At 39.1% G+C, this 71,464-nt stretch overlaps 5 protein-coding genes, 2 long non-coding RNA genes and 1 pseudogene across 9 annotated transcripts; 4 read left to right on the top strand and 4 right to left on the bottom strand.

Annotated features, from left to right (window-relative positions):
* The first annotated feature begins 4,970 nt into the window (after positions 1–4,970).
* LOC122280052 (glutamate receptor 2.6-like) lies at positions 4,971–15,477 on the top strand. The gene is made up of 6 exons (XM_043091003.1): positions 4,971–5,383; positions 5,897–7,209; positions 7,922–8,228; positions 8,484–8,878; positions 9,341–9,616; positions 15,065–15,477. Exons 1-6 carry the CDS (start codon positions 5,206–5,208, stop codon positions 15,179–15,181), a joined length of 2,586 nt encoding a protein of 861 aa, XP_042946937.1. The 5' UTR covers positions 4,971–5,205; the 3' UTR covers positions 15,182–15,477.
* LOC122280054 lies at positions 8,316–8,889 on the bottom strand. Its single transcript, XR_006229719.1, has 2 exons — positions 8,747–8,889; positions 8,316–8,599 (listed from the first exon to the last, which is right to left on the bottom strand). It is a non-coding gene; the product is annotated as an uncharacterized LOC122280054 (long non-coding RNA).
* LOC122280053 lies at positions 15,063–18,301 on the bottom strand. 3 transcript variants are annotated; one of them, XR_006229716.1, is made up of 4 exons: positions 17,533–17,780; positions 15,944–16,029; positions 15,303–15,400; positions 15,063–15,164 (listed from the first exon to the last, which is right to left on the bottom strand). It is a non-coding gene; the product is annotated as an uncharacterized LOC122280053 (long non-coding RNA). The 3 variants fall into 3 exon arrangements; XR_006229718.1 differs by lacking the exon at positions 15,063–15,164 and adding an exon at positions 17,810–18,301 and having other exon boundaries at positions 15,263–15,400; positions 17,533–17,650; XR_006229717.1 differs by lacking the exon at positions 15,063–15,164 and having other exon boundaries at positions 15,263–15,400; positions 15,944–16,041; positions 17,533–17,782.
* Positions 18,302–30,249: 11,948 nt separating this feature from the next.
* On the top strand, positions 30,250–33,317 carry LOC122278352 (glutamate receptor 2.9-like; the record flags this gene model as incomplete). The annotated part of the gene is made up of 4 exons (XM_043088549.1): positions 30,250–31,584; positions 31,681–31,987; positions 32,079–32,476; positions 32,778–33,317. Coding segments are annotated over 4 exons (2,580 nt in total), but the record flags the coding sequence as incomplete, so codon positions are not given.
* A 252-nt stretch (positions 33,318–33,569) lies between these two features.
* LOC122278351 lies at positions 33,570–34,904 on the top strand. The gene is made up of 2 exons (XM_043088548.1): positions 33,570–34,548; positions 34,870–34,904. Exons 1-2 carry the CDS (start codon positions 33,570–33,572, stop codon positions 34,902–34,904), a joined length of 1,014 nt encoding a protein of 337 aa, XP_042944482.1.
* Positions 34,905–36,222: 1,318 nt separating this feature from the next.
* LOC122278350 (uncharacterized mitochondrial protein AtMg00810-like) lies at positions 36,223–37,422 on the top strand. Its single transcript, XM_043088547.1, has 3 exons — positions 36,223–36,373; positions 36,455–36,562; positions 36,677–37,422. The coding sequence occupies exons 1-3, from the start codon at positions 36,223–36,225 to the stop codon at positions 37,420–37,422; spliced, it is 1,005 nt and encodes a 334-aa protein (XP_042944481.1).
* A 10,322-nt stretch (positions 37,423–47,744) lies between these two features.
* On the bottom strand, positions 47,745–63,687 carry LOC122279439 (apoptosis inhibitor 5-like protein API5). Its single transcript, XM_043090117.1, has 16 exons — positions 63,411–63,687; positions 63,127–63,288; positions 62,730–62,829; positions 62,565–62,630; positions 62,078–62,175; positions 61,934–62,008; positions 61,643–61,792; positions 60,886–60,951; positions 60,736–60,801; positions 60,501–60,611; positions 51,013–51,102; positions 50,817–50,923; positions 49,093–49,207; positions 48,938–49,003; positions 48,749–48,852; positions 47,745–48,336 (listed from the first exon to the last, which is right to left on the bottom strand). Exons 1-16 carry the CDS (start codon positions 63,501–63,503, stop codon positions 48,138–48,140), a joined length of 1,668 nt encoding a protein of 555 aa, XP_042946051.1. The 5' UTR covers positions 63,504–63,687; the 3' UTR covers positions 47,745–48,137.
* Positions 63,688–69,841: 6,154 nt separating this feature from the next.
* Positions 69,842–71,464, bottom strand: part of LOC122278349 — a 3,178-nt pseudogene continuing 1,555 nt past the window's right edge.

The following is a 71,464-nucleotide window of genomic DNA, read 5'->3' as shown; positions in this document are numbered from 1 at the left end:
ATGGTCTACCAACACCGGTTGAGTCTTAAATATTTTAACGAACGGACCATAAGAGCTACAAACTTTGTTGAATATAAGAGCATCCCAACCGATACGGTACTTTTTGCCATAATTTGATACAAATTTTAGGGATATGCTTAAAATTATCTCTACATTCGGATCTCTATGTTGGGAAAAATATTTGTGAAATGTACAGTGATTCTCTATATTTGGAGAACTACTGTACATCCTCAAATTATTTTTTATTAATATTTTATTCTAATCATTTATACTTTTTATTATATTTATCTATTTTCAATCACCTACACTTTTTATCATATTCATATTTATTATAGTTTTAAATAATAATTTTAAAAATAATTTGAATAATTATGAAAATATAAAATAAAAATTAATTATAAAAATATTATCATACCCATAAAAAATAATTTAAATTTTCATTTAAAATATTTACTAGAGTAATAATTCAAAACATAGGAAAAAATATTTAGTTAAATTTATAAATAGAAGTAAAAGGAAAAAGTAATAAAAAAATAAAAAAATATTATTTTAATAGAATAGAGAAATAATAGGAAATATGAGGTAGGAAGTTTTTGAAATATGAGTAAAATTTAAGAAAAAATTTTAAGATATGTCTTTTTTAACTAAATTATAGAAAAATTTATAAGAAATTCAATGTGAATGCTATAAGGGGTCTGACCGCTTCTATATACTGTATACATCGATCTCGATCATCTATATATTTAAGTTCTGACCGTTTGTGTGTGGACTCATGTGAAGCTGCAAGGACAAAGTACGCTACTGATCAATTGCTTGTAACAAGACTTGAATCAGTCTTACTTTGTTACCGATATATCGACCCTAAAGGTTTGCATCAATGCATATCATTGTCAACCGATCGGTTTCCAGCTTTAACCTAGTCTAAAACCTCGATTTTAAGATTATATAAAAATAAATATATAAATTAATATAATTAGTTTTATATTATATGTTAGATTTATTTTAAAATAAAAATAATTTTATAATCTGATATATCACATTATGTCACGTTAATTTATAAATTTATTTTTATTAAATTCTTTTGTAGTTAAAATATTTATCTTATAATTATAGTCATAATTGATTGAAATTTTCCAACAATTTTGGAAAAATATATTTAAGTATATACAGAAAGTATATAGATCTATCCCAGCAAGTCAGAATAGACTCTGAGAACGTTGTTTAGCGGCTCATGCACTGCATATAATGTAAGTCAACTAACGCGGTATGCAACACTTGACCAATATCTATTAAGGTTTAGAAATATTAATTTGATGATCTTGATCGATCGAAAAGACATTGACCGACTAAGGTTCAATATATAATTTGATATTTCTATATTAATTGGAATCTAGAAAATTTAATTAACTAGTCAACAATAATATATATTTTTCTTCTGCATTTTCGCCAAACTTCAGCATTCAAAGATGAAGCACCAACCACATATATAATTCTCAGCTTGATTGTCAGTACTGTCATCATCATCATTTACAATTATTCTTTTATTTAAAAAAATAATGTCAATTAGTATAATAATAATAATAATAATCAAGATTAAAGAAGAAAGTGGGTTAAGACCTCCTCTACCTAATAATCTTAACTTTATGATTAAGGTACTTATCTTGTAGGCCCACCAACGTCCATAATATACATTCAGCCCTGAATTGAAATCAAGGGCAGAAGTGTAAAATTACGCTTAAAAGTCTTCTAAATGCTAAACAAGAATAAATGCTGCAACAACGGTTTAGATGGCATTTTTGTAATACATTATATATAAAAGGTAAGAATTATTTTCAATCGGAAAAAAGGTGTGACAAAGCAACAATGATTACATTAATACACAAGTCACGTGTCTAGGCCTTTTAAGAAAATAAGGTAGAAAATAGTGGATGGTAACGGATTAGAAAGACACATATATTGATACTAGTAAAAGATGTTACGTGCCGCACGTATATTTCTATGTTGTTATCTTATTAACAACACATTTCTTTAATTTATAGAATTTTTGTAAGTAGATATATTGTTTTTTATTAAAATTCTTTGATATGATTAAGCCATTTAAAAAAAATAATAATAATTTCTTTAAACAAAATCAACTATTGAAGGACTATATATATATATATAAATTTAGTTTTTCATGTTTTCTATGTTTTGATCTTATAAACAACCTACCTCTGTAATTTATAAAATTTTCATGAGTAAATATATTATTTTTTATTAAAATTCTTTGATCTGATTCATCTTTTTTTAACAACCCCGCTGCCCACCTCTACAACAAACTAAATAGAATGACTGTGGGATTAAAATAGAAAATGACAAAAAGCAAAGGGGCAGAATTGAGAAATGAAAATTTGGCAAAAAACACTGTTTATAAGTTGGTAGCCGCTTTTAATATAGAATGGACTTTGTTACATACAGTCGTTACGTACAGTAGGCGTGCAATCGGCTGTACGGAATGAATAAAAAAAAATTATAAAAAAAAATTTTTATATTCAAGGGGACCTACATGAATTATAAAAAATTATAAAAATAATTTTTTTTTTATGTAGGTCCTGTATTAATTTTTTTTTACAGTCGACTACACGCCGACTGCATTTGCCGACTTCAGAATTATAATCCCGTTGTGAGAGAACGCCGACGAGTTCAAGTAGGACGCGATTAATATATGTAATGACACGTTGACACTAAGCTGTTGAACATTCAGTTGTGATCAATTAAGATATATAATGGTTTAAATTTAAAGATATAATCTAGCAATTCATTTAATATAAGATTAACAAAGACAGAGACTATATATTAAAGACTAGAATTAATAATTTTTTTAAATCAAAATAAATTTTTAATAATGTAAAAAGAATCTAAATATCATTCAAATTCAGATATTTTCAAATCAAAAAATCAGTTTCATGAGTTGCCCAGAAGTCTGACGCAAAGACTTGGATGAAAGAAGACATTCATTCAACGGACGGTACTAACTACGATTGTCTTTTCTGGGCCCAGGTGGTAATGAAAAAGGAAAAATGCAGACCACACAAAATTATCGATTCTTATTTTATTTTATTTTTTTTTTTTTTATATTTTTAATTATTATCAAAAAAATATTTTTAAATAAATGTGAAAATTTTCTTATTATTAAAATTTTTTAAAAACATTTCAAAAAATAAAATTAAAAAAAAAACATTTATTACTTTTCGGTAAGAATTCTTAAGAGCCAATCTCGGTGTCCAGGACCCTTGGGTAATTTAGTTGGGGGGTGCCAAAATTTTTCAAAATCAACCAAAAAAATAATTTCCAAAATCTTATAAAAATCAATTTTACCCACTTAAATATCATTTTTATAATTTTGAATATTGTGTATACAAATATTTTTATAGTTATGAATAGTATCAATACATCAAATATACTATTCACTCTTTGACTGCTATTTTATTAATTTTCTCTCTCTTCTTCCACCCTCTCTCTCTCGTAACCCTGTCTCCTTCTTCCTCCCTCAACAGCATAATAGAACATTCACCTGCACCGCTTTAGGGGTGCTACCCGCACCATACGGTGCGGGGTAGGCACCCTCCCGCCCCCCGCCCCCGCATGGGGCGGATGAGAAAAATCCCCCCCGTCCCCCGCCTCCGGTGTGCGGGGGCGGGGTACCCCGTCCCGCATGACGGGGTACGGGGTGGGGGGGCAATCCGTCCGGCCCCCCGCACCCCCCTTCTCTCTCTCTTTTTCTTCTCTCTCTCTCTCTCTGCCATTTTCCCTCTACACCGTTCTCCCTCTCTCCCCCCATAGCTTGCTTGAAATGGTGTGCTCCACTGTAGCCCACGCCCACGCCTCGACGCCATAACAGCCACCGTAGCCCACGGCCATGCCCTTACGTCGAGAGGCCATAACAGCCACCAACGCCCACGCCACGGAGATTCATCGACGAGATTCGACTGATTTCAGAGTAATGTAGCAGAGAGAGAGATAAAGAGATTCATCACAATCGAATCTCAAGCATCGGATAAACGGAAAAAAAAAAAAAAAAAAAAAAAAAAAAAAAAAAAGAGTAAGAAAAACCATAACCTGGTTGAATTGAAGCACATCGGACTTGAAGCGGAGTCGATCCCCTTTATCGCAGCGAAATCGAATCCTCTTCCGAGCGCCTGAATTGAAGCACATCGGCTGCGCTTGGCGAACTTGAGCCTGAAATCACTCGCGAAATCGAATCCTCTTCCGAGCGCCTCCAAAGCCCTCATCTCAACGCCCGTCTCTGCACTCTCTTCGACCATCGAAGAAGAACAAGGAGAAGCCCTCATCTCAACGCCCGTCTCTGCACTCTCTTAGATATATATATTATATATGATACGGGGCGGGGGAAAAACAGACCGGGGGCGGTCCGTCCCCGTCCCCCGCCCCTGCATGGGTTACAGCTTACGGGCCGGGGGGCCCCGCCCCGGCCCTGACGGTGCGGATGCCCCGCCCCGCACTGTGCGGGGACGGGGCGAACGGGGCGGGGCAGCGGGTAACGGGGCCCCGCTGCCCACCCCTACACCGCTTCGTCTTCACCTTCATTTTCTTATTATAATATATTATATTTTTTTTATCATTTTATTATATTTATAATATAATATATATAACAAATTAAATTTTTTTATAATATTTGTATTATTAATGTCAAATATATGTAATAGGTGCTAATTGTTAAATATATATAAAAATTTAATTTTAGGAAAAAAAAATTATAGTAATAAAAGAATTTATTATTATTTTGACTGAAAAATGCATAATTTAATTTAAAAATTGTTCTTAAATGGCAAAGATGACCTTCCAAACAGACGATTTTGCATTTGTATATAAAGAGACGATATTATTGAGGTTTGTAGTTCTCACTGAAATTAATGAAAGTTGTAATTACATGGATGCGCCTCGTTCGCTGGAAGGTTAACGCGTTTTTCAGTACATAGCAGACCAAGATATTGTAACTTTGTAAGGGAAAAATATCTCCTCTAATTGACCTTGATTCGTGATCCATTTATTATAAATAAGATGTTTGACAAGGTTTCTGATAAACTACCAACCTCCTAACTCCTAAACAGTACCAGACTCCCCACCCAGACGGACGACGAACCCCCAAATACAAGATCGCCAAAATGTCTGTAGTACTGTTCTTTCTTCTCATCTTCTCCATTGATGGAGCTGAAGCCCAAACCAAAGTTACTGGTATCGGTATACTCATTGATTCTAATACCCGTATTGGGAAAGAAGAGAGTAGCCATGGAAATTGCAGCTCAAAACTACAACAACCATTCAAACACTCACAAAGTCACTCTTCATGTATTGGACTCCCTTAGAGTCACTAACTCTGCCTGTAAGTACATCGTCTCTGTTCTCTTTCACCCATTTTGTTAACATAATATTAATGCTACTAAGATATTCCGTCGGCGCTCATGTAATGAAAGATAATAAAGCAAAACAGAGTTCGAAAACTAAACCAAACCATTTATTGAAATCTTGCTTTTTTATTAAAAACAAAAGTAAGGAATTCAAGTCTTTTGCCATTAACAAAACCCACAAACTAGTGCAATAAATTCTCTATGGCTCGTACATTTCAGAATACGCAGGTCTAATTCTACAGCAAATAATCAAAAGGCAAGAATTTTTATTTTATTTTCTTAATTCTTATTATTTTCTTAAGCATCCTTGCCTCTTGATTTTTTTTTTTCTATAAGAATTAAGATCTTTCGTATAATAGCACGTCCCTTATTGTTAGAGTGAGTTTCTAAGATTGATGGGAGTTAGAACTTAGATTACGAGTCACAAACACTCTGTTCTCGATTACCGGCTTATTTTGCTATAAGTAATATCTAAATGTTGGTTGCAGCGGAGAAGATGATTAGGAAGAAAAGGATAAAAGTGATGATTGGCATGCACACGTGGTCAGAAGCAGCTCTTGTAGCCGATGTTGCGCGGCAAGCTCGTGTTCCGATCATTTCGTTCGCTGCACCAGCCATCAACCCACCTCTAATGCTAGTTCGTTGGCCTTTCTTGATACAAATGGCTAAAAATGGTTCTCAACAGATCAAATGCATTGCAGATATTGTTCGTGCGTACAATGGGCGAAGGGTCATTGCAATTTCTGAAGATGGAGCTTATGGCACTGACAATGGCATGTTTGCACTTTTGTCCGGTGCTCTACAAACTGTTGGTTCGGAGATTGAGTACCATTCGGTTCTCCCACCAATTTCTTCTGTGTCTGATCCGGAAAGGGTTGTCCAAGAAGAGCTTATTATGCTAATGAAAAAAAAATCTCGTGTTTTTGTCGTCCTTCATTCATCACTAGAGATGGCAACTTATTTGTTCAGGGAAGCTAAGCAGATGGGACTAGTTGGGAGAGACTCGATTTGGATCATTTCAGACAGCATTATGAGTCTGCTGGACTCTGTCAACAACTCCGTTATTTCATCTATGGAAGGCGCGTTGGGAATCAAGACGTACGACTCCGAGAATGTTGGCAATTCTGAGTATCAAGATTTTTATGCCCAGTTCCGGAAAATATTCAGAACTGAATATCCAGAGGAAGATAACTCCGGCCCTGGAATCTATGCTCTACGAGCATATGATAGCATTAGGCTTGTCACAAAAGCGATAGAGAGAATGGCTAATAACACAAGAAGTAGTCCAAAGATGTTGTTAGACAATATGTTATCAAGCAATTTCTCTGGTCTAAGTGGCAGAATACATTTTGAAGCAGGGCAACTCTCTGAAAGCCCTGTATTTCGGATTGTAAGCGTGGTTGGGAAGAGATACAAAGAAATAGACCACTGGACACCAGATTTCGGCTTCTCGATTAGCACTTTTGTTGATAAATGTGAAGAGAAAATTTTCCATGGTAGCTTTTTTTATACGGCAAAGTCTTTGTTCATTGCTGAACGGAATCAAACAGGTTGGGAAATGCCTACTGATTCAAAGCCATTGAAAATCAGAGTTCCAGATGGAACAACGTTTGAGACATTTGTGAAGGTTAAGTACGGGGAAAAACCGAATGAAAACAAATATGATGGCTTTTGCATTCATGTTTTCAACAAGGCGCGAGACCTATTAGAATATCATCTACCTTATGAATTTGAGTCGTCTAGGGGCACGGGCACGGGCACGAACACCTACGATGATATGCTTCATCTTGTTCATAATAAGGTAGCAACTTTTTCCCCGCCATTTATTATGTAGAAGTCATTTCTTAATGAACGTTTCTGGTGTCTAATTGAAGTCTATAACCTAATAGGGCTGGTTTGATTCCACAAAACCAAACTATTTCATCTCATCTCAAACAATCATTATAATTTTTCAAATTTTTCCATAATATATAATAAATAATTCAATTTTTTTAAATTCAAAAACAAAATTAACATTAAAAAATTATATTATAATAATATTTTATTCAACTTTCAACAAAATATCTCATCTCATCTAAATTATGTAACCAAACAATGCAGTGTTAGGTTATGCTGTCCATTAAGCACACTATAGAAGAGTTCTTTGATAAAAATTAGTATCCAGTATATTTACTGTAAATGAAATTGATTTGGTACTTTTCAGATGTTTATACTGTAAAAAGACTCGTCAAATTGTCATTATAAACAACATTAACTTCTCTTTCTTAAGTAATGTTCAATGTCATTCAACACGAGTTCAGTCCCTTTCAGAGAGACAGATCTTTTGGAAGAGTAGTGAATCAATGATCAGGAACAACAAAGCCCCTAGGAAAAGAGGTGAATCTTTGACTAGAACTAATGTGACTAGCTGGTACTATTAACCTTTTTTTGTTCTCATTTACCGGGGTACAAGTATATGTTCTGGCTTCTGATAAGGATTTTCTGCATGTCATCCGGGTCGGACACCATAAAAGACTTATGATGCTGCCGTTGGCGACTTCACCATACTATCTGACAGACTGCAGTACGTTGATTTTACTGTTCCATATACTGAGTCAAGTTTGGTAATGGTAGTTCCAGCAAAATCTGAGAGGTTAGAATTTATGTTTATAGAGCCTTTCACGTCGGGATTGTGGGTAGTCACTGGTGCCATTTTGATGTACACAATGTTCACAGTTTGGTTCCTGGAGCACCAATCCAATCCAGAATTTAGTGGCCCATGGAAGAATCAAATCAGTACTGCACTTTGGTTTACCTTCTCTTCTCTGTTCTTTGCTCATAGTAAGTATCAATTTCAGTACACAGCCAAAACTATTCTATTATGTTCAGCACAAGCCTGCCTAACTATTGCAAGACAGTCTCAGAGAGTTTCCAGTATGGCATTACTGGCTTCTTTCCTTGTATCATTGACTAGAACTCTGTTTCCAAAATGTTCAGAATGGTCAAAATTGATAAGAACGCTTCTGAAGGAAAACATTGATTTACTAAGGAGAGGAAATTAAGTTCTATCTAATGCCACATGGTTTCATGTTGCAGGGGAGAAAATCAACAGAAACGACACACGTTTGGTGATTCTGGTGTGGCTCTTTGTAGTGATGATCCTAACCTCGAGCTACACTGCCAGTTTCTCTTCAATGCTCACCGTGCAACAACTACAGCCAAATGTTGCAGACATTGAGTGGTTGAAGAATCACAACTTGAAAGTCGGTTGTCAGGATAGGTTTATACGCGAATATGTGAAGAATGTGCTGAACTTCAAGTCAGAGAATATCGTGAACGTAAGCCATGATTATATATACCTTAAGGAATTCAAGAGCAAAAATATAGCTGCGGCCTTTCTCGAACTCCCTTATGCGAAAGTCTTCCTCAATAAGTACTGCAACGAATTCACCGGCACCATGGCTAGCAACAAATATGGAGGATTCGGCTTTGTGAGTAACTCCTGACATTCATTACACCGAACCTTATGAATTTCATTACTTCCGAGTTGATCATCATAAAAATTTTCTAGCGAAGAAAATCCCCCATCCCCACCCCCAAAAAGAATACTTGCATAAATTAAAACGCACATAATGCAGAAAAAAAATTTTGTCCACCATGCAAAATGATTTTCCATGCCATGCATGTCTTCACTTATTGCATTCATCATTTTGTACATAGAATGCAACTCTGATTGTTAGAACAGAAGATATTCTAGGATACCATTCTCAAGAACAAGAAACAATTAAGGAATCTTTGGACGCCAAAATTAATTTCAACTACCCTGCCAACAAGTATTGGAAAAACAACTCCTGAAACTTTTATCTTCCTTTTGGAATCTTGTTAGAAAGTTAACATCCGTTTCATCTACTTTGAGAACACCTAAGGAAAATCTTTTCGGGCTCCCCACTCAGGCTTTCCAGAAAGGGTCGCCAATTGCTATGGATTTTTCGAAAGCCATTCTACAGTTATCGGAGAATGGAGATTTGAAGTCACTGGAAGATGAATGGCTGACTCCCTCACATGAGTGCTTAACCAACATAACTTCCAACAGACCTAATAGCTTGAGCATCAAGAGCTTTGGGTTCCTGTATTTATTATCCTTTTTCACTTCTACCATTTGTCTTCTACTTTCATTAATTCGTTGGGGAGATCCAACGAATCAGGGAAGCCCTCCAACTCCGGCAGACATATTGTTGCGCCTAAAGCCGCCCAGAAATCACACCCACAATAGATAGAGACAATATTTAAGTGGTTCGGCAATTTGCCTACGTCCACTGAGCGGAAACACTATATTCAAAACAACTCTATCTTAAATGGCACACTACACACACTCTCTTGCTTCTCTCTCTCAATGGGATGAATTTCCCTTCATATGACCTCTCCTATTTATAGGAGAAGCTCAACCCTTCTCCCTCCACATATGTGCTGGAATGCACAAGCTAGACACTCAATTAAAGCACTTAGTGAGGAATATCATCATGTGAATTGGACACCACCAACACATGGGCACACATAGTGGATGGCACACATGGGGTGGGTGGATGGCACACATGGGGTGGTCCCTCAACAATCACCCCCTCCACCCAAGTGTGCCACATTAGGATACTGCATTTTGTATCCTTCCAATGATTTCATCCCTTTATCGAAATGTTCGCTTGCCATGAGAGATCTCCGCTACCAAATGCGCCCTAAGGCGCCAATGCACCCGTGGGTGCTCAGCAGTATGAGATATTAATCAAGTCCAAACAGTGTTGGAACTTGATCTCGGTGACGACCTTTGTCAACATATCTGCTGGATTATCTTCAGTGCCAATCTTCTGAAGTAGAATGTCCCCTTCTTCCAATATCTCACGTACGAAGTGGAAACGGACATCTATATGCTTTGTTCGAGAGTGATATACTTGATTCTTGGCCAGATGAATTGCACTCTGACTGTCACAGTAAACGGTAACCTCTTGCTGCTTAAAGCCCAAGTCTGTTACCAATCCCTGTAACCAAATGGCTTCTTTCACGGCTTCTGTTACAGCCATGTATTCAGCCTCAGTTGATGATAGTGCAATTGTTGACTGCAAAGTTGATCGCCAACTAACTGGTCCTCCAGCCATAGTGAACACATATCCAGTTGTCGATCGGCGTTTATCAAGATCACCTGCATAGTCTGAGTCAACATACCCAGTTACTAGACTATCTCCACCCTTCTCGAACTTCAAACCAATATCTACGGTTCCTAAAATGTACCGTAGAATCCACTTAGCTGCATGCCAATGAGTCTTTCCAGGATTATGCATATAGCGGCTAATTAAGCTAACGGCCTGGGAGATATCAGGTTGTGTACACACCATGGCATACATTAAGCTTCCTACAACACTTGCATATGGGACATTTCTCATGTAGTCCCGCTCTTCATCAGTTTTAGGAGACTGCAATGCACTGAGCTTGAAATATGGGGCCATTGGAGTACTCACCGGCTTCGTCTTTGAGTCGATGTTGAAGCGTTGCAGTATTCTCTTCAGATACTGCTTCTGAGTAAGGTGAACTGTACCTTTCACCCTATCTCTGCTGATCTCCATCCCCAGTATTCTTCGATCTTCTCCCAGATCTTTCATGTCAAACTCACGACTTAACTGAGTTTTTAAGCGATCTATCTCCCCCTTGCTTTTACATGCAATTAACATATCATCTACATATAAAAGCAAATAAATGAAAGATCCATCTGCAAGTTTTCTGAAATATACACAATGATCGTATTGGCAACGAGTGTATTTCAGATCCATCATAAAGCGGTCAAACCGCTTATACCATTGCCGAGGTGACTGCTTCAAACCATAGAGAGACTTCTTCAGACTGCATACCCAGTTTTCTTTGCCAGCTTCTTTGAATCCTTCTGGTTGAGACAGATAAATCTCCTCTTCCAGATCACCATGCAAGAAAGCTGTCTTTACATCAAGCTGTGCTAACTCCAGATCATATTGTGCAACCAAAGCTAGCAATATTCGAATGGATGAATGCTTCACAACAGGAGAGAATACTTCACTGTAGTCAATTCCCTCTGTCTGAGCGTAGCCCTTGGCTACCAACCTAGCTTTGTATCGCACTCCATTCTTAGCAGCTTGATCATCTTTCTGATTGAAGATCCACTTACAGCCAATTGTCTTCTTTCCTTTTGGAAGCGGCACAAGCTCCCAAGTCTGGTTCTGGTGAAGAGACTGCATCTCTTCCTTCATTGCCTTTGTCCATTCAACTTGTTCACTGGACTGTATGGCTTCTCTGTAAGTGGTTGGGATCTCACCCCCTTCAGCTGGTAATGCATATGTCACATAGTCTGCATAACGTGACGGTACACATTTCTCTCTTCTCGGTCTGTTGGTTGCTATTGATTCAGGTTGTATTGGAGGTACTGTGACTGGACTATCAACCTCATCTTGTTCGTGCTCTCCATTTGTTTCTCCTGAATCCTTTTGAGTGGAAAACTCCACCTTTTGCGAATCACCAGGTGTTTCGCTATCATGGCTGCATTCACTGGAATCTCTATGCTTATGTGACTTAAGCATCTCAGATTCGTTGAAAGTAACATCTCTACTAATGATCACCTTTTTAGACTCTATGCACCAGAGTCTATACCCTTTTACTCCAGTACTAAAGCCCAAGAATTTTGCTTTCTTGGTTCTAGGATCAAGCTTACTCTCTTTAGCGTGATAGTAAGCAGGACATCCGAAAATGTGTAAAGAGTTATAATCAGTAGCATGTGTACCTCTCCACATTTCAGTGGGTGTCTTCCCGTCATTGGCAGATGCGGGTAGTCGGTTGATGAGGTGGCAGGCATATGTCACAGCTTCAGCCCAAAATTGTTTACTGAATCCAGCATCCAGCAACATACATCGTACTTTCTCTAGTAAAGTACGATTCATTCGTTCTGCCACACCATTCTGCTGCGGTGTACCTCGTACTGTGAAGTGTCTGACAATTCCCTCTCTCCGGCATACTTCCATGAAGGGATCTGAAGTGTATTCACCTCCATTATCAGATCTGAGCCGCTTGATCTTTCTGCCGGTCTGAGTCTCAACCATTTTCTTCCAATCAAGGAAGATTTTCAGCACTTCATCCTTATTCTTCATCGTATACACTCACACACGACGAGAATAATCATCTACAAAAGTTACAAACCAATGTTTACCTCCCAAAGATGCATTTTGGGTAGGTCCCCAAACATCGGAGTGCACATAGTCAAGTATTCCCTGTGTATTGTGTACTGCGGTTCCAAACTTGATCCGCCTCTGCTTCCCCAATACACAGTACTCACAGAAAGACAGTTTACCAGTCTTGGCACCTTTGAGTAAACCTTGCTTCACCAGTGTTTGCAAAGCTTTTTCTCCTGCGTGTCCCATACGCATATGCCACAGACTGGAGGTGTCATCATCAGTCTCATCTAGCTTCTCACAGCCTGTGGAAGCTCTTCCAGCAACAGTACTTCCTTGCAAGAAGTACAAGTTTCCTCGCCTCAAACCCTTCATAGCCACCTGAACTCCCATTAGTACTTTGAGAGTTCCGTCTTCAATGGTGATTCTGAATCCCTTTGAATCCAGAGCTCCCAGTGAGATGAGATTCTTCCGCAAGTCCGGAATGTACCGAACTTCTGTCAGAGTCTTGACGCTACCATCGTGCAGCTTTAGCCGAATGCTACCTATTCCCTGAGTCTTATAGGCACTGTCATTGCCCATAAGTACTGTTCCACCTTCACTCTTTTTGAAGTCAGTAAACCAGTCCCGATTGGGACACATGTGATAGGTACATCCGGAATCCATAATCCATTCATCGGAATGACAAATGGATGATGAACTTATCAAGGAAAAATCTGAATCATCATCTCTGTCCATGACATTGGCTGTGGTGGGTTGATTCTGCTGTTGTCCCTTCAGCTTGGGACAATCCTTCTTCCAGTGTCCTTTGTTGTGACAAAAGGAACACTCGTCTCTGGCGAGATTTCTTCCAACTGATGGACCACGTGATGTGGCTCGGGTTTTCGATTGAAAACCTTTCTTCTTTCCGGGATACCTTGACTGTGGTCTCCCTCTTGCTGTTAGCGCTTCACTTGATGTATCTTGTTGTACCTATTTATCTTTTCTCCGGTACTCATTGCTAATTAAAGAGCTAGATACATCTTCAAAACTAATCTTTTCCTTCTCATACAATAGAGTAGTAATCAAATGCTCATATGTATCAGGCAAGGAATTTAGCAAAAGTAAAGCTTTATCTTCATCTTCGATTTTAACATCTAAATTTAACAAATCAGCAAGAATTTGGTTGTAACTATTTAGATGTTCAGTCATTGAAATACCTTCACGAAATTGGAATCTGAAGAGCTTCTTCTTCAAGTGCAAACGGCTCTCAATGCTCTTCTTCATGAACTTATCCTCCAATTTCTGCCAAAGTACCCTAGCATCTGTCTCTCTCATGACAAAATACTTTTGTTCTTTGGTAAGGCATAACCGGATTGTACTACAAGCTTGAGTATTAAGCTTCTTCCAACCCTGATCAGTCATATCGTCTGGCTTTCCTTCCAACGCAATATCCAACTCTTGTTGGATCAAAACGTCCATGACTTCACACTGCCACATGTCGAAGTTGCTTGTTCCATCGAACTTCTCAACTTCAAACTTGGCATTTGACACGGTGGACCGACGTCCAGAGCTACTGGCATTTTCAGAGCCCCTATCTCTTCCAGATCTTTCCATTTGAATTTAGAAACTTTAGACACAAAATTTCAAAATTCTAACCGTACGGATGAGTCCGGAATGATCCAAATAGTTGGAAAGCACTATTTGATCGTTGAAATCGGACTCCGGATGGCTTAGATCAAGCCCAAAATGGATCTGAAAAACGGACGGTTCTGATCTGTCTGGCGCGTGAGATGCACGCTCTAACTTCTAGAGGCGCGTGCGGGCTCCTCCGGTGTTCGTTTTCGATGCCGTTTGCGGCAACGGATCCGTCTTGACGAGAGGAACGTTGTGGTGTGATCAAAAGTTGATTCCGATCAACTGCAATTTTCTGGGTAGCACGAACCGAAGCTCTGATGAATTTTTACGGTAGAAATGAATAGTACCACACTAAGTCAGTTCCCAGGAAAGATTGGAGGGTCACAATGGACACGCTTAAAATTTCCAATCTCCTAGACAGAACCTCCTTAGACTGTACGTATCCACACTACCACAAAAATCCACCCCTAAAAAAAAAGAGCCTAATTGGCTCTGATACCAATTGTTGCGCCTAAAGCCGCCCAGAAATCACACCCACAATAGATAGAGACAATATTTAAGTGGTTCGGCAATTTGCCTACGTCCACTGAGCGGAAACACTATATTCAAAACAACTCTATCTCAAATGGCACACTACACACACTCTCTTGCTTCTCTCTCTCAATGGGATGAATTTCCCTTCATATGACCTCTCCTATTTATAGGAGAAGCTCAACCCTTCTCCCTCCACATATGTGCTGGAATGCACAAGCTAGACACTCAATTAAAGCACTTAGTGAGGAATATCATCATGTGAATTGGACACCACCAACACATGGGCACACATAGTGGATGGCACACATGGGGTGGGTGGATGGCACACATGGGGTGGTCCCTCAACACATATCGTCCACAAATGAAGGCATATCAGATGCCAATGAATCCCCTTCGAGGTTGGACTTCATCAGCAATTCCAACAGTCCAGAGAACCATCCTCCCTCGCCTGCTAGCATAAACTGAAAAGCTGGTTACTCCAAATTATTTCAAGAAGAATAATCAATATATACTTAGTATATCTCAGAATATCTGTGAATACAAGCACCACGCAAGCGTATATACTATGCTTATATCTAGGCATTACCCAACATATTTTGTATAAAAATATCTTCTGAAATACTAGTGATAGACTGCTGTTTGGCTGATCCTGGAAATGATCCTGCAAGCCTTTGTCTGGTTTACCTGCAATATTGAAAACAATCAATGTTTTATGTTTATATAAATCTTCATATAATTCTGTGGTTCCGTCAATTTTCATATAAATCTTCATGTTTTACTTATCAAAAAAATAATACTGTAAAAAGAAACTTCCATTCACAACTTGGATATTAGAGGACACAGGGACGGTCTTGGACCGGGGTCCAATCCCATAACCAGGACCATTTGCTTCCTACAAAACTTGTACTCAGATGAAAACACTGATAAATGGATGCTTCCCATTGACTCTTATTTACACTCATCAGAACAATATATAGTAGCTTTTTCAAGCTCTCCGTCAGCCAAGCATGATTATACATACTCGGTCTACAAAGTGTCAAGACATATGAAATTGTTCCTCTAACTGCATGTAAACTGCGCTTAAAATACAGAAGCAGGCTTACACAGAATAACAACAGGGAGGCACAGATTTCTGAATCAATCCCTGCTGCTGCTTTGATCAGTTATATTAGAAATGATTAACCAACTCATGACACAAAATCCACTAGACAAGCTAAAGATGAATACCATTCATAGTCCCATGCTCCTTCGGTAGACATTGGTGCAGGGGATTCATGTGAGCGAGCGTGTATAGCTTTCGCACGTCGGGGAAGCTGGAACAAAAACTATTTTATTGTGTAAAAACAAAAAGGAGAATTTTACGAAAACTAAAAGAATACCAATTGTAAATAAATAAATAAAACTAGTAATTTAAAGGTTATATAGTGTATAAATACGGTTAGAAGTGTTAGATTGCTTTGACTTTTGTGATATTTAGACCAGATTTAGAAGTTTGGGGTTTTGTGACTTTGATTCAATTTTATATTTTTAAACCGAACCTAGCTCTGTAATACCAGGAAGTGGATGGTGTTGGAGTATTTTGGCAGTATGATTATAGGTCGACCACAATTTTTTGTGGGATTGTCGAAATTTATTGGGTTGTAAGTATTTAGAAGTACTATATATAGTTAAATATGAGGTAGTTTCATAATACAAATGCACGGTTCACCTACTCTATTACATTGTACCATATCATTACGATGATATAGTTGATAGGACGTGAGAATGTACTACGTCTTCCATATTTCAATATCACCTAATAACTAATCTTATTTAAAATTAACTACATTGCCTGATTATGAGGATTAATAAACTTTTCTTACTTATTAAAAAAAATAACTATATTGCAATTACATGTAGAGAAGTGTTAATGACCAACAACATAATTACCATCTAAATAATTAAAACCCATAACTCCAAATCATATTTTAGCACATTGACACAAACTAAACAGCCACATAATAATTAATTCCGAACAGCCCACACTTCAACCCAAACTACCATATACCAACTTCAATACTAATCTAGACATCCATCAACCAACTTCAAACTCAAATAATTGAAATATCAACACCAATACAGCAGCCAATATCTCAAAACAACCACCAACTCAACCAAAATAAGCAATACACCGATAAACCTTTTATCGATTCACAACTCTACAAAATGAAATGTCCAAAACTTCTTAAATTTTAATCCGCACCCATCGAAATTTACTACTGTTTATTCCCAAACAAAATCCAGTCCAGCAATATTCAATCATCTTGCACCCGTACTCAGTGAAAAGCAAAGGTTTGCTACAGCATATACCGCACGTAAAAATTTATTCAATAGAGTTTATACTAAAACATGGAATTCATCAAGGAAAGGAAAAATAAAAATAAAAAACTATAAAAAAAAATAAAACAAAGCTTACTAATGAGAGGGTCACGGCAGTCCCAAAAGTTAATACTTTGAGATTTGAGGATTTAGACTTTACAGTACCTAAGAAATGATTTTCGATACTATGAGAAAGAGATTAAAAAAAAAATCGCATGGACGTGAAAATCATAGCATTTTTACACACTTTTCAATAGTCTAAAACTGAAACTTGCAACACCCAAAAAATTCACCAAGAAAAAAAAAATCTACAAATGATGAGAAAGCACGAATTTCTCATCTAGAATCAAGATTACTCTGAAAAATTTTCATAGGAGAGTGAAACCGTGGGGTATCTGAAACCAAAAGAAAGAGGTAGCAAGAGAAGAGTGAAACTAGGAGGAGGAAATAGTGCTTACCTTGATCAGTTCAGCAACCCATGCAAGAAAATCACCAGAAATTTCAGCACTAATTCCACCAGAAAAAATCAAAGAGTGCGAGAAGTGAAGCGAGAGAGTAGATGAGAGGGAAAGTCTTCTGGGAGAAACCAAAATCCAGATGTGAGATAAGGGTAATAGGTTTCCGGGGAAAAAAGTTTACAGAAGATAAAAAAAAAAAAAAACTGAATGGAAAGAGAGAGAGAGAGAGAGTTAACTGTCGGGTGGAGAAAACAAAATGAACAGAAAAGAAGCTTACCAACAAACGACACCGTGTGATGGGTTTAGCATGGAACTGGGCTGGGCCTGGGCTTGTGCAGCGGGCTTGGGTCTTACAGAGCGAGACACAAAATCAAGAGAGATGGAGAGGACTTACCAAGGTGGGGTGCGACGTAGACGAAGAGAGAAAGATGGAGATATGGGTGGAAAGGGAGCCTATCGGCGTGGCATGGCGTGGCGAGGTGCAAACAGAAAACCAGTAGGCTAGACCGGCGTGAAGGCGCAACATGGAGAGGACGAACCGCTTGAGGGCAACGATAATTACAAAGAGGGAGATGTGAGACTCGGGAAACTGGAGTTTGGGTGAAAGGAAAATAAAACCTTTGTTAAAACGGTAAGTTTAGCAACATGACTATGGTTTTAAGAACCAAGAGAGAAAAACGACATCATTTTCTCCTTTTCTTAAAAGAAAAAGTTTGGAAAACATGATTGCCTCATTCGTACGCGGGGGGCTTGAATGTGGGTTAGAAGGTTGCAAAACAGTGTCTTAACCATTACGTCACTCCACTGCCTATCACTTATATTACAATATTAAATATATGAGAAAACCTTAAGACCAGTTGGGCTTATAACCCCAAAAAAACAGCCCCCCAATAATAGATTGCCACGTACACTGCACACCCAACTTTCTGTGTGACCGCACTATACACAATCTCTCAACTATTCACTCTCCCTCCCTTCTCGCACGAAACACCCTCTTCTTCCTCTAAAATTTAGGGTCACCAAAAGTCCAAGATGTTGAAGAAGACGACCCAGAAGTGATCTTCCCCTTCTTGAGCTTCAACTCCATGTTGTTGCCCATCTGAGTTTCTTTTCGTCTTTCTACTTTCTTTCCACCTATTTTTTTTCTTCCAGTAATTTATTTTGTATTTCTACATGTAAAAGGGTAATTGGTGACTATTTTTTTTTTTTAGTATAAAAAAACTGAGATTGCAGAAAATATTTTCTTCAAAACGTCGGAGTTTGCTTACTTCGATTTTTCTTCATATTGTCTGTGTGCAGCAACTGGAGGTAGGCAACATCTTGGTCTTGGGTAGTAGTGCAAAGAGACGGGGTTGATGATAATTGACGAAGATGAAAAGAGGGAAAGAGTTCCCTTGGGGTTGCTATGGCTGAGTCAAAGGGTTTCCCCTCAGTCTCGACTCTGCCCTGGTAGACAAGATGAGTAGTTGGAAAAGTTTTGAGAGGTAATTTTCAGCTTGAGAAACCCTAACTTCGTAGTTATTTTTTTTGGGATGTATCTATGTCGGCTTCCAAGAACATTTTGTAAATGGGATGAACTAGGGATTCGAAGATTTTTCAATGGAATGGTTCACAATCGTCATCGGTTTGATGCTCTGATTTTTTGTTCAAAACAAAAGGTGATTCAAATTGGTTTGCATGTTTGGATTTGTGATTTGATTTGCTTTTGTAAAAATCCAACTTCATAGAATGTTGATTTGAGTTGATTTGAGGCATTGACGGTGGTATCAGGGATTGAGGCATCAATCTGGGGTAGAGACGAGGAGAATGATAGTGCAGAATCGCAAATTGATGGAGGAATGGTGGTCCGTGGGTGAGGTGTGACGTGATTGTGTGTGGGTGCATCTACTCTCTATTTTGTGTGATGTCTAACGTGGCAACTGATAATAGGAGGGCTGCTTTTCTAGGAAAACCAGCCGGACCGCTCAAAAGCGTTTATGTAAATATATTACATATAAATATCGAAGTTTGAGTTAGGAAGTTGGAGCCAATATCCCTACAAGAAAAATAATTTTTTACCTCACTTAAATTAGATGTAAAAAATACATAATGATTATAATTTTTTTCATAACTATTTTATATTTTTCACATTTAATTTAAATAACGTAAAAAGTCTTTTTTGTAGTGATATATAGAGTCCGACTCCAACTAATTTTTTCGGAATAATTTCTAAACCATCACTAAAAAGTATTTTTGTTGTCGTTGCACGCTCATAGATTTTAAATTATAAGGATCACCACAACAGGGCCGAGTAGTTTCCAAAAGTATCTCGATTTATTTGCTACATTCCTTCCCCCTTTTTCTTTTCATTCTTATAATTTAGCTTTTAATGAGAATTCTCCCCTCAAGATTGATGATCATGTCTGCAGGTTCAAATTATCAGCCTCATTAACTTGGATTCCTAATTACTATGATCACCAATAGCATTCATAGCAAACGAAGTCAGCTATTATAATTTAATTCCATGATTGTGCATTAATTTTATCGTACATGTTCCCAACAAAATCTAACAGTTGTACGTTTGTGTTACTTGACTTGGTGTCGTTACAATATTAAAGTCCAAGTCAGGTATTTGACTTTTCTTTTTTAAATGGGTTTAATTACTTTGTCACGTTATTGTTTGTAGATTTGTATCTCATTATTACTATAATTGAAAACACATAAAAATGCAATATATATATATATATATATCATCCTCTAAACTCTCAAGGACTTAATTATCAGTGTATTTATGATGTTGGAGAATGTTGCATTCACCGAGGATGCAGCACGAAAAATGTTACCGATTCATATTCTATTTTATTTTTTTATGCCTTTTTTACTTAATTGTTAAGGAAATATTTTTAAATGAGTTTATGATTTTTTTAAAATTTTTAAAAGAATTTAGAAAATACTTAAATATAAAAATAAAAAAGTACACTCTGCACTCCTTGGTAGGAATCCTCAATGCTACTCTCAATGGCCCTAACAGGACCCTTATGATGTGTTTTGGTTGCAAATGAATATTTCATTACTTCAAATTCCGTATATATATGACTCCGTTTGTGTAGAATCTCCTAAGCACTCAACTTTAGAAAGACTCGTGTTTTTATAAATCATCTCATTTTATATAATTATTACAAATTTTTCAAACATTCATATAATAAATAATTCAACTTTTTTAAATTTTAAAATAAAAATATTATTAAAAAATTATATTCTAACAATATTTTATTCAACTTTCAACTTTTATTTTATCTCATCTAATCTTATCTGTGTAAACAAATGAGACCTAATATCAGATAAAGAAAATATTTTAGTAACAAAATGATTGTACAAAAGTAAACCAATTCAAACTGACGTGACTTAATGTAATACGTCAGATTATAAATTTACTTTTATAATAAAATAAATTTAACAAATCTCATAAAATCACGTCAGTTTGTTAATATAATTTTATATAATCTACTTGCGTATGTAGTAATTATCAACAATAAAAATATTGATGATGTTTCAAATTTTTGCAGGTCTGGAGATTCAAGACAACATGTTTTGAATTTTGAATTATGGTTTACCAAGACGGGTTCAAGTCTTATTAAATATTTTAACGAACGGAACATAAGAGCTACAAACTTTGTTGAATATAAGGGATCTGACTGCTTCTGCATCGATCTCGATCCTGTATGAATCTAAGTTCTGACCGTTTGCGTGTGAACTGTGAAGCCGCAAGGACAAAGTACGCTACTGATCAAGCTTGTAATAAGACTTGAATCAGTCTTACTTCGTTACCATTAATATATCGACGTCCCTAAAGGTTTGCATTGCAAGCCACGTATCTATCATTGTCAACCGAACGGGTTCCAACTTTAAACCTTGATTTCATGCTAAAGTTATAAAAATAAATTTATAAATTGACGTAATTTTATTTAATAGTTAAATTTACTTTAAAATAAAAATAATTTTATAATGACATAGCACATTAAAATATATCAGTTTTATTTTTATGAAATATATTTGTATATATACTATGCTTTCTAGCTTTTAAAAATTTAAACTTTGATATGACACATTTATAGTAGTTTGAATATGAAAGTGTCGATTCTAATAATATTATTTTAGGATGTAAAATGTAAAACTTACGCTAACAGTTAATAGTATATATAGAAAGTATATCTATCCCAGCAAGTCAGTACTAGTACTACATATTATATATATAAGTCAATGAACGCGGTGTGTAATAGTACTTGGAGATCTATTAAGATATATAGTAATATTAATTTGATGATCTTGATCGATCGAAAAGACTTTGACCGACTAAGGTTCAATAATTTGATATTTGTAGATTAATTGGAATCTAGAAAATTTAATTAACTACTCAACAATAATATGTATTTTTCTTCTGCATTTTCGCCGAACTTTAGCTTTTAAAGATGAAGTAGTGGAGACCAGATCAGTCGCATATATAATTCTCAGCTTGATGATCAGTACTGTCATCATCATGTACAATTATTGCAATGAAATTTTTAAATTAAATTGATTTAGAAAATGCACGAATCTTCTTTTTTTTTTTTTTTTTTTTATCAATTTGCCATCAAAAAGATGGTAAGGTTAATTAATATAAGACCCGATTTTAAAATAAAAACCTATTTATTTATTAATAATGCATGATGGTATATAGTCTAATTTCCTGTCATTGAAAAAATATAAAAATATTTTATTATCAGTTGCATGCATATATATATATATATATACCAATTAAACAGAGATATTTGAATAATATTGAGTATTTTCCAATGACATGATGTATTGATGAAGATATTTCTTATATCAGCAATATATAATATAATGAAGAGATTATGAAATGGTTTAAGTAAGTCAGACTTCAAAAAAGTCTACGAGAATCTGAGATATTAATCTATTATTGAATGATTCCGCACTCCCTGAAAATTCCTCGAAACAGCGTGTTTTCTGAAGCTGCATTCTCTGTCGAAAATGCGTCTGTATATCAACTTATATATGAGATGCATGATCTTTCTAATGATCATCTGCTATATTCAAAGAGAATGTCTCATGTACCAATAATTCAAACGCAAACAGTTGCGACTCTCGACGCCCAACAGCAAGAATGGCAAATGCCTTTCCCACTCGTAATAGTAAGCCCGGTTCCCAGACCCTGGCCTTTCTTCTTCTTCCCGGTAGTACTCGTGATATGTTGTCTTCTCTGTGCCTCCATTAATGGAGCTGAAGCCAACAACAAAACATTGATGAGTATGGGTATAATCATTGACGTTAATACCCGTATTGGAAAAGAAGAGAAAACGGCCATGGAAATTGCAGTTCAAAACTACAACACCAATTCAAAGTCTCACCAAGTGTCTCTTCATTTCCGGCATTCTGCTGGTATGTTATATCTACTACTTCAGTGCTTTTTTTAGACGAGGTGTTTGAGTAAGCACGATTAACGTACATACTGCAAGTTATGTTATATGCTATGCTAGTTTTATCTCTCTCTCTCTTTTTTTTTTTTTTTTTTTTTTTTTTTTTTTTTTTTTTTTTTTTTTTTTTTATAAAGAGGATGGGCCACATGTCCAAGAGTGACCCCGTCCCAATTTTATACAAAAAACCCTCACGTATGGCAGAGGAAAACCGTAGAACAAAGCAAACACTTGGGGGGCTACAAGAAGCACCCAAAACCCAAGTGTAAAAAAAGATATACTAAGCAAAAGCCAAAACCAAACAAACAAAGAAAGCCAAAATAAGATCCGTGTTTTACTTTCTGAGGGCATACAGACCCATTTTGTCCACTTTTAATATTCCTTTTAGTATGTGAGGGACATCGTTGAAATTAGTCCAAGTTCCAGATTTCTTTTCCGAAGCCAAGCGGGCCAGAAAATCTGCCCCTGCATTACCTTCTCTAAAGACATGCATCACCTTAAAAACCAATGTTTTTAGAATGTCCTGTATTTCTTCCCAGTAGTCTTCAAGGTACCATATGCTACATCTCCCTCCTCTCAACCAATTTGCAACTAACAAAGAGTCCACTTCAATCTCTATTTTCTCAAGTGCTAAATCCTTACAATATTTTAGCCCATAATACAACGCTTGTAGTTCGGCTTCATTATTAGTCCCAACCTCCATCTCTTTTGCGTAGGCCCACATCATACGACCCTTATCATCACGAATTATGCCACCAGCGCCCATCTGACCCGGATTGCCCAAGGAGCTCCCATCCACATTAAGTTTAGCCCACCCCACACTTGGCTTGTTCCATTTCACCAAACAAGGTGATGGACTATGTCCCACCTTCATCGGGATACCAAGGTTATGTAAAACTTTGTCATCCCCATCACTAAACCTTTTGCTAGTGCGTAATCTTAAACCAACCCAAGCTAAAGCAGCTTTTATGGTCCCCCACAATCGATCTCCATTTTGCATCTTCCCTTCCATACGAGCTTTACATCTCCAAACCCAAAGAGACCAGGTTATAATAACGGGAACAATGCCTAGAAGCGTACCTTTTTGGGTTGAAAGTGATGCTTTGCGAAACCACAGTTCCATATTTGCCTTCCACGGTCTCCTATGATCATACGGCATGCCCATAAGTATAGAAGCGCGTCTCCATATGTCTGAAGCAACCTTCCCTGTAGCAAGGACATGGTCTTGATCTTCTATACACCTATGCTCACAACACTCGCATCTGGAAGCTAGGGGAATTCCCAGGTGTCGAATGCGAACATCCACACTAAGGCTATGATTCAAAGCTTTCCAGATTGTAATCGAATACTTCTTGGGAAGGGTGGGATGCCATATCCAGTTTGCCCATTCCGATTTTGGCGCGTGAACCCGAATACACTCCCAAGCCGACTTAGATGAAAAGACCCCATTCAAAGCCGGTTTCCAAACTAGCACATCAGTGCCTTCTTTGTGTGCCCCTAGGCTATTTAGAATTTCTTCTGCTTTTGTTTCCCCCACCAGATTTATTAGCAAATTCACATCCCAGCCATTCTGTATTCTGCACTCCCTTACCCTTAAAGACGATTGTGCAGTCATCTCGCAAGACTTTACCAAAGGGCCAGTCTTTAACCAAGGATCCCGCCAAAAGGAAACCTGTCCTTCCTTGATCCGCCACCAAGCATTATTAAGGATATTCGGAACCATGGTCATAATACACTTCCAAAGAGGTGATCCTTTAGTGTTATCAACTAATGTCACATGCTCTCCTTTACAGTATTTCTTCCTGAAAAAATTTGCCCATAGAGAATCACTGGATAACAGATTCCAAGCAAGCTTCATAAATAGTGAAGACTGAACTTCTTCAAATTTTCTTAAACCCAGTCCCCCTTCCTTGGTCGGCATACAAACCTTTTGCCAGGCTACCCACTTACGTTTCTGTTTCCCATTTAAGATACCCCAGAAGAAATTACTCATAATCCTGTTTAGCGAAGATACCACTTTCTTGGGAGTATGTAACACTGAGAGTAGATGGACCGGGATGCTTAATACCACATGGCGTAGTAAAAGGAGACGAGCACCTGCTAATAGTAGCCTATTTTGCCAACCCTCTAGACGATCACGGATACGGTTCATTAAATCCTCAAAATAAGACACCTTTAACCTTCCACTAAATAGAGGGACACCCAGGTATTTAACCGGAAATTGGCCTTCCGAGAAGGAGGTCAACTGAAGGATATTTCTTTTTCGGACCGAGTTGACATACTTGGGGAAAAAAATGGAAGACTTCTCCTTACTAACCACTTGACCCGACCAGCTTTCATACAAGGCAAATACGTCAGAGATGGCTTGCAGGGAAGCTCTACCCCCGTTTGCAAAGACCACTATATCATCAGCATAAAATAAATGGGAGATCAGAGGTGTGCCCCGAGGGTGGGAGTAAGGTGCAATTTTCTCCATCTCAAAATTATGTTTTATCAAGCGAGACAAGGTTTCCTGAACTAGTATGAACAAGTAAGGAGACAAAGGGTCACCTTGGCGCAATCCACGACCACTGGGGAAGAAACCTTTAGCCGACCCATTCATGACCACTGAGAACCATGGAGTCGAAATGCATTGTCTGATTAATTCGCAGAACCGGGTTGAGAAACCAAAAGATGTCATAACATGTAATAAGAAATCCCAGTCAAGACTATCGTACGCTTTGGCTATGTCGACTTTGATGAGAACATTTCCCCCACGGACCTTTCTGTTTATCATATGGATCATTTCTTGGGCCAAAGTGATGTTTTCAAAGATGCTTCTCCCTGGCAAGAAAGCCCCTTGCTCAGGAGATATAATTCTGCTTAGAATAGGGGACATCCATCGCACAAGAATTTTTGCAAATACCTTGTATATGACCGAGCACAAACTTATGGGTCGAAACTTATCAAAACCTGTGGGTTGTTGCATTTTCGGAATGAGAGCGATATACGAAGCTGAGTAGAATCTTGGCATTGGGACCCCACTATACATGTCTCTGACTGCTGCCACCACATCAGCTTCAACCACATCCCAACATACTCTATAGAATCCTGATCCAAACCCATCAGGGCCAGGACTACTGTCCACAGGGATGGAAAACATAGCCTCTTTTACCTCTTGGATCGAAGGAAGCTTCAGGAGGCTATCATTCTCCTCTTCTAGAATAGTTATCTGAACATAGGTCGACAAATCTGGAAGATCTCTATGAGGTCTCACTTGTAGGAATGTGCTAAAGAAGTCCACCGCACCTGAATGAATGGATTCCGGGGTGGTCAAATGTGAACCATCCCGACATCGCATCTCTTGAACTACAGGCTTGGATCGTGAAACATAGGTCCTGAAGAATTGTGCCGATGCCTCCCCTTTTTCTGTCCAGTTAATCTTTGCCTATTGGTTTAGTCTAATCTCTTCTCTCTGAAGCCATGTATCAAGATTTTCTCTAGCAACTACCAATTCTAATTCTACAGATTCCGAAAAACCAATCTGTAGTTGGTTTTCTAAATCCTCGATCCGCTTCTCTAGATTCTGTATGTTGGTTTCAGTGTGCCCGAAAACCCGCCTGTTCCACTCCTTTAAGATCCCTTTCATTTTCTTCAATTTGGTAGTCAAACTGAAAATACCCCTGGGCAAAATTGGCTCGTTCCACGCATTCTTTACCACATCTATGAAGTTCTCATGAGAGGCCCACATTTGTTGGAACTTAAAGGGGGTGGGGCCATACCGAGTATGAAGGGATTTTAGGACAAACGACATTGGGGCGTGGTCCGAAGTCGTGCGAGCCAAGTACCTGCAAAAAGCATCTGGTAAAGAGGTGACAGCCAGTGAGTTCATCATACATCTATCAATCTTCGACCAACTTCTAGAGAGACCCCTCTGACCATTACACCAAGAGAATTTACTTCCTACTGACTTCATTTCCATGAGTCCACAAGTATCAATAAACTCATTAAAATCATCCATAGCAATCCTCAAACGAGGTCTCCCACCTCTTCTCTCCTCCTCCCTGCGAGTAATGTTGAAATCTCCAAGGCATAGCCAAGGAATATCTTGCACGGCATCCAAATGTAACGACCTCCAGAGTTCTCGCCTTTCCAAATAACTACATCTGGCATAAACTACTGATATGACATAATGTTGAGAATTTATAACCAAAGAAATGGTGATGTGTTGGGAGCTGAAATTAGTGACTGTGATATGTAAGCCACCTCCCCAAAGCACCCAAAGTTTCCCACCAGCACACTGATTGGAGAAACTGTGTTCAAACTTCAGTGTATTTTTCAACATATCCAAACTATTCTCATCTGCAAAAGGTTCAGCAAGCATAATTAAATTTAATTTCAACTTTCTAACCAACTTACCCAATCTTATCCGAGATGTTTTGAGTCCCCAGATATTCCAATATAATGGGCTACAATTCATAGATTCAGGCATACGGGCTTGCGAGGAACCCGAGTTGAGCTTCTGAGTTTTTTCCTACCCTTTCCTTGATTTTTCTCTTTTGTTTCATCACTGTCCGATGGGTATTGTTTATTTTTACTCAGGTGTTCCGCAATTTCATTTTCTGGTTCCGAGTAACTTTCTTCGGCCCTACCGCCTTGCATGTTTCCGAGATTATATAGGTCCCCTTGTCTGGTATCTTGCGACTCTTGAACAAACATTTCCTCTGGCCTGGTTTCCGGCACCATTTCCACACTTATTTCATCACTACCCACAATGGCATCCCCATTTAATCGAATGAGCAAATTTGCAGTCTGTTCCCCTATCGGTGAGAGTTCCGGAATTTCACAAGAATTGCCTTGAGCTTTCGTTACTTGATTTTCAGTGTTTCTCATCACTACTTCCTGTTCCCTTTCATACGACCACAGTTCCACTGTATTTACCTCCCCGTTAGCATGATCTTGTATCTCTTCTCTTTCCGTCAAAGGCTTTTCTGTTATTGGTTTCTTCCCTGTAGCCGAGTTGGTCCCCATTCTCGGAATTTCAGTTTCTGTCTCTTGGGTTGGCTCAGCATTCCTTGATTCAGTATTTCGGCAGTTCAGCAATTCAGTAATTACTGGGTAGTTATTCTCTCCATTTTTCAGGTTGGCTACCTCCCCCATTTCCGTTCGACAATTCGACAAGTCAATGATAACTGGTTCATTATTTTCACCATTTTCCCCGTAAGCTGCTTCCCCCATTTCCGACCACACCACTAATTCGTTAGCCCCTGTTTCGGCCTCTACGTCTTCCGCCTGTATAATTGGTTTTTCCACATCCATTTCCATCATACAATTTCCTGCTTCCCTTTGTAACCTCACGGTATTATTCCTCTTTAAACCACTCAGGCCAGCACCTCCAATTTCAACCCATTTCATCTGCGGTAAGAACTCTGTTTCTTTACCTTCTTTTTCTTCATTTATTAAATTCTGAGGCTGACTAATTTTTTTATTTTCCTCCCTTTCTTTTCCCTTTTTAACTCCAATGTTCCTGGCCCCCTCTTTCCGTTTACACTTCTGAAAATTGTGGCCTTGGACTCTACAATTTGAGCAATAAGCAGGGAGTGTTTCACACTCTATCTTCACATACAATCTGGAGCAATGATTGGGCGTGCCAATCCAGATTCCTCGGATTGGTTCTACAGCAGCATCCATCTCCAAACAAACCCTCGCTCCGTCTGTCTTGGTGGCGCATCTTGTGGCATTGTCACGGCGTAGAAAACGCCCAAGAGGAGAAGTAATATTTTTCAACATAGATTCATGGTAAAAGTTAGGAGGCAAACCTGGAAGGAAAACCCACACCGGGACAAGGGATGGTTCGGCCTCCTCATCAAATTCTGGGTGCCAGTGGAAGCCTCGGTAAGGAGCTCCATTAACGTCCGTTGCTTCCCTCGAAAAAGCCTTGACAAAATCTGGTTCATTTGAGAACCGAATGAACACGTTTCTAGCTCTTCTCATAGCCGAAATCACAGGTTGAAACTCTAAGCCCCATCTATTCCGAATGAAGGCACGGATGACATCTAGTGATGGCCTTTGCTTGAGAAACTTCAAAACCATGGAATATTTGAAAGGTACAGCAGACCTCTCAATTTCTTCTTTGGAAAAAAACACACAAATTTCTCCATCAACAACCTTGGCCGGACGAAATGGAATTTCGACCTCCGGTAATGGCTGAGGGGATTGTGCCACCATATCTGCAAAATTTCTCTGCCGTCCAGCATTCGCTGTTGGCCCAGGACCCCCAGCGGCAGCCATACGCGCCGCCCTGGTTCAAAACTGAACCACTGACTCCGGCCAAAGTGCCGAGGAAGGGAAACTTCCCCCTTATCCCGTACCACCGGCCAGTCCGAAAGAATCAGGTACCCCCCACCGCCCCCAACAAACTGAAAGCTCTGCCTCCCCCTTCGATCCCCTGCCCCTCCCTTCAATCCTCCGCCTTCCCGTCCGAGCTCCCCGATCTGAGAAGAGTAAGAGAAACTGGCATACGATCTAACGAAGGTCACGGTGAGCTCAAAGCCGAGCTCAGTGACTCCGTATCGCCGATCTACACCAACAGCTCTACCCCTCCCTTCGATCCGCTGCCACCCCCCTCGATTCTTCGCCCTCCCCTTAGATAGCGGCCGAGCTCGTCCGTCGCCGACCTGAGAGTGGCAGACAGAAAACGAAGATCTAACGAAGGTCGATCTGAACTCAAAGCCGAGCTCAGTGACTCCGTATCGCCGATCTACACCAAACCAGCTCCGCCCCCCCCCCCCCCCCTTCGATCTTGCCTCCCCCTTCGATCCTTCGCCTTCCCCTTAGATAGCGGCCGAGCCCGTCCGTCGCCGATCTGAGAGTAGCAGTTCTCTCAAAAGGCTTCAGTGGTCTTGGTTTGGCCGTGGGATGGATGGAGGCTTGAAGGGGAGTCGACGGGGAGGGTGGGTTTCGCGAAAAGGGTCTCTTTGGCCGTGGGATGGATGGAGGCTTGAAGGGGTGGCGACCAAGGAGAGATACTCTAGCTAGGTATAGCCTGAACGAACCATCATGGTGGAAAACACCTTTATCTCACTCTCGTTTCGTTGTGTTCATGTGAAATATATTGATAGATTTTGTCACATCAAAAAAAATCATGAGACGAGTTTAGACTAAGAGAGTAGTACTGTATAACATTTTGCTTAATTGTACAGAGAGTAGTACCACGAGTGAAATATATTGATAATAATTAAGAACATATACCTTAGCTTTCATTATCGAAATATATTAATTTAAATGCACCAAAAAAATTTTGGTTGCAGCAGAAGAGATGATTAGAGACCGAAAGGTAAAAGTGATTATAGGCATGCATGCATGGCCGGAAGCAGCTCTAGTAGCCGATGTTGGAAGGCAAGCTCGTGTTCCAGTCATTTCGTTCGCAGCACCAGCCATTAACCCGCCTCGAATGCCACTTCTTTGGCCTTTCTTGATACAAATGGCCAAAAATGGTTCTGAGCAGATACAATGCATCGCAGATATTGTTCATGCGTACAATTGGAAAAGGGTCATAGCGATTTACGAAGATGATGGATATGGCAGTAACGCCGGCATGTTAGCACTTCTTTCCGAGGCTCTACAAAATGTTGGCTCGGAGATTGAGTACCGTTTGGTTCTCCCACCATTTTCTTCTGTGCCTGATCCGGAAAGGGTTGTTCTAGAAGAGCTAATTAAGCTACTGAAAACACAAGCTCGTGTCTTTGTCGTCCTTCATTCTTCATTAGAGATGGCAACTTATTTGTTCAGAGAAGCTAAGCAGATGGGACTCGTCGGGAGAGACTCAGCTTGGATAATCTCAGACCGCATTACAAGTCTACTGGACTCGGTCAACAACTCCGTTATTTCATCTATGGAAGGCGTAATAGGAATCAAGACTTACTATTCTGGGATTGGCAATTCTGAGTATGAAGATTTTTATGCCCATTTTCGGAAAATATTCAGAGCTGAATATCCAGAGGAAGATAACTCCGACCCTGGAATTTATGCTCTGCGAGCATATGATAGCCTTAGAGTTGTTACACAAGCGATAGAGAGAATGACCACTTACACCAGTAGTCCAAAGATATTGTTAGACAATATGTTATTAAGCAATTTCTCTGGTTTAAGTGGAAAAATACATTTTGAAGGAGGCCAGCTCTTAGACAGTTCTACACTGAGGATTGTAAATGTGATTGGGAAGAGATACAACGAAATAGACTTCTGGACACCAGAGTTTGGCTTCTCATTGAGCCCTTCTATAGAAAAAGGAGAAGAGAAAAATGGACGAGGTAATGTTTCTAATCCGGCCAACACCTTGTCCGGTCCAGTATTTTGGCCAGGAAACTTGAATCGAATTCCAACAGGTTGGGAAATGCCTACTGATGCAAAGCCACTGAAAATTGCAGTCCCTGGCAGAGCAACGTTTGATAAATTTGTGAAGGTTACGTATGGGGAGAAACCAAATCCCAACAAATATGATGGTTTCTGCATCCAAGTTTTCCTTAGGGTGCGAGACCTTTTAGGGTATCATCTTCCTTTCGAATTTGAAGCACACAATGGCAGCTACAATGATCTAATTTATAGTGTCCACAATAAGGTAACAACTTTTGGTAGTAATATTATAACCTCCATTTTTTGTTCTGATTATTACTTTGTCATTGTTATGTACGTGGGTATCTAAATACAATAACAGACTTACGATGCTGTAATTGGCGACTTCACCATACTAGCCGAGCGACTGCAGTACGTGGATTTTACTCTTCCATATGCTGAGTCGGGTTTGGTAATGTTGGTTCCAGAAAAACCTAAATGGTCAGCGTTGATGTTTACGGTGCCTTTCACCTGGGAATTGTGGGTTGTCACTGGTGCCATGTTGATTTACACAATGCTCGTTGTTTGGTTCCTGGAGCGCCAATCCAACCCAGAATTTAGTGGCCCATGGACGAGTCAGATTAGCACTGCTTTTTGGTTTACAGTCTCCACTCTGTTCTTTGCTCATAGTGAGTATCAATTTCAGTACAAATCCAACGCTATTCTATTATTGCTTTACTTAAGCGCTGAAGACTCAAATTACATGGTTTCATGTTGCAGGGGAAAAAATCCACAACAACTCCACACGCATGATTATTGTAGTTTGGCTCTTTGTCGTCTTGATCCTAACCTCGAGCTACACTGCTAGCCTGTCTTCAATGCTCACTGTGCAACAGCTACAACCAACTGTTACAGACATTGAGTGGTTGAAGAAACACAACATGAAAGTTGGTTGCAGTGGCAATTCGTTTGTAAGGAAATACGTGGAGAATGTGCTTGACTTCAGTTCAGAGAATATCGTGAACCTCACCAATGAATACATGTACCATGAGGAACTCCAAGGAAACAATATAGCTGCGGCTTTCCTCGAAATCCCGTATGAGAAAGTTTTCCTCAACAAGCACTGCAAGGGATACACTGGTACCATGCCTATCAACAGATACGGTGGATTGGCCTTTGTGAGTAAACTCGAACATTACACTAAAACCTTTGTCAATTTTACAAGCCTTTTGACTTTTGAGTCCACCACCCTAATTAAAATGCTTCTTCATGTTTCAAATGTATGCACCTGTGATTTTTAAGTATACTTGCCCAGAAGCCAATTAAGGTTTAAAGTACTACTCCCGATACTGTTTGCTTTTTCATCTTAATTGTCTTTAGAAAGTTGGCATCTGTTTCATCCTCTATGAGAAAACCTAACAATTCTTCTTCTTCTTCTTCTTCTTCTTCTTCTTCTCCTCCTCTTCCTCCCCAACTCAGGCCTTCCAGAAAGGGTCGCCGATTGCCAAGGATTTTTCTGAAGCCATTTTAAAGCTGTCGGAGAGTGGGGACTTGAAGTCACTAGGAGATAAATGGCTGACTCCATCACAAGAGTGTTCAACCGACTTAACTTCCAGCAAACCTAATAGCTTGAGACTCCAGAGCTTTTTGGTTCTTTATCTAATATCGTTTACCACATCTACCATTTGTCTTCTGCTATCCCTAATTCGTTTGTCTGTAAGTCATCGGCGACGTCAAGATGCTTACGAAGGAAACGTTACTCCAGGTGGTGAGAGCGTTTGGAAGAAGGTGGTTAGACTCGTAAGGTACTTTCATATCCTTATTAGAGGAAGAGATGCGACTCCGACAGGCACAGATGAGAGCGCCTGGAAGAAGGCTGTAGAACTAATAAGAATATTTCATACCAAGAATCTAGGAAGAGCTCCTACTCTGGCAGGCACATCGAGTGCAGAAGAAGGCGCATCGGACGTGAATGAATGCTCTTCGAGGCAGGAATTCATGTGCACTCCTGATACATAGTGCACCGTCTATTGACAGCTATCCATTGACAGTTTTCTTACCATATCAAGACTTGCACAATTTCTGTAATTAGCTTAATTTTAGGTCTCCATCACATTAGTTTACTTTCCTTTTGTATAAACTCTCCTTACATAACCTATTGTACGCCTATTTATTTGTATAGTTTGATATGAAATAAACATTTTCATGTAGCTCAATTCTATCTACTTCTTCTGTCTTAACATGGTATCAGCCTAACAAAAAGATCCAGCCATGGCCGAGAACAACACTCTAGCCATTCCCTCCTCTTATCTTCTCCATCCCTCCGATTCTCCTAGTCTACTTCTTGTCAATGGTCTTCTCACCGGCGACAACTACCCCAAATGGCAAAAAGCCATCACCCGAGCCCTTAATGCCAAAAATAAACTTGGTTTTATCGATGGCACCCTCATACCCCCTGAACCTACCAAACCCGAATATACTCAGTGGAATCAAACAAAGGATATGGTCCTTACCTGGCTCCTCAACTCCATCAGCCCTTCCCTTGCCAATTCCCTTGAATATCATACCGATCCCCGCGCTGTCTGGCTCGACCTCTCTTCCCGTTTCTGTCATGGAAACAATGCCCACATTTACCACCTCAAACGAGCCCTTTCCTCCCTGCATCAAAACACAACCTCTGTCCATGACTATTTCAACCAAATCAAACAATTATGGGATGAACTTAGTCATCTCCAAACCGCCACTGACCTCAAAGACATGCAACGGCAAGCTGATGATGAACATGTTTTTCAATTCCTCCTTGGGCTCAACGATACCTTTGCTCCTCTTCGCACTCAGATTCTGGCAATGGACCCACTTCCATCTATCGATAAAGTTTTTTCAATCTTGTTTCAGGAAGAACAACAGAGGCTTCTCAACCTCCAACCAATGTCGTCCGAGACCATGGTCATGGCCACCCGCACCACCAGTCGACCCCGTCCTCCTCTGAAGTGCACCGCATGTGGCAAAGACGGTCACACCCGTGACCGTTGCTGGACCCTCATCGGGTACCCCCCAGGCCGAGAACCTCGGATCACCAAACCCAGGCCGTCCCTTTTAGGGCCACCTCCGTCGGCTGCCAACTCGGTCTCTCTCCCTCCTTCTGCGTCGGCCAACCTTGTTTCTCTTCCTCCGGAGCTATATCAGAAGCTCCTCAAGCTCCTAGCCCCATCGCCTGTCCCGGCCGACCCATCCCCTGCAACTTTTGCTGGTAATACTTTCTCCTCATCCGATTTTACCTTTAATCGGCATCTTCACTGGATCATAGACAGTGGTGCGAGCCACCACATCTGTCACCAGCGGAATGCCCTCACCGATCTGCAACCACTTCTCACTCCTCACCACATTCGGCTTCCATCCGGGCAAGAAATCCCAGCCGAAGGCTTCGGCTCTTGCCGCCTTTCTCCTTCTCTCACTTTACATAATGTTTTTTTTTGTTCCCCTTCTATCCTTTAATTTACTTTCAGTTTCCCAAATTACCCTCCATAACTCTTGTCTTATTAATTTTTCTTCTAATTCTTGTTTAATTCAGGACTCTCAATCGATGAAGCCGATTGGAGCGGGTGATCTATGCAATGGGCTCTATGTGTATCGCCCGGACACTTCCATCATTTTTGCTGCTCAAACCACTGCTAATAAGACCTTATGGCATCAACGTCTAGGTCATCCCTCCAGTTTTATCATTCCCAGTCTTTTTAATTCTCCATGTGATGTTTCTGAATGTGATGTTTGTGCTCGTTCTAAACATACTAGATTACCTTTTTCAAATTATGCCAATAAAAGTGATTCTCGTTTTAATCGCATTTTTTGTGATATTTGGGGTGGTTATCACACGACATCCTTATGTGGCGCCCATTATTTTCTCACAATTGTTGATGATTTTTCTCGCACGACATGGGTTTATCTTATGCGTTTTAAATCTGAGGCTTACACCCATTTAACGCACTTCTTCGCCCTTGTCCGTAATCAATTTAATACCACAGTCAAAATTATTCGAACTGATAATGGACAAGAATTTCTTTCCCATCATTTTCAAACCTACCTACACACACACGGCATCATTCATGAACGTACCTGTGTTGAGACTCCCCAACAAAATGGCGTTGCGGAGCGTAAACACCGGCACCTTCTAAATGTTGCTCGCAGTCTTCGTTTTCAAGCACACTTACCTCTCACTTTTTGGGGTGATTGTGTGCTCACCGCAACCTACCTCATTAATCGCACCCCTAGCCGCACTCTCCAAAATAAATCCCCTTTTGAACTTCTGTTCAATAAAACTCCTAATTATGACCATCTTCGTGTCTTTGGTTGCCTTTGTTATGCACAAACACTTCGCGCTCACCGCGACAAATTTTCCCCCCGTTCCACTAAATGCGTCTTCCTTGGCTACCCGAGCACCCATAAAGCCTATAAGCTCTACAATCTCCAGACCCAGTCCATCTTCTACTCTCGTGATGTCACTTTTCACGAACACACATTCCCTTTCCAAGATCTTCCTGCCACTCTACCTCCTCCCACCTCCATCATCCCTCTTCCCGTCCCTGACCCTATTTCTCCTAATCCTCCTGACTCTGCTGTTTCTCCCCTCTCTCCTGATTCATCTAACCCCACGCCCTCACCTAGTCCATCTCCTCCCGCTCCTCGCCCTCGTCGCACTATTACTCGACCTGCCTATCTTCACGACTATGTTTGTCCCACCTTACATACAGAGCCCCCGACATCTACACCTGCTTCACCGGCTTCAGGTACTGCTCATCCTTTGTCCGCTTTTCTTTCATATTCCCGTTTTTCTCCTTCACATATTACTTATTTGAATGCTCTTACATCTTGTCCTGAACCCTCTTGTTACACTGCTGCTACTCGCCACTCTCACTAGCGTGAGGCAATGACTGCTGAACTTCGTGCTTTAGAAGCTAATTCCACCTGGACTCTTGAGCCCCTCCCTCCTGGTAAGAAACCCATTGGGTGCAAATGGGTTTTCAAAACCAAACTCCAAGCCGACGGATCTATCGAGCGCTACAAAGCTCGGCTCGTTGCCAAATGATACACTCAGGTTGAAGGCCTTGACTATCATGAGACTTTTGCTCTGGTCGCCAAAATGACCACGGTCCGCTGCTTCTTGGCCGTTGCCGCTACTAAGAATTGGATTATTCATCAGCTCGACGTCAACAATGCCTTCTTGCACGGTGATCTTGATGAAGAAGTCTACATGACTCCACCTCCCGGTTATTGTCCTAAGGGGGAGACCCGCGTTTGTCGCCTCCGCAAATCCCTCTATGGCCTCAAACAAGCTTCCCGCAACTGGTTTTTTAAACTAACCTCAGTGCTTCTTGATGCAGGTTTTCACTCGTCTCAGGCAGATCATTCTTTATTTACCCTCACCACCTCTACCAGCATTGTTCTTGTCCTTGTTTATGTTGATGACATCCTAGTTGCTGGTAACGACCTTTCTCAGATTGAGATTTTCAAAAGAATCCTCTCCACTCACTTCAAAACAAAGGATCTCGGTTCTCTGAAGTACTTTCTTGGACTCGAAGTTGCACGGTCTTCCACAGGCATCTTCCTTAATCAACGCAAATATGCCCTCGACATTCTCTCTGACAGTGGCCAACTTGGTGCACGGACTGCTCTCTTTCCTATGGAGCAACATTTGAAGCTTACTGCTCAAGATGGCGACCTCCTCCCTGATCCTGGCCTTTATCGTCGTCTTGTTGGTCGCCTTATCTATCTGACCATCACTCGACCCGACATTGTTTATGCAGTCAACACACTCAGTCAGTTTATGCACGCTCCTCAAGTTCCCCACATGACCGCTGCTATTAGAGTTCTCCGCTACATCAAAGGCTGTCCGGGTCAAGGCATCTTCTTTCCTTCATCCAACAGTACTCATGTTTCAGCTTATACCGATTTTGATTGGGCCAGCTGCCCCACCACCCGTCGTTCCACCACCGGCTATTTTATTCAGTTGGGCACCAGTCCACTCTCATGGCGCACCAAGAAACAAAGTACAGTTTCTCGTTCTTCTGCTGAAGCTGAGTATCGTGCTATGGCCGTCACCACCTGTGAACTCACCTGGTTAAAATAACTTCTCACTGATCTTGGTGTTCCTCATCCCGAGCCTTTTACTCTCCATTGTGACAATCAGTCTGCTTTGCATATTGCTCATAATCCTGTGTTTCATGAGCGCACCAAACACATTGAGATTGATTGCCATATCATTCGTGACAAAATTCGCTCAGGGCTCCTCAAAGCTGTTCACACTTCTTCACATGAACAACTTGCGGATATCTTCACCAAAGCTTTGGGACATGACCTTTTTCATCATTTCTCGCGCAAGTTGGGCATTACGGATCTCCATGCGCCAACTTGAGGGGGAGTATTGACAGCTATCCATTGACAGTTTTCTTACCATATCAAGACTTGCACAATTTCTGTAATTAGCTTAATTTTAGGTCTCCATCACATTAGTTTACTTTCCTTTTGTATAAACTCTCCTTACATAACCTATTGTACGCCTATTTATTTGTATAGTTTGATAAGAAATAAACATTTTCATGTAGCTCAATTCTATCTACTTCTTCTGTCTTAACACCGTCAAACCTCACCTGAAGGCCATGAACTCCTGATCGTTTAAGCACAGAGATTGAACTATTCTTCATCCCTAAACCTTTATCATCTCAGGCCATATACGTTGATGTCACATATGAATTAACAAAATGTCAGTATCGATTTCAGACAGTCCGTTTCTAAATATTTTGTGCTAATACATTCTTCTGTAGACTGGTGACTTTCCATTCTTTGGCTAAAATCTGAAAATGATTATGAGAAAGAGCTTACCTTAATTTGATTTGCACTGAAAATTATCATTATCCATATCTAAAATCATTTAATTATGAAAATAACTTCTTGCATCACAGTTCAACTATTAATTTTTTCTTAATAGCACCGGATGTTCAGGATCAACATCCCTACCATTTCCGAGAGTACACAGACACTCGATAAAAAGTTTTCTGTAAATGCACCTCAGGTAATTTACTTTATCATCTTTTGTAATAAGAAAATAGAACATAAGGTCTTAGATTCTCCTCTCCCGAAAAATAAAAAAATAAAAGTGTCGTAGATATAATCACTACCATGCTTCCAATAACACAATACATAATGTTGCCCAGATGACTAACACAAGAGAGGGGGTGAATTGAGTTGTATTAAAAAAAAATAACAATTATAAATCAAATATATAATATAAAATATAAACAAAATATGAAATAACAATAAATATAAAGAGTAAGGGTAAGAGAGAAACAAACTCAGTATGTTAACGAGGTTCGGCCCCACTGCCTACGTCCTCGCCTCAAGCTACCCCTTGAGGATTCCCAAATTCACTATTCAACCTCCTTCAGGTGGAGATAGAAACCTATTACACCTTTGAACAACACCGCTACAAAGGATCCGTGTAGAACACCCTCTACACTTGCAATCACCTTACACGTGGTGATTCAACTATTCTCCGTGTAGAATACTTTCTACACACACAAGGGTTATACACACCATTTTTCTGATACAAGAGCTGATAGTGGGTAGGTTATCAGAAAACACTCCTCAATGAGTGAAATAAGAACAATACAGCGCAAACTATATCTCTCAAAATGAACAAGGATTAAGGCTCAATGCTTAGAGAAGAGAGAATGAAAGCTTTGAATGAATGTTGTATGCTCTTGGTGTTGTAAATGTGAAGCTCTCAAATGATCTATTTATAAGCATATGAGACTTCATATTCAAATTTAAAAAGATTCACATGTCAAAGACAACATCATTCACTTTTTCAAAAAATTCAAATAAAAGGTTCTTCTTTTTCAATTGTCAAAGACAACATCATTCACTTTTTCAAAATAAATCAAACCTAATCTTTTACTTTTGGCATATGACAAAATGAGCACACTTTCCTTTTCAAAAAATTCAAACCTAATATTTTACTTTTTGTATATGACAAAATGAGCACACTTTACTTTTCAAATTTTTCAAATAAAATCATCTACCTTTTGTATAAGTCTAAAAAAGCATCAATCACTTTTGAAAATATTCAAATAAAACATGCACATATGAAAGATGACAATCAATCATCTTTAATATTTTCAAAGTTCAACCCTTTAATCAAAGCATGCACATGCAAAAGATGACAATTAATCATCTTTCAAAATTTTTAAATTTAATTTTCAAAAATATTCATGCACATGTGGAAAATGTATTTTAATGCTTTATGATAAAATATTAATTTTGAGCATTAATCCTAATTTCGAATTTTAAGAGATTTACAATATTACTCTATGACTTTAATGTGAACTTGTTTCCTTCTTGCTCATGCTTGGTTCTTTGATGTGCTTGATTCCATTGTGTGGACAACTTGAGCTTGAAACCCCTTTATTCTTTGAATCCATTTGTTATCATCAAAATCCATGTGTAGATTTATAATCACATGAAACTTGAAACCTTGGGTTCAACAATCTCTCCCTTTTTGATGATGACAAATACTTGATAGAACTTGAAACCTATATTAATACTTAAGCTCCCCCTGAGAATGTGCGTTAGTTTTTCAAGCAAAAGTATAAATATAATTTCAAGCATATATAATAAGTTTAGCAATTCAAACAATGTTAATGTTCTAGTCTAATACTTCTCCCCCTCTTGGCATCATTAAAAAGGATCCGCAACAAGTAAATAGACTGAAGAAAACGGTGCGTTAGTAGACACTATAGATAGTTGAAAAATGGAGCCGTCCGTGACCCAACAAGTGCTGCAAAGCCTCGAGGCCTAACTCTATGAATTTAATACGGCTGAAGATTTAAACAATCGTCTGATGTTGTTGACAAACGGGATTGAAGGCTCCGAGTTTCTATAAAAAAAATTATCATTTTCATCTATCGGATGTCAAAAAAATAATCGCTTCTTGACCTGAGTTTTGTTTTTCCACAACGATAGAATGGCTAAGCAATTCTCTTCCACTAATGTTCCAGACTTGAATCAGGAACCCTTGACGCATCAATCATCAATCTTCTCTCCTGAGGCCGTCAATACCATGATAGGAGCAGTGAACCGTTTTTCTAGTAAGGCTGATTCTGAGATTATTGCAGAATCAAGAATGCTCAGTAGTCAATAAGCTGCCTCTGTTACGATCATGTCTCAAAGGTTAATGGCGAGGGTGAGTGAGATTGATCATCTTAACATGCAAATATCTGAGTTACGACAGAAACTTGCTAATAAGGATAGTGAGAATAAAAGGCTAAAGCAAGAAAACCAAGAGTTGAAAAAATTTACAGATTGGTATGCTCATGATCTGCAACCACGAATAAAGGAGCTGGAACGAGAAAGGGTTCAGATACAAGGTCAACATCGGTAGATAACAGCAGAGGTTCATCGTTTACTAGAAAAATATGGACAATCTACTGTTAATCTCACTGGCTCAGTAAGAAAACTTTTGACAATGTGTGTCCAGAATATCTTGTATTTCTTTTGACTAAATAAGATTTGAAGAGACAATAATTTGTCTTATTCTTTATGCTATCTCTATAAAATCAGTCCTGAAATTCATCTAATTTGCATCAAGTTTTCATCTCATCTCTATAACTTATCTGCATTCCTTCAGCATTCTCGTTTTAAGCCTTCTATTCTTTTCTCAATGGCTCATTCTTCTAACATTTCTCTAGATCCATCCATGAGGCATTCTGCATCTCAACCTCCTGTCCTTTCTGCAGCTGCCATTGGTGCCATGTTGCAGCAAGAAAATAATAATTTGACTAATAAGTCAGATTCTGATGCTATTTATGACTTGGTGAGTCTTGGGACTCGCTACTCTTCCTCTATTGTTGCTTTTTCTCAGCGGCTACAAGCCAAAAATCATGAAGTTGAAAAGCTCAAAGAACAAATTGTTGTACTTCAACGAATTGTTCAAGAGTCTCACACAAGGGAATGAATCATTCGGCAGAAGAATAAATAGTTGAAATCTTTATTAGATTCTTCATTCTGGTTGCCGGTTCCCATGGATAAGAATGACATGATATTGTATGAAGAGAATGAGCGTCTCAAACATGAGGCTAAGAATCTCAAGTTTATGTAAAAGTATTTAAAAAATCTATCTCTATTTTTATTGACTTTGGTCTATCTTTTAAGAGATATTCATAACATGCATCATACCTATTTCTCTTCTGATCATACATAATCTATCTTCTGGTAAAGGTTTTGTGAAAATATCTGCTAACTGATCGTGTGTGTTTGTGAACTCTAATATTATATCGCCTTTCTGCACATGATCTCGAAGAAAATGATACCTTATTTCAATATGCTTAGTTCTAGAATGTTGTATTGGGTTCTTTGAAAGATTTATAGCACTTGTATTATCACATTTGATTGGAATGTGATTATACTTGAGTTTAAAATTTTCAAGTTGTTGCTACATGTAGAGAACTTGAGCACAACAACTACCCGCAGCAACATATTCTGCCTCAGCAGTAGATAGTGCAACAGAATTTTGTTTTTTACTAAACCAGGAAACTAATGCATGACCTAAGAAATGGCATGCTCCACTAGTGCTTTTTCGATCTATTTTACAGCCAGCATAATTTGCATCTGTGTAGCTGATTAGATCGAAAGATGTGTGCTTAGTGTACCATAACCCTAGGTTAATTGTACCACTAAGATATCTAAGAATGCGCTTAACTGCAATTAAATGTGATTCTTTTGGAGATGATTGAAAGCGTGCACATAAGCACACACTAAACATAATATCTGGTCTACTGGCTGTTAAATATAATAAGCTACCAATCATACCTCAATATATTTTCGAGTCAACTGGCTTACCGGATTCATCTTTATCAAGTTTAGTTGATTGGCTCATTGGTGTTCCAATTTCCTTAGCATTTTCCATCCCAAACTTCTTCAGTAATTCCTTAATATATTTTGATTGATTGATGAATGTCCGACTTTTTGCTTGCTTAATTTGCAATCCAAGAAAGAATGTAAGTTCTCCCATCATGCTCATCTCAAATTCTTCCTGCATAGTCTTAGCAAAAACTTGACACATATTTTCATTAGTAGCACCGAATATTATATCATCAACATAAATCTGAATCAAAAGAATATCATCATTTTCATATTTAATGAAAAGAGTTGTGTCGATTTTTCCTCTTGAAAAACCTTTTTCAATCAAGAAACCACTAAATCTTTCGTACCAAGCTCTAGGAGCTTGTTTAAGTCCATATAGTGCTTTTGTGAGTTTGAAAACATGATTTGGGGAAATATGATTTTCAAAACCTGGAAGTTACTCAACATATACCTCTTCATTTATAAAACCATTTAAGAAGGCACTTTTAACATCCATTTGAAAAAATTTGAAATCTTTATAACAAGCATATGCAAGTAGCATTCGAATAGCTTCTAATCTTGCGACTGGTGCATATGTCTCATCATAATCGATTCCTTCTTCTTGATTAAAACCTTGGGTTACAAGTCGAGCCTTATTTCTAGTTATGACTCCGGACTCATCTTTCTTATTTCTAAAAACCCATTTTGTTCAAATAATAATATGATTTTTGGGTCTAGGAACAAGTATCCAAACATCATTTCTTTCAAATTGATTTAACTCTTCTTGCATAGCTAGAATCCAAGATTCATCAAGAAGTGCGTCATCAATATTTTTGGGTTCAATTTGAGATAGAAAAGCAGTATGATTGCAAATATTTCTAAGAGATGATCGAGTACTTACACCTTGTGAAGGTTCTCCCAAAATTTGTTCCACTGGATGATCTTTCACAAATTTGCACTGTTTGGTTGCATCTTGTATTAAATTTTGATGATCTTTCCTGATGGCTCCATGTTGAACTTCCTCTATCGTTTTCTCTTTGTTGAGATTGAGATTTTCCGTGTTATTTATACCTCCTGTTTCTTCATCAATAGATTTCTTGGAGAGTGGAGAATTAGATTCATCAAATACTACATGCATAGATTCTTGTATAGTCAAAGTCTTTTTATTGAATACTCTATAAGCTTTACTATTAGTAGAATACCCGAGAAAGATACCTTCATCAGATTTTGCATCAAACTTGCCTAAATTATCCCTGTCATTCAAAATAAAACATTTACATCCAAATACATGAAAGTAACCAATGTTGGACTTTTTCTCATTCCAAAGCTCATAGGGGGTTTTATCTAACTTAGACCTTAGCATAACTATATTTATAACATAACATGCAGTACTTACCGCTTCGGCCCAAAAATAACTAGGCAAGTTGTTCTCATTGAGTATTGTTCTTGCCATCTCTTGAGATCTATTTTTCCTCTCTACTACCCCATTTTGTTGAGGAGTTCGAGGAGCAGAAAAATTATGCACAAAACCGTTTTCATCACAAAATGTTTCAATATTTTTATTAACAAACTCTTTTCCTCTATCACTTCGGATACTTGAAATAGTATAGCCCTTTTCATTTTGAATTCTCTTGCATAACTTAGTAAATGCATTATGTGCCTCATCTTTATGAGCAAGAAAGATAACCCAAGTATATCTAGAGAAATCATCAACAATAACAAATGCATAATATTTTCCTCCTAGACTTGCAACTCTATTTAGTCCAAAAAGATCTATGTGTATCAGTTGCAATGGTCTAGTGGCGGAAATATGTTTCTTAGTTTTAAAAGAAGTTTTTGTTTGTTTACCAAATTGACATGCATCACAAATTTTGTTTTTAAGAAAATTTGTTTTTGGTAAACCTTTCACAAGATCATTTTTTAAAAGTTTGGAAATAAGTTCCATATTGGCATGACCTAATCTTCTATGCCATAGCCAACTAGTTTCATTTTGAGCTGAAAAGCAAATAGCATCTTGTGAGGTAATTTTTTCAAAATCGATTGTATAAACATTATTGTTTCTAAAAGTAATAAAACAAATATTACAATCATGATCATTCAAAATAATGCATTTATCCATTTTGAAAGTAACTGTAAATCCTTTATCACATAATTGACTTATGCTCAAAAGATTATGTTTTAAACCTTCAACAAGTAGAACATCTTCAATTATGAGAGAAGATTCATTACCAATTTTACCTATTCCCACGATCTTCCCTTTCGAGTTGTCTCCAAATGTCACGTGTCCTTCTTCTTTAGATCTAAGATCAAAGAACTTAGTCTTGTCTCCCGTCATGTATCTTGAACATCCACTATCTAAAAACCACTTATTTTTGCTTGTGGATGACTTCATGCATACCTATAAAAACAATTAAAATGATTTTTCTTGGTACCCAAGTTCTTTGGGTCCTTTATTTATTAGTATTAGAAGAAACAAGATTTTTAGGTACTCATATGACCCTAATAGTTATTGTATGATTTCTTCTAATAGGACAAATATGATAATTATGACCATTTCTATTACAAAAATTACAAATAGCATGTGACATATATGAAAAACTTGAATGATTATAATAATATCCTTTTTTGACAAAATTATTTTTATGAAAAGAATTTTGAATATTAGTCTTTGATGTAGAATGATTATCAAAGAAATTTTTATAAGATTTGTATTTTTGTTTTGGCATATATCCCAAACCTGCCTTGTCAAAAATACATCTTTGACTACTAAGAAGTTTTTCAAAATTTCTTTTTTCATTCGTAAAGTTTTCAACAATATTTTCTAAATCGGTTTTCTTCTTATTCAATTCAAGATTTTTATCTTTCAAAATGATACTTTCTTTTCTTAAAATTTCAATTTCGTTTGTTAAAGAAGAATTTTTCTTTTTCAAAGCAGTATACTTGATACCCAATTTTTCAAATTTCTCATAAATCTCTTCTAAAACATTTTGCAATTCTTCATATGAATGATTTTCAATATTATCAAGATTTGTTACCTCAATGTCATCTTTAGCCATAAGACAAAGATTTGCTGATTCTTCATTGCTTGCTTCACTATCTGAACTACTTGAATCATCATCCCATGTAGCTTTCATTGCTTTCTTGTCCTTGTTTTGATCTTTCTTTAGCAGAGGACAATCTGGCTTGATATGACCAGGTTTATTGCATTTATAACAAATTAAAGTGTCATTTTTACCTGAATCTTTCTTGGAAGACTTTTTGAAGGATTTCCTCGGAGGAGTTCTATTTTTCTTCAAGAACTTCTAAATTCTTCTTGTTATCATTGCAACTTCTTCATCTTTATCGTCATTTTCCTCATTTTCATCACTTTCACTTTCATGAGGAACAACTGTAAGTGCTAAACTCTGCTTTGGCTTTCCTTCTTCTTCTCCTCTTTTCAATGTGTACTCATGGGTGATAAATGACCCGATGAGTTCATTGACTTCGAGTTTCTTGAGGTCTCTAGCTTCAAGAATCGCTGTAACTTTTGATTCCCAACGTTTTGGTAAAGAGTTGATAATTTTTCTTACTATCTCCACCTTGGAATAAACTTTGCCAAGAGCTGTCAAGCTGTTTATGATGTTAGTAAAACGAGTGTGCATACTAGAAATAGATTTATCATCATTCATCTTAAACATTTCATATTCATGAGTAAGAATATAAATTTTTGATTCCTTGACTTGCGAAGTTCCTTCATAAGTTACTTCCAAGTTATCCCAAATTTCTTTTGCCGTAGCGCAATTCATTATTCTATTAAACTCATTTCCATTAAGAGCATTATATAATAAATTCATAGCAGTTAAATTTAAAATATAAAGTCTATCGTCTTCACGATCAAACTCTTCTTCTTCCTTTTTGACATTTACTCCATCAACCACTTTTGTTGGAATATAAGGTCCATTTACAATACATTTCCAGATTTCTCTACCTTGAGCTTGAAGAAACATTCTCATTCTAACTTTCCAGAATGAGTAATTATCTCCACAAAAGAGTGGGGACCGACTACTAGATTGACCTTCACCAAATGAAGCTGCAATGTTAGCCATAAGATCTTAACTCAAAAGATAGTTAATCTTATAATAGAGCTCTTAGCTCTGATACCAATTGTTGTCCAAATGACTAACACAAGAGAGGGGGTGAATTGAGTTGTATTAAAAAAAATAACAATTATAAATCAAATATATAATATAAAATATAAACAAAATATGAAATAACAATAAATATAAAAAGTAAGGATAAGAGAGAAGCAAACTCAGTATGTTAACGAGTTTCGGCCCCACTGCCTACGTCCTCGCCTCAAGCTACCCCTTGAGGATTCCCAAATTCACTATTCAACCTCCTTCAGGTGGAGATAGAAACCTATTACACCTTTGAATAACACCGCTACAAAGGATCCATGTAGAACACCCTCTACACTTGCAATCACCTTACACGTGGTGATTCAACTATTTCCCGTGTAGAATACTTTCTACACACACAAGGGTTATACACACCCTTTTTATGATACAAGAGCTGATAGTGGGTAGGTTATCAGAAAACACTCCTCAATGAGTGAAATAAGAACAATACAGCGCAAACTATATCTCTCAAAATGAACAAGGATTAAGGCTCAATGCTTAGAGAAGAGAGAATGAAAGCTTTGAATGAATGTTGTATGCTCTTGGTGTTGTAAATGTGAAGCTCTCAAATAATCTATTTATAGGCATATGAGACTTCATATTCAAATTTAAAAAGATTCACATGTCAAAGACAACATCATTCACTTTTTCAAAAAATTCAAATAAAAGGTTCTTCTTTTTCAATTGTCAAAGACAACATCATTCACTTTTTCAAAATAAATCAAACCTAATCTTTTACTTTTGGCATATGACAAAATGAGCACACTTTCATTTTCAAAAAATTCAAACCTAATCTTTTACTTTTTGTATATGACAAAATGAGCACACTTTACTTTTCAAATTTTTCAAACAAAATAATCTACCTTTTGTATAAGTCTAAAAAAGCATCAATCACTTTTGAAAATATTCAAATAAAACATGCACATGTGAAAGATAACAATCAATCATCTTTAATATTTTCAAAGTTCAACCCTTTAATCAAGACATGCACATGCAAAAGATGACAATCAATCATCTTTCAAAATTTTCAAATTTAATTTTCAAAAATATTCATGCACATGTGAAAAATGTATTTTAATACTTTATGATAAAATATTAATTTTGAGCATTAATCCTAATTTCGAATTTTAAGAAATTTACAACATTACTCTATGACTTTAATGTGAACTTGTTTCCTTCTTGCTCATGCTTGGTTCTTTGATGTGCTTGATTCTATTGTGTGGATAACTTGAGCTTGAAACCCCTTTATTTTTTGAATCCATTTGTTATCATCAAAATCTATGTGTAGATTTATAATCACATGAAACTTGAAACCTTGGGTTCAACACATAATTTGAAGAAAAAAAAAAAAAAAAAAGCATTTTTGAAATTTGCACAAAAACAAACAGAAACCTTATTTCGAGTGCATAATCGTTAAGTTTTCATTCAACCAAACATAATTACATTCTACAACTCGTCTGAATTATAAAATCATTCCTCTGAGTGCAAGTTTACTGCCATTAAAATACAAACTCGCGCATACACGAAGTGACGGGCATGCACAGATGAGAGATTCCTGAATCATCAGTGGAATTAGAAATGATCAACAACTCAAGGCACGAAAACTACTGGACAAGCTCCATAGGCATATGATTCCTACTGTTAGACCATAATCGAATCTAGAAACTCATCAGCTTCCACCATGAATCAAATCTAGCTCCAACAGAGAAGAACTTGAATAAAATTGCTTCTAGTCATATACTTCCGGTAGGCATTGAATTTGTCCATTCATGCCTGGCACATACCAAGCCTACCGGTTGCCTCTTCCTCTTCCACGTCCTGTCCACCCCCATCCCCTGCCTCTGCCCCTAGTCCCACCGCTTCTTCCACCATGAGATAAACCTTCCAATGCCCTATTAACCAGCTGATTTTGCAAACCACCAGCTCCACGGCCCTTTTTAGATGTCACATTGCTGGCTCCATTAGCAGCAGTAGCAGGTCGTTTTCCTCTGCAAACAAAGTTCATGAAAAAATAAAAATATGTCCACCATCAAGATTCCATTTCACTAGCATGGAATATTGCAGGGAAGTTGTGCAAGAATCTGGGGAAGTGAAAGCAACCCTTATACTTGAAGCCACCATTTACCACTGGCACAGCCATAGGAAACTATGTACTATCCTACATTCAAGTAACCCTTGTACTACTATCCTGCATGCTTATGTTGGTTGGATGAAAATGTATAGATCTTTCAGCAAAGACAGTCGAAGGTTAAAATAATCATTAAAGTGCAATTATATATATATATATATAGTTAGTTAGTGTGTGTGTGTGTGTGTGTGTGAGAGAGAGAGAGAGAGAGAGAGAGAGAGATAGAGAGAGAGAGAAGGGAAGAACAACAGAGCCAGGAATATCTCTCCTACCCAGTTGTAGCTGTGGCAGCGGGAACAGGAGGTTTGGTTGCTTCTTTCCAAGATAAGTTGATACTTTTATCTCCGATAAATGAAGGTGTTTTTGAATGCAATGGCTGAAAATAACAAATTAAAGGTCAGTTTTTACGTACATAAATAGAGGACAATACATTAGATGCAAAAAGCTTTGTTTATTTTCACCTTTGTCATTGCCAAGATGTTATTACACGTTCGCAACCCAGTGGTAGTATTCTGCTTTTGAGTTTTCTGCCCATTATATATGGAAAAAAAAGTCATAAGATAAATGACAAGAAAAAAGCCCCAACGGAGACCAAGAGCTCTTGGGAACCACTCACAATGCTTTCTTTTGCTTCATCAGATTTCGCAGCAGCCATAGCTTTGTTGTGCCCAGCCATTCCCTGAGTTAATTTCTTCATGGTAGCTCTGGTTAACTCCTCGACATTACTCAACCTGCAAAATCAATTACAAACTATCAACTAGAGACCCTTCCACAAAAATTTAAAAATTTAAAAATAGAAGAGAGAGGGAGGGAGAGAGGGAGAGAAGAGATAGCTAATGCTTTGTGGGGTGACCTTTTTCTGTCGGGTTTGTTTGTCTTGGTTAATGCCAAGCAAAATAATGGATCTATTTGACTCTTGGAGAGGGATAGGTGAAAGTCCATAAATTGCTAGTGTGGAAAACCGATCCTACTTGCCTCACATGATGTATTCGGAAGGAAAAAACTGAAAACATTTTAGGACTGTTACTTATCAAAAAAAAACATTTTAGGACTGTAAACAGACCATGGACGAGCTCAGGACTTACTTTTTCAATGTTCTACTCCTTTGGACTACTTCTATTGATTTTAATTAAGGTGAATTTACATGATTTTCTTGTATCTTTTCCTCTTTGTAGATGGGTCTTTCTCTGGTATCCAACCTGTGTACTGGAAGCATGAATTTTGAGCTTCTGGATAATTTTTATTACTTCTCAAAAAAAGGTTTTGAAATATTTTGTATTAAGTTAGTTCAAATCACAGAAATATTTTTGCATCCACAGCATCCCCCTTGTTAAAGTAACGACTCGAGCATGGCCAGCTCCCATAGTCTGACGGACAGGGTGTACAATCCCAGCCTAAGAGCAGGCAAGAGGGTGGCAAAAGAACATTTAAGCAACAAGAATAGCACGAATGGGGAGACAACATTCAATGCTCTCTTAAGGCAGGATGATACCAAACCACTTCTTGTTCAACCTTGATATTAGATGTTGAAGAATTATTTCCTGTTCAGATGGAAGTCCAAAATAAACAATTACCAAAGCAAAAGACACAAAGGTAGCTTCCATAATTCAAGGTACAAAGAAGCAATGCAAGTGGAACGCAAAAGGCTTAGCCCAACCTCGCAGGACGCATGCAAGGAAAATTTGGTCCAAGTTCAAAAGGTTGCAATCAAGACTTCATTTATTTAAATATTTTCCTAGGCAGAAACGGTAGGAGGGGCAACCAAAGGTGGCCTCCCTAGTTGGGCATAACCATAGAAAGACCCTATCCACTGAAATCCGGACAGGAGGCACCTAGATTGTGAAAAGATGCAGACCCCTCAATAAATAAAGCGAATCCATATTCGGATTCGAACCGAGGATCTAGTAGATGCCAAACCACAAGGAAGTAACCCAAGGACCATAGAGCCATCACCCGTGGTGGTAACCAAGACTTCATTTAAAATGTCACAAATAGGTCTTTATGCTGAGAAGGGTATTTTTGCGGTTTATATGGCTTATCCATAGATGAGGAAAGCATGCAAATGTTTAAGTGGACTTTCATTAGCCCTATCAACTGCTGCATTAGAAATTAACATAGCACATTATCAATAGCTACTAGTCATTCATAAAAGAACTACTGATTACAACTTTTTGATTATTTAACATGGTTGCTACTTTTTAAATTTTAAGGACCAAATTAGAAATTATGTACTTTACAAGGATGAAAATAAGTACTTGCCCAAAAAATATTAATATGAAGAACCAATTTCTTCATAACATATATAAAAGAAAAAAATAACAACAAGAAGTAGTCAATTACCTTTCAGTGAACTCCTTATAATACTCTGAAAAGTCCTCCCCAAGCCTATCTGACGGTTGGCCAGTCACTATCTTGTAACCACATAGACTGTTAGTTGCATTGGGAACCTAAAGAACAAAAAAAAATAGAATAAGTATCATGCAATAGCGACACACAGAAGAGTTCAGACAAAGATAAACCATTGCAAACCAACAACCTTGTGAGCTAGATGGTGAAATGTGTACAACAAGCACTCAACATAAGTAAAGTTCATCTCTTCTCCAGTCTTCCTCCGGGGCATGTAATTCTGAAAAGGAACACAAACAAACGTGTTATGAGATTGAGAAAAGTAACCTTTTTACACGGCCCAAAATCAGTTCTTGTACTCCAAGCACAGCTTCAACATTCAATACATCTAATAACAATGATCAAAAGAAGTGAAGATAACCGAAATTCCTATATGAATGTACATATACCAATACAAAACAACATGTATTTGTCTGTCTTGTTTGTATCAGCTCTTCATGGAGGTAGTAACTGATGAAATTGGATGGCTTGATTTTTATGCTCCATTTGCTTGCATAGGCAATCAAGAGAGGAGAAGGTCCAAACATTGTACAAAATTACAATAGAACAGCTTGTGATCTGATGGTAAATTTAGCCCTAGAGAAACATCAAAACAACCCCTGAGTGCTTCTCTCCTCTCTCTCCGTACACTTTTCATTTTTTTTTCTCTCCTCTTTCACCTGTAACTGCATTCCAATGGGTCTCAGGATTTTTTGATTGGAGTTTTGTCTTCGCTGAATGGTAAAAATGGCACCTATTAAAGCGGTGGTCATTGAACGAAAAACTTTTGAAATCTATAGGGAGGGCCGATGGCTGGTCCTTACAGAAAAAGGGTGGAAGCTTGTGAAAAGCTTGAAAATGGAGTTAGCAACTGCACGGTGGTTTTGCAGAGTCCTGGAGGATGGTGTGAATGCAAGGAGAAAGGGGTTTTATGCCAGTCATTGTGAAGGGGACAGGGGCTACACTGTGCAGAGGTGTTCAAATATCCAAGGTGCTTTCATGGCACTGGAAGACCATAGAGGGGGTGGACACCGTAACTGTATTCTGGTTCCACATGACAGAGATGGGAAGGGATGGCGGAAACTGGCTGAGCTCTTAAGGGAGGCTTCTCGTTACGGTGGACAGACACCATCAGTTGCACCCTTGCTGAAACCTCCTCAGTCGTACAAGGAGGCTCTCCAACCATCGAGGTCTGTGGACCTATCGTGTCAATTGGACAGGAGGGTGGCTAGTGGGGCTGACAGTGGAGCTGTTTCAGCTATAACTCAAGGACATGAGGAGGTTGGCAGGAGTTGTGCTAGCCTTCAAAAGGAAACTATCATGCGGGTATTAACTAATATGCAATCGCGGATGGGGGAATTGCAGGGTAATATCAATTGGCTGAAATGGTGCGTTGAGGAGCAAGGGTGGGGTTTGGGTCCTGGTGTGGGTATTGAGTTCACTACTAGGCCCTTAAAGGGCCAAGAGCCCAAGGGGTAATCAAAGGGAAAGGAGCCCATGGTAATGTGTGGGCATACCTCTTCACCCGGGCCTACTAAAGGAGAGGGCCCCTCCAATGGGCCCAAGCCCTCCAAAATGGAGAATAGGCCCTGCGGGCTCGTATGGAGAAGACGGGGGGGACCTCCAAGCAGCGGCCTGTATCAAGGGTGGAGTGGCCCTTGCTTCAGCGGCGGCAAGGGGTGTGGGGACTCCGGCGAAGATAGCGGCACCTATCTAGGAGGGTGTTCAACAGGAGGCAAATCCGGTTGGCTCAGGCGCTGACGTTGGCAGTAACGGGAAAGGAGGGATGAACTTCTGTACCACTCCATGTGGCAAGGAGGGGCTGGGTCATGCACAGACTCGGTCAACTAATGCTGCTGGGTCTCCGACAACTGCTGTTCCTCCCATTCAACCGCCGGCGACCATATTTTCTACTTTGGAGGTGCCGCGTGAAACAGAGTGTAACAGCCCGCTAGAAATTCAATTGTGAAATTTCTATGAACTTTAGGAACCTCGTGGAAACCCCATAAGTTTTCACGAATCCATTAATCGTATAGGTTTTTGTCTAACTACATAGTTAGTGTTATTATTTACTATGGTATCAGAAGTGTGTTTTTGATTATTGGAGATAGTTAGAAGTGTCAAAATGTATTATGGTTTGTGCCATTAGACTCGGAGGGTTATTTAAAGTCTTATGGCGCAATAACATTTTTTCATATTTTCGGACAAAACGTCTGTTCAAAACTGTAGATATTATTGGATAAAAAGAAATATCTTGAGGTAATTTTCATGAATATTATTGGGTAAAAATATTTTGAGTTGATTTTTATAGATATTAGATAAAAATATCTTAAGTTGATTTTTTGTAGATACTATTGGATAGAATATTATGAAATAATCTTTTATAGATATTTTGGGTAGGAGAAAACTACACTCAACTCTCAACTTCAGCCTCATCTCTTCCATATCTTATCCATAAGTATATCCAGCCACCTCTCCCCACGAAATTATCTTCATTTACACTTTCCATTGAAAGAATATCAAACACTCTCTCTCGGACAGCTTTTAGGAGGTCTTTTGCACACCCATTTCGAAACTTTTGTAAGTATTTTATCATAAAGTCTCCTTCATATAAGTTGTTCTTTTTTTAGTCTAGTTTACGTGGATATCTTATTTGTCCCATTTGAAGATCATTTGGTCAGTCAAATATAGTATAAACTATAGAAAGGTCATTCTGGGAGATAAATTGGAAAATATGTTATAGTTTGGAGTTTTTGACCAAGCTAATGGATAGATATTGGTCCGAAATTTTTATGGAGTATTGTTAACATGTGTATATGATTATTGGTTGAGGATTTTTGCATGATTAAAGGTTTTGATGAAAGATTTTCTTAGATTTAGAAACTTAGAAACTGGAAGAGGAAAAACAGTTTCTGTTTTGAGAAAGTTTAACTCTTTGGTAGTCTAAACCTATTCCAATGACTTTGATAATTTTATTGGAGGATCCTAAGCATCTTATATACGTGTTATATTATTATTTTGAAAATATTTGATGTTAGTTTTAAAGATATGAAATTTTATGCAAAGAGATATTCAGATAAGCCAAAGTGTGGATATTCTTGGCTAAATTTATGTTTTGATTAATTTCTAACCATGTGATCTTGAATTAGAAGCTTATATATATTTTAGGACATTTTTTTAAACCATGTGATGGTTTGGTTTGAAGATCATATATTTATAAGTCATAGAGGAAGAGATTATCAAAACTAGTTGAGGAAAAAGTTTTTGTTTTTGGACTAAGTGTAAAACCAAAAACTCCAAATGTTATTTTGTGATTTTGGTGACTTTAGTTTGATGATTTAAAGCATGGTTGATGTTAGAATGATATTATGAATATGTTAGAAGTAAGATTTGATTTTTGAAATTCTTGGAGATGTTTTGATTTAAGGTCAAAACTTGTGATTCAAATGCTTGGATCTTTTTACAAAAACAGTTTGGTGTTAATTATTAGCTTTTTCTAAATGGATGTTTTAAGTATGATTTTGAACTTAGGATTGGAAGATGTTTGTTGCAAAATTTTGGTTTAAGCATGAGTTTTGAAGTTGGAAGGAATTGCAACAAAAATCAAAGGAAATGGCCTATGGATGTTTCGGCCATAGTGTGTTCTTCATAGTTGTGTTTTGTTTTAAATTTTTCTGAGTTGATATTTAAGTTTAGGACAAAATTTACATGAGGAATGTAAATTTTGAAAACTTTTGGAGTTAGTATGCAAAATCCTTAAGTTATAGGTAAAACAGTCATTTTCCCACATGTAGAGAGTAAAATGAAAATTTTACTCTTTAAGTTAGTATTTTCCATATTTCAAATATTTAGTGATTTAGTTCTAACTTTTAGAATCACTAATTACAGTTCCTCGTAGTCGCACTTGAAGTTTTATAAGAAACGCGGAGATCGAGGTAAGTTAGCTTTTAACTTATTAGCAGTCTACTGTGTATGTGTGCTAAGTAAAGGAACTACAGTGTATATATGTGTGTTATCATATATGTCATGTCATGCCAAGTTATCACGTAATTGTCTATTATACAGAATTTATTCTGTCATCAATTTTTTATCTGTTACATAATATATTCTATCATGTATTACTGTACCTTACAAGTACGTCATGCTAAGTATGTCATCTATTACATGTATGTCAAGTCATGTAATATTCACTGTTGCAAGTATGTCATGTTAAATATGTTGTCTATTATATGTTATGCCATGTTACGAAATGTTTCTATCTCAAGTTGGTCATGTATTTCAAGTTATGTTCAAGTCACGTTATGTTACGTCAGGGCTTCAGTCATTTCGTATTCCAGTCACGTTTCATCTTGATTATTTATGTATAGGGTCACAGCAATTGTGGCGCATACACTACGTGAGACACAGCAATTGTGACACGTAGAATACATGGGGCCACAACTGTGGAGTATGTATTTAAGCAGTTAAAGAATAAGTTTCCGTAGAATACATGGGGCCACAACAACTGTGGAGTATGTATTTTTCATATTAAGTCAAGTTTGTGTAGAATACATGGGGCCACAACTGTGGAGTATGTATTTTTCATGTTAATTCAAGTTTCAAAGCAAGTTCATGCTAAGTCAAGTTTCATATCAAGTTCATGTCAAGTCAAGTTCAGTTCATGTTTCAATTTAAGTTATGTCAATTATGTTATGTTGTACGCCAAGTTATGCTTCAATTACTTATGAATTTGATTATGCATTTATACTTTTACTGTCATCCATGCATTATTAGCTTGTGTGGAAGTTTTTTGTTAACTTACTGAGATTTGTAATCAAATCTCACTTTGGTAGTCCCAATTACCATTCCCCCCGAATGGTAGATCTTGTTACAGGACCTGAAGGAGAATCAGAAGCTGATCAACTAGACACAGTTGACTAAGCGACGATGCGACATAAATGTTAATATAGTAATTAACGTAAATTACTACTTGTACAATGGAGTTGCATCTTTAGTACTTTTTGGATCATAACCATTTTGGACTAGTGTTGTGATCCTAGTTGTTCAATGGATTTTTATGTATGAAGTATGTTTTAAGCATTTGGGATATTTTCAATTTGGTGCATAGTATTGCTAAAGAAAAAATTTATCCGCTGCGAATATTGCATATTGTTATATGCATGTTAGGAATATTGCATCTTATATGTCATGAACGGGGGCAGGTAACCTTGTGTTGCATGTCTCGACGCTTCAAATGTCCGTCCGATCCCAAACAGAATTTGGGGGCGTCACACAGAGGCTACGGTTTTTTCTCAACTATTGAGTGGGGAAGAAGCACAGAACAGGTCGATGGAGTTAGGTGAGCCCTCAATGGTAGTTGAGGCTCCATTTCTTCCACAGGTGGCTGATTTACTTCCAAAGGGGGCATCGATGGATATAAATGTACAACTTCAAACTCAACCGTGGGAAGGCACTCAAGACTCGGCTCTAGTAGTGACTAATTTCGACAATGGGCCTTCTATTGAGGGGATGGTGGACCCAACCCCTTTATGCAGAATCTCCCCTAACCTGGATCTGTCTGCATCAGATTGGGTGTTTAAAAAGGTTGAGGAGATGTATTCTTCTCTTGGTATTTCTTGCGTAGGTTATGAGGATCAATTCAAAGCCCTTCTTATTGCTATTGAAAATAGTTGTTCGAAGTCGACCACGAAGCGAGAAAGGAAACTTAAAAGACTTTCTTGCTCCATCAACTATGAAGCCAGAGAGGAGGGGAGGAAAAAGGAGGGGGGGGTAGAAGAGATAGATTGAAAGGGAGGGGCACTCTTGCTAATTATGAAGCCTAAAGTATTATCATGGAACGTGAGGGGGCTGAATGACTATAATAAACGTCTTCGTATAAGATCTTTATTGCGGTCATGGAAAGTGGATGTAGTGTGCTTTCAAGAAACTAAGTTGAGGGTAGTGGATAAAAGAATAATCCGTAGCTTGTGGGGGTGTGCCTATTTAGGGTGGTCCTACTTGGCCTCGTTGGGTGCTTCTGGGGGAGTTCTTTTAATGTGGGACAAAAGAGTGGTGGAGTCAGTTGAGGATTGTGTTGGGAATTTTTCGGTAGCCAGTCGCTTCAAAAATACGAACGATGGACGGGAATGGGCTATTGCGGGTATTTATGGCCCAAATTTGGATAGTGAGAGGAGGCAATTATGGGAGGAGTTGGCAGGTCTCATTTATTTATGGGAGGTGTCGTGGTGCATGGGGAGAGATTTCAATGTTGTTCGCTTTCCTAGTGAGCGTTCGGGAATCATCGCCACTTGATAGCTATGGAGGAGTTCTCGGAGTTTGTTTTTGACTTAGATCTTATGGATCTTCCTCTTCTAGGAGGAGAGTTCACATGGTCTAATGGTCGGGGATGGTCGAGACTGGATAGGTTCCTCGTCTCCCCGTCATGGGAGGCGTACTTTCCTAATCTTTCACAGAAATGCTTGCCACGTGTGCTCTCGGACCATTTTCCTATTGTTTTGGATTGTGGTCGTATTAATGGTAGACGCAGACCTTTCAAGTTCGAAAATATGTGGTTAGCGGCGGAGGGTTTCGTGGATAAGGTGCGTTCTTGGTGGTCCTCTTATATGTCTACAGGCAATCCCAGTTTCATTCTAGCTTATAAACTCAAAGCTCTGAAGGAGGATTTAAAGAAGTGAAAATTTGAAGTGTTTGGTAGTATAGACAATCAAAAGAATACTCTTATGGTGGAACTACGTGACCTTGAGGATAAGGACTTGACGGGAGACCTTTCGGAGGAGGCTCTTGCTAGAAAAATGGTGGTTGTAACTGATCTGGAGAGGGTGCTTTTGATGGAAGAGATTTCATGGAGACAAAAATCCAAGGCCCTTTGGCTAAAAAAGGGTGATAAATGTACGAAATTTTTCCACAAAGTGGCAAATTCACATTGACGCAGAAACACGATTGAGTCACTCCACTCAGGTACTCAAGTGCTTGCATCCACTGATGATTTGGAAAACCATATTGTGCAACACTTTGAGAACGTCCTCTCTGAACTGGTAGGCTTGAGGCCAAAACTTGATGGCTTGCCTTTTGAGTCTATTGATTCACAAAGTGCAAATAGTTTGGAAAGGGCGTTTGAGGAAAATGAAGTGGTTAAGGTTATTCGTAGCATGGCAAAGGACAAGGCACCAGGCCCAGATGGATTCTCGATGGGTTTTTTTCAGGTTTGTTGGGATGTAGTGAAATGTGACATTATGCAGGTTTTTACAGAATTCCACTCTTTCCATAAATTTGAGAAAAGCCTCAATGCGACGTTCGTTGCTCTTATTCCCAAAAAAAATGGGGCTAAGGTAATTGAAGATTTCCACCCCATAAGCCTTGTGAGTGGAGTCTATAAAATTATCTCCAAAGTCCTGGCAAATAGGCTTAGCATAGTGATGGAACATATTATTTCTAAGCCTCAAAATGCCTTCATCAGAGGGAGACAGATCCTAGATTCAGTGCTAATAGCCAATGAGTGCCTGGATCATCGGTTGAGGGAAGGAGTCTCAGGTATTCTTTGCAAGCTTGATATGGAAAAGGCTTATGATCATGTGAATTGGGATTTCTACTTGCTCGATAGGTGCTATTTTGGTGACAAGTGGATTTCATGGATCCGGTATGGTATATCTACCATTCATTTTTCAGTGTTAGTAAATGCACTCCTGCTGGGTTTTTTAACAGCTCTCGTGGTTTGAGGCAGGGGGATCCCTTGTCTCCTTTCTTGTTCGTCATTGTTATGGAGGCACTTGGTAGGTTGGTGAAGGCTGCTGTTGGCAGAGGTTTTTTAACTGGTTTTTCAATGGGTAATGGCACAAATGGACCTCCTTCACTCTCTCATCTCCTATTTGCAGATGATACTCTCTTATTTTGTGATGCCGATACTGGTCAGATACAATCTCTGCGAGCTCTCTTGCTTTGTTTTGAAGCAGTGTCGGAACTTAAGGTTAATCTCAACAAATCCGAGCTAGTTGCAATGGGTGCGGTGCCTAATATTAACAACTTGGCGCGGTTGTTGGATTGCAAGGTGTCTTCCTTGCTTATGAAATATCTGGGTCTCCCTCTGAGGGCCAACTTTAAGGCTCGAGCCATATGGGATGGGGTGGTGGTGAAAGTTGAGAGGAAGCTTGCTAGGTGGAAACGGATGTATCTATCGAAAGGGGAGCGACTCACTTTAATTAATAGTTCTTTATCTAATCTCCCCACTTTCTTCCTCTCACTTTTTCCTTTACCTGCAGGGGTGGCAACTAAAATTGAGAGTTTATTCCAGGCTTTCCTATGGGGGGGAATGGGGGAGGAAACAAAATGTCATCTAGTTAATTGGAACAAGGTTTGCTCTCCAGTTCAGAATGGAGGCTTGGGGATATGTAATTTGCGAACATTCAATAAAGACTTATTGGATAAATGGTTATGGAGGTACCACTCAGAGGGGAACACACTTTGGAAGGAGATTATTGATTCTAGACATGGGAGTGCGTGGGGAGGCTAGTGCTCCAATGAAGTAAGGGGAGGACATGGTGTGGACTTATGGAAATTCATTAGGAAGGGCTGGCAGGGTTTCGAAAGTCACATACGATTCGTGGTGGGAGATGGCTCCAGAATAAGATTTTGGCATGATGTTTGGTGTGGAGAGTGCGCTTTACACAGGGCATTTCCAGCACTCTATAGTATTGCAACCAACAGAGAGGCCTCTGTAGCAGATATGAGAGTATTCTCCCATGGATCTTATCAGTGGAATATTCTTTTCAATAGAAATATTCAGGATTGGGAACTGCAGACTGTGTCTGATTTCTTCAGGTTGCTCTATTCCTTGGGAAATACGGCCCAAGTGGATAGGTTACAATGGAGGGCAAAGGATGGTAAAAAATGTACAGTCAGGACACACTACAAGATTCTGACAACCCAAGGTCATGGATCATTTCCATGGAAGAGAATTTGGAGATCACGGGGTGCCTACTAAGGTAGCTTTTTTCGTATGGACTGCCGCCCTTGGGAAGATCCTGACGACGGACAATCTGAGAAAGAAGGGACTCATAGTAATGGATTGGTGTTATTTGTGCAAGAAACAGGGAGAGTCTGTAGATCACTTACTATTGCATTGTGAGGTCACGAGGGGGTTATGGAATGAGATTTTTAGAAGAATGGACATTGCTTGGGTAATGCCTCTGCTGGTGGTGGACTTATTAGCTTGTCGGAAGGAGCTTCAAGGCTGTCCCCAAGTGGCGGCCATATGGAAGATGATCCCGCTGTGTATCATGTGGTGCACATGGTCAGAGAGGAATGAAAGATGCTTTGAAGATAGAGAACGCACAATGGAGGAGTTTCAGAATTTTTTTATGCGCACTTCAATGTTGTGGTTCTCAGCCATTATACTTGATGGAAACAATGTCCATGACTTTCTTTCCTTAGCTAAAATGTAATTAGGTGTTCTTTTGTATACTCCCTGTGTACACGGGCTACGCCTAGTTCATTCATATGAATAAAAACTTCTTATTACTTATCAATAAATAAATAAAGATTTTATTACTTCTCAAAAAAAAGTAAATAAAGATTTTATTGATGAGGAATAGGCATAGGCCAAGTACAAGGGACGTATTTGTCTGTCATTTTAAACATGCATACCTTTAATAGCTGAACAACATTGGCAAGAATCTGCCGGGAATCCTGCGGTGTTGTGTAAGGAGAAATTTCTGCAAGAGCTTTGAGCATATCTAGCTTTCGCTCCTCAGGAAGCTGGAACAAATAAATATCAGTAGAATTAATTTCTTGTAAAATGAATTTTCACAGTCAAATAATCAAAAGGCTAATGGACTCGAGTCATCTGCTTGCTATTGAAGACAAGGAACGTGAAGCTTACCTTATCAAATACAGGTATAATATGTTTGTTCAAATAGTTAAGAAACTTGCTGCTTGAAGCACCCCTCTGTGTGCAAATTAAAGGCATCGTGCCGTCAGAAATACATATAATGACCCTTTAAATTGGAAAGTAATATCACCCAGTCCATACCACAACAAATGGAAGCGCCATGTACAGGCATGATATCAACCTGTCAATATGGTCTGCATCTGAAACCTGGTTTTTGAAGTCATTCAAGCAAAATTGTAACAACAGACTAGTAGAACCATAAAGCAAAAAATATTATTCATCACGGCTACTCAATAAGACAAAAAGGAGGAAGAAAGAAAAATTGGTCACAAATACAACCACAAGTGACAGTACTTCCAGAATGATTACCACAAATTCATTACAAGAGTATAGCCCTAATTGCAATTCGCAATATAGATTACCAAGTTCCATTTTCAAGAGTAAAAATTCCAACCTCCACAAATCTCAAAACATTAATTATACAACCCTTGTGAAGAATGCATGTCTTCATACTCCAAAACTCCCCCCAACATTGCATTCTTAAAGCATTAACGTATATCTGAGTATCCTGATTACCACTTCTAAGATCTACCTCAGGACCACAAGCCAGATTCAACAGAGATCTCAGTATATACACCATCTAAAAAGTAAGGAAAACTTAGAGAATTTAATGGGGCAGCAAATAACATATATCCACATCCCATAAAGCCTAAATAAAAATCCATGGGCAAAGGAATCATCTAAATGGGCAATAAAAAGAAAGGCAAGGCTCTGCGTAAAGAATCTGCATGATTATAATATGCACCTAAACACCTTATAAATTAGATGCATTATAATGGCTGTTCAAAAGTTACTTCTCTTACAATGCCCCATGGTCAACACAGAAGCAAGTACTCACATTGAACTGGGCATCTAAATCAGCCTGTCCTTCAACAATTCCAATAAGTTCTTTCATGCGTTCCAGGGGAGCTTGTTCTCCAAAAATGCTTAAATTCTTCAAGAAGTCCATGAACATCCTGAACTCTGCTCCAGTTACATCTTCTAAACTCTGCAATGGAACTCAAATTATACTAGTCAGACATTTTCTAGTAGAATAACAAACCAAAAACGAAGATTTACTAATTTAAAATTCCTTCAAAAGGGGAGAGGATAAAATGCATTGATCAAAGTATTAAAGCCAAGAAAACACCTTTTTTATCAAATCGGTTATATGTCTTTCTATTTCTTCCCGAGGCTTCAACAATTCAGCTTTAATTGGAAAAACCTGCAGACCCAATTACCTATCAAAAAGGAATGCAGGGTAAACCAGCATACTACAAGCAAGTCTTCTTACCTTGTCTCTTATAAAGCTTAGAACTTTCTCGCGAATAATTTCATCTGTACTAGGTTCATCGACACTCCCAATGTGCTTAAATAAGGCCGTCAAAGAAGCTACACCAAGAAGATACAAGTCCATGGAGAAATTAACACTCAAAAAAGCATACTATAAAGATGACAAGGGACATCTGACATGACTAATATGGTTGAATGATACATAACCAAAACAGGCCACAGATTAAAAGGTCATTCCTACTTACATACAAAAGATATTATCTTCAAACAAAATTGTGGGAAATAACACTTTCTTGACAAACTCCAATAAGAAAAAAAGCCTACTCATCCTCTGCAACACCTATTATATACAGTTAGAGTGCGTGGATAGATACAGAAATGCATAGAACTCTTGCAGAATCCAAAGGACGAAAGCTTATGTCATACCTCCTGCATAACACAACATGAACTTAGGTAACATCACCCAACCAGAAGATAAAGCACAGTACCTTTCACATCCTGCGTTAACAGGGACATGAGGGCTTTATGCACGGCATCACGCTCCACAAATTCCTCTAAGCATGAAAGAAATCCAATATAAGAGCAGGATATTTATTATAAGAGCTCTAAAAAGCGTATACCCAGAGAACAGACAATGCAAATCCATAATTTACCGGATGCAAGGAGTTGCACAAGAATGTCTACTATCTTTGCAATATGTTCTGGTGTATCCTTGCAGAAAAGCGGAAGTCCCCTAATTGCTTGCACCCGGACCTGCACGATAAATTAGCATTTCAAATGAAAAATAGAGCATCATTTACAACCAAAGACTAAAGAATATAAAATTTTTGCTGCACAAGCAAGTCTATGCAAAACTGAGAATGTTTTCAGCATAAGTAATAGAACTCCTAACGCAATGCATATTGAGGGACACTCAACCAATAGAGAAAGACGTAGATATCCTATAACTGACGTGAAATCAATTTCTTTCCCTTTGCTTTTTCTTCGTTCCTTCCCCACAATTTATTAGCTACAACACGAACTAATACGTTATGAGATAGAATTACTGACCCCGAGCTCTTCTTCTTCGATCAAATCGAGATGGGTGTCGATTGCGGGGCCGGAGAGAGTGGGGAAGAACTTGAAGAACCTGGGGATGAACTGGGCGGCCAATTGCTTGGCCTTGATGCTGGACTTGGCCGTGTCGATGATACCCTGGTACTCCTTCACATTCTGCAAACAACCGAAAAGAGGAGAACGATCTCATAGAGGAACGCGAGGCAGGCCAGGGTTGTAGAAAACACTACCAGGAAACGCAGCAAAATAGAAAAATGATCCCATAAGGGGAAGAGGACCTGGGACTTGTCCGTGGACTCATTGAGAAGCTCGACGTACTGGTAGAGCTCCTCGATATGCTTGGAGTCATCGGCGGCCGAGGAGTCAGTCATTATGGCGGAGCCGAGAGCCAAATCAAGATCGAGGTTTTGAGGTTTTGACTCGCTAAACGGTTTATGGGGGGCTCTGAATCTCTCAGCGAGGAGTACTACTCTCTACTAAGAAGGAAAGTAAAGATCAAGTCTTCAAGACAGAGCTCCACGAAAGGGTTTGGATTTGCGTATTCGTGGCGTTAACGTAGCCCCCGCCGAGGCGAGGGTCCGACTATTATCTGCTCTTTCTCAACCGACGTCGTTTTTCAGGTTTGCCATTAAAGATTCATTATAATTATAAAATAATTTAAAAAAAAAAAAAACACGTTTTTTTATAGGTGGTATGGCAGAATTCCTCGTTAATGATATATGTACATTAATAAATAAGGTTTACAAATTTATTAAATTCTTTTTGTAAAACTGGGATAACATTCCATTTTTGTTTTTACCTTTGAAAAATACTTTATTCACAATGAGATCTCACAAAAATAAAATTATAAACTGACTTGACATGATGTGATATATTAGATTTTATAATAAAGTAAATTTAATATATTATTATTATTATAAAATCTAATATATCATATGAAATTGTGTCAATTTATAAATTTATTTTTGTGATATTAATATAGTGCTTCTCATTCGGATGAAATGTGATGTGTTGAATCTTTAGCTCCACTGCCAAGAGCCTTATGGCATATAGTCTGATTCTTCAAATTCAAATGAAAATTTTGAATTCAAACCCCCTCTTATCCAAAAAAAATAGAATCTTTAACTCTAGTGACATGAGATTCAAATATCAGAGCCAGTTTAGATCCAAGACCTTGTAAGATTATGACTTAGCAAGATCACTTAGAAGCACAAGGAGTATGGTAACCACTACCCGAACTACAAGAAAGAGACAAAATATATAGAAAACTGCTCTTTTCATTCAATTTTATGAGCCATTTTTATAACAGGTATGTTGATGCTATAAAAATCGCACAACAGACCGGAAGGAAAGAAAGAATCATTCCAGGCCCATTGAGGAGATTCAGGCCTCGAACGGCATGGTCTGGTGCCCACGGCGATATTCCGATGCGGCACGTACAGTGTCGGTGCGTACATTCATGGCAATGAAAGGAAAATAAATGCAGAGAAAATAAAAGAGTTAGGCACACATATTTATGTGGTTCGACATAATGCCTATGTTCACGAGTGTCTGATAAATTTACTATGATATTCTTGTTTACAATCTCTCATGGTATTTCCTCTCTCACTGTATAAAGAAAGCTATGGATGCATTTTACTAAAGAATAACACTTGCGCTAGAGTCCTCTATCTAGAGGTTAAAGATGGAGTTGAATAAGAAGAAGTGAAGAAGAGGAAGAGAGAGAGAGAGAGAGAGCTTTTTCCTTTTAAATGACCACCTAACACCCGTCTACCCTGCCTTCTGATCCCCTATGCCTCCATGACACCCTTACTGACAACCCACCCTACCTCATGCATGCTCCTGACACCCCATGTCTCCTCTCACATCTTGTTCTATTTTGTCCTCTAGGACCCAACCAAGTGGACTGGGCTTGGTCCTTGGGCCCTCAAATTCTCCTCCCTCACATTACCTCGTGATTCTTAAGGGCAACTCATTCTAACAAAAGACCTTAAGAATCTTTAAGATAAAACATGCAACAAAAATGGTCAACGAGAAAACAATATTACGTTGTGTTAAGCAATAGATGCCTCCGAGGATGAATTGAGGCGGGAGGTGCATGCGATTGCGTAAGGTGCGAGTGAAGAGCTTGGATGTGGCAGGAGACTGGCTCGACTGTGTAGAGTGCAAGCACAGCCCAACCTTGGCCAGGCGAGCAGGAGATCGGCAAGTCTATGGACTCAGCTTCGTAACCTGCGAGCGCGGAGCTCAATAGCAGTAGGAGGCTGGCTCAATCACGAGCACGGAACTCAGATGCGTTGGAAGACTAGCGAGTCTAGGGACTCGACTTTGTTGGACTAGAGATCGGTGAGTCTCAGAGACTTGGCCTTATCCCATAGCAGGTCTAGGGACCCGACTTCGTGGCGAGTTTAGAGACTCAGCTTTGTTGGACAGGGGGTCGGTGAGTCTCACAGACTTGGCCTTACCCAGCAACGGATCTAGGGACCTGACTTCATGGCAAGTCTAGAGATTCGGCTTGTTAGACAAGGGGTCAGCGAGTCTCGAAAACTTGGTCTTACCCCGCATAGAGTCTATGAACCTGACTTCATTACGAGTCTAGAGACTCGACTTTGTTGGGTGAAGAGTCGGCTAGTCTCGAAAACTTGGCCTTACCTCGCATATCGTTGCGAGTCTAGAGACTCTACTTTGTTAGATAAGGGGTCAGCGAGTTTCTAGGACTTGACCTTATCCCGCATATCAAGTCTAGGGACTCGACTTTGTTGGATAGGGGGTCAACGAGTCTCCGATACTTGGCCTTACCTAGCATATCTTTGCAAGTCTGGGAAGTAAGTGAGTCTCCGGGACTTAGCCTTACCCCACATATTGTTACAAGTCTGGAGACTCAAAGAATCTAAGGACTAGACTTTGTTGGACGAGAGGTCGGTTAGTCTCAGAGACTTGGCCTTATCCCATATATCGTTGCGGGTTGAAGGACTCGACTTTGTTGGACAAGGGGTTGGTGAGTCTCGGGACTCGACTTTATTAGACTAGGGTCAGCTAGTCTCTAGGACTTGGCCTTACCCCACACATCGATGCAAGTTTGGGGACTCGATTTTGTTGGACAGAGGGTTGGCGATTCTCCAGAACTTGGCCTTACCCCATATATCGTTGGGAGTCTGGGGACTCAGCGACTTTGTTGAAAAGAGGTAGACGAGTCTCTAAGACTTGACCTTACCCCGCATATCGTTGCGAGTCTCGAGACTCAACGAGTCTAGGGACCCGAATTTGTTGGACTAGGGGTTGGCAAGTTTCCGGGACTTAGCCTTACCCCGCACATCATTGTAAGTTTAAGGACTCGACTTTGTTGGACAGAGAGTTTGCAAGTCTATGGGACTTGGCCTTACCCCGTATATCGTTGAGAGTCTAGGGATTCAGCGAGTTTAGGGACTTGACTTTATTGAAAGGAGGTAGGCAAGTCTCCCAGACTTGGCCTTACCCCGCATATCGTTGCGAGTCTCCGGAGTCTGCGAGTTTAGGGACTCAACTTTGTTAGACGAGGGGTCGGTGAGTCCTCGAGACTTGGCCTTACCCAGCATATCGTTGCAAGTCTGGGGACTTGACTTTATTGGACGGGAGGTCGGCGAGTCTCAGGGACTTGGCCTTACCCCGCAGCAAGTTTAGGGACCCAACTTTGTGACGAATCTAAAGACTCGACATTGTGGCAGAGATGCTTGCCACTGCTAAATTGTTTCGTTAGAGCACGGGACCACGTAGCCTATGTTCTGCACTACAAGAAGTGGTTAGTAAAAATGAAATTCACATAAGTTTTAAGAGAGGTAAACCGAAGAGTTATGGTCGTTGTAGTCAATCCTTTAGCTTGACTGAAATACTGACTATCATTGGTTGCGATTCCTATGCCCTCTCACTCCCTTTCTTCATCTTTTTTATTTCTTTATTTTTTATTTGGGTGCTTGGTCTGAACTATAGCAAGGAATTGGCGAGTCCCTTACAGTTGGTGAGCCCGGTTGCTAAGTGTCCAAGTGGAGGTTACCTATGCAATGTGTGGTCTACCCAGAGCTAGTGGGCTGCCATGTCCCGTGGGACTTACTTCTGAGTCGAGGGGTATTGAGCGGGTGGTTCCCATGCTGCATGGGTTCCACTCTCGAACAGGTGTATCCGAGGATCCGTTGGTTGAGGGTGGAGGATGTTGGGCTTGGATTGCCGAGCCTAATCATTGAGGGCCCTGCCCTTTGGTGCCTAGTGAAGTGGTGGAGAGCCCTGCCTTTGGGTGCCGAGTGGAGTGGTGGAGGGCCTTGCACTTGGGTTACTGAGTCGAGCAGTGGTGAAGGGTTGCCACGCTGGTGCTGGGTGGCTTCCGAGTGGTGCATGGTGACTAAACGAGTGGCACGATTTCAGGGTTCCCAAACTGTAAGGAGTCCATGCACTTGGGGACTGTCCGAGGTGGAGCTCGATTGCTTCCGAGTGGAGGATACTGAACAGATGAGCGGGGGTCGTCCGAGCTGGTGAGTGACTGAGCGATGGAGTCTCGAGCTAGGTGGGTGATGTTTGAATGGTGGAGTCCTAAGCTAGGTGAGTGATGTCCGAGCAGAGTCCCGAGTTAGGTGTGTGAACCGAGGGGAGGCTGTGTCCCGAGCTGGGTGGCTAAGCCAAACGACATCCCTGGTCCAAGTCACGATGACCGGGTCCGAGCCCCACTGGGGTCGAGTCCTGTGATCGAGCAGAGCAGGGGCCTCGAGACCGAGTCTGTGGAAGTGGACCCATTGAATTCCATGCATGTAGTTGAGTGAACCGCCAAGCGGTAGAGGTGGGTCGTGCAAGGCCGATCCGTGAGGTTGAGAACCACCGCGATGGCATTAGAGATCAGCTGCGACTTAGGTGTTGGCAGCCAGTTGGCCACCCTAGGTGCACGGTGCAGAGTGCCCCCTGAGCTCAGGTGGTGCCCGACTTAAGGTGGAACAGAAAACGCCAGCGGTCCACCCCCACCGTGCCTCAGCATGACTGGGCTGAGCAGATTTCGGCCACATGCGTTCTCAAAAACTTGGCCGTGTGGTGAGACCTTCGCCATGGCAAAGGTGGTCTACGCCAGTCTCGAAATGGGTAGACAATGCCAGCTGTCCGCAGAGTGACTGCCAGCACAACCTCTCTGGCTAGGACACTATGGGAACCATGGCTCACCTAGGCCCATGCTGCAGTGAGCCGTGGTGCACTACCCAACCTCCGGGTGAGGGCCGCTTTGCCCTAGGTAGAAACCACCGGTGGTCCAGATGGTGACTGCCGGCATGTTACTAGACCTCACGGCCAGCCACCGCGAAGCTCTGGATGTAACTCGGCATACTGCCAAGCACTGTGCATGCACAGTAGATGAATGTGCATGCATGCACATCCATGGCATTGTGCACTTAGTCCCAAGTGCCCACTCAGGAACTGCACACGTAGGGTGCAGTACCTTGTGCCCCACTCTGCACTTAAGTGCACAGTATATGCCTAGGCAGTGTACCTTTTATACAATTGAGTGATTCGAATGCAGTAGTCAGGGACTCGCCAAGGGACTTAGTAAGTCTCTCGTCTAAGTGAGAAAAAGTTGTCTTTCCTTACTGACAATCCATTTCTTACAAATGTAAAGTTAAAACTTAAGAATACTCATCTAGGAGAGTGCTTTTTGTCCATCTAGTGATTTATTTAGTGTGCCGAAAAATCGTCATTCTCTCACCCCTGACAAAAAGAGAAAATAAAATCCCACAAACAGCGCCACTATTGATGTTATAAAAATTGCACAACAGGCCGAAAGGAGATAAAAAGTCATTCTCAACCCATTGAGGAGATTCAGGCCTCAAACGGCATGGTCTGGTGCCCCCAGCGATGGTCCGATGCAGTGTGTACGGTGTTGGTACCTACGTTCATGGCATAAAAGGAAAACAAACGCAGAGGAAATAAAAGAGGTGTGCATACATATTTATGTGGTTCGGTATAATGTCTACATCCATAGACATTTGAAAAATTCACTATGATATTCTTGTTTACGGCCTCTCATGGCATTTCCTCTCTCACTGTACAAAGAAAGCTATGGATACATTTTATTGGAGAATAATACTTGTGCTGGAGTCCTTTGTCTAGAGGTTGAAGATGGAGTTGAAGAAGAAGAATTGAAGAAGAGTAAGACCCCGAGAGAGAGAGAGAGAGAGAGAGAGAGAGAGAGAGAGAGAGAGAGAGAGCTTTTCCCTTTTAAATGACTCCTGACACCTGCCTACCCTACCTTCTGACCCCCCATGCCTCCCTAACACCCCTGCTGACAGCCAACCCTACCTCCTATACCCTCTTGACACCCCATGCCTCCTCTCATATCATGTCCCCTTTTGTTCTCTAACACCAAATCAGGTTGGCTAGGCTTGGTCCTTGGCCCCTCAGATTTTGCTCCCTCACAAGGTATAAAGATGTTATAACTTGGAAATATTTTAAGTTCCAAAAACTATGATGTACAATGTCCTATTCCATAAGTGTAAAAACAAAAAGGGAAAACAAAATCATATCAATCATACCTTATAGTGCTTAAAGAAGCGAGCAAAAGCTCATATTTTAAGTTAGGAGAAAAAGAGAAAACCAAGACCTTATTTTTTAAAAAATAAAGGAACCGTAGCAAAAACCAGAACCTTCAATGTGCTTTTACATGAAATTAACTTCCACATCTCCCACCCAATTACTTCTTAATATATCAAAACGTAATGCTGCAAGAAAGTTCTTGTCTATATCCTTCTCTCCCGCTCCCGAAGTTCCTGTCTTTTGGCATGTCTAATACTTGCAAGACATCCTTGAACTCAAAATCATGTGTTTTTTTGTTGAATTGTTCAACCAGCTTGTACCTCCCATCATTCAGATAAAACGATTGGGCAGTCTCCAAAAGCCACTTTGCCTCTATGTCACTAAACTTGTTGGTACTAATCACCACGAATAAGCACCAAGCCCTTGCTTTCAGCAAATTCTTTGTAATATGACACGAATAAGTATGGGGCTGCTTGAGTTCCTCTTGCCTTGTAATCTTCAAGACCAGTGAAAATTATGTGTGGCATCTGCACTGCAAGACAGCTAGTGCTTTCAAAGATGTTTTAAGAATGCTAAATGTATTATGCTTCACATATGAGGTTTGGATATTGAGATTGTTAAGTAATACGGTCCCCTTCTATAATCTAAGCCAAAAAATATGCCAGTGCAAGGTGAGATGATTTTCATACTAAGTCACCTCCCTTTCGCTTATTGTGAACTGTTTTCATGAGTTGCATCAGGCATCTGTGCAATGATGGCAGTAGACAAAGGGAAAGGCTAACTACTTGCAGCAGGAGCTATATAAGCGGTAACGTCCACATACAGCTCCATGACAAGGGTGGTGGACATATTATAATTCTCATTTAAATAACCAAGATAAACTATGTTATCTTGTTATTGAGTCTGCTAAGGACCACATGATAAATATAATGAAAATAAAATATCTATTCTATTTAATAGGTTCCCTAAGAAGAGGAAACCAAAGCAGAAGAAAAATTCTATGTACGAGCCTATTTGGGAACACAACTGCTCTAAGATATTTTCATACTACTTTACTGCTATTCGCAAACTATTCATAAATTATTTCACTGCAATTCATAAGTATTCTAAGATATGCTTAGCATCCAAACACAATTATTTCACTAATATTCGCAGATATTTTAAAACTACTAAATTAAATATATCTTTTTTGTGTAGATGAATCTAATGATTTGATTAATAATCTCAATTGATTTCACAAAGTATATCACTCCTCAAACAAAGTCAAGAGAACATCAAAAATCAATGTTAATAAAGAAGGCAACGTCTAATAATTATGAAGACAATATAATATAAAGCTTGTGATTAGAAATTGTACCTTGTGTGAACATTGTCGTATAACCACTTCCTCTCCACAAATGAATGACAAAATACCAGCTGAATGATAGATAAAAGTATGATTGGCAAAATATAGAAAGAGAACATACAAAAATGTAAACATCTTTTCTTCTTTTTTCTTCAATAACTTAGAATTTAATAAATATGCGTCAAATGAGACAAAAACATAATCTAAAAGGATTACCAATCTGCAACTCTTTACTCCAATAAATAATAAAGATTTGCTCTCATAGATGCCCCACTATGGCTTCTTCCCAAGTGATACTGAAAAACACAACATCTCCAACAATAACCAATTATGGACAAAAGGGGGACAAAATGTAAGGGGAGGCATGGAGGTCAAGAGGGTGGAGGAGGTAGGGTGGGTTGTCAGCAGGGGTGTCATAGAGGCATTGGGGGGGGGGAGGGGGGAGGGGTG

The sequence above is a fragment of the Carya illinoinensis genome, chromosome 10 (genome assembly GCF_018687715.1).
Source record: "Carya illinoinensis cultivar Pawnee chromosome 10, C.illinoinensisPawnee_v1, whole genome shotgun sequence".
Classification (NCBI taxonomy): domain Eukaryota; kingdom Viridiplantae; phylum Streptophyta; class Magnoliopsida; order Fagales; family Juglandaceae; genus Carya; species Carya illinoinensis.
Note: the sequence above shows the minus strand (reverse complement) of the source record. Positions and strands in the feature narration are given on the sequence as shown.

Bases quoted from the DNA above. Each gene is read 5' to 3' on its own strand.
- LOC122280052 (XM_043091003.1), top strand. From the start codon at position 5,206: ATGGAGCTGAAGCCCAAACCAAAGTTACTGGTATCGGTATACTCATTG. The intron at 8,229-8,483 runs GTAAGTATCAAT...TTCATGTTGCAG, and splicing joins TTCTCTGTTCTTTGCTCATA to GGGAGAAAATCAACAGAAAC. The intron at 8,879-9,340 runs GTGAGTAACTCC...CTCCCCACTCAG, and splicing joins AATATGGAGGATTCGGCTTT to GCTTTCCAGAAAGGGTCGCC.
- LOC122278351 (XM_043088548.1), top strand. From the start codon at position 33,570: ATGGCCGAGAACAACACTCTAGCCATTCCCTCCTCTTATCTTCTCCAT. The intron at 34,549-34,869 runs GTAATACTTTCT...TGTTTAATTCAG, and splicing joins ATCCCCTGCAACTTTTGCTG to GACTCTCAATCGATGAAGCC.
- LOC122278350 (XM_043088547.1), top strand. From the start codon at position 36,223: ATGACTGCTGAACTTCGTGCTTTAGAAGCTAATTCCACCTGGACTCTT. The intron at 36,374-36,454 runs CCAAATGATACA...CGGTCCGCTGCT, and splicing joins CTACAAAGCTCGGCTCGTTG to TCTTGGCCGTTGCCGCTACT. The intron at 36,563-36,676 runs GTTATTGTCCTA...TTCTTGATGCAG, and splicing joins CTACATGACTCCACCTCCCG to GTTTTCACTCGTCTCAGGCA.
- LOC122279439 (XM_043090117.1), bottom strand. From the start codon at position 63,503: ATGACTGACTCCTCGGCCGCCGATGACTCCAAGCATATCGAGGAGCTC. The intron at 62,830-63,126 runs GTCAGTAATTCT...TTTATCGTGCAG, and splicing joins TCGAAGAAGAAGAGCTCGGG to GTCCGGGTGCAAGCAATTAG. The intron at 48,853-48,937 runs GTGAAAATAAAC...TGTTATTTTCAG, and splicing joins ACATCTTGGCAATGACAAAG to CCATTGCATTCAAAAACACC.